The sequence below is a fragment of the Adiantum capillus-veneris genome, chromosome 22 (genome assembly GCF_014529385.1).
Source record: "Adiantum capillus-veneris isolate H3 chromosome 22, ASM1452938v2, whole genome shotgun sequence".
NCBI lineage: Eukaryota > Viridiplantae > Streptophyta > Polypodiopsida > Polypodiales > Pteridaceae > Adiantum > Adiantum capillus-veneris.
In genome coordinates, this window is record NC_140952.1 from 45,469,529 (window position 1) to 45,541,617 (window position 72,089).

At 43.8% G+C, this 72,089-nt stretch overlaps 1 protein-coding gene across 4 annotated transcripts; it reads right to left on the minus strand.

Annotated features, from left to right (window-relative positions):
* Positions 1–22,474: 22,474 nt before the first annotated feature.
* LOC147429256 (formyltetrahydrofolate deformylase 1, mitochondrial-like) lies at positions 22,475–51,166 on the minus strand. Of its 4 annotated transcripts, none has more exons than XM_086495378.1 (10): positions 51,012–51,166; positions 24,897–25,106; positions 24,640–24,820; positions 24,383–24,508; positions 24,227–24,300; positions 23,974–24,133; positions 23,327–23,425; positions 23,165–23,251; positions 22,923–23,075; positions 22,475–22,817 (listed from the first exon to the last, which is right to left on the minus strand). In XM_086495378.1, exons 1-9 carry the CDS (start codon positions 51,131–51,133, stop codon positions 22,926–22,928), a joined length of 1,209 nt encoding a protein of 402 aa, XP_086351504.1. In that variant the 5' UTR covers positions 51,134–51,166; the 3' UTR covers positions 22,475–22,817; positions 22,923–22,925. The 4 variants fall into 4 exon arrangements, with proteins under 4 accessions (XP_086351504.1, XP_086351505.1, XP_086351503.1 ...); XM_086495379.1 differs by having other exon boundaries at positions 22,987–23,075; positions 24,383–24,529; XM_086495377.1 differs by having other exon boundaries at positions 24,383–24,529.
* Positions 51,167–72,089: the final 20,923 nt, after the last annotated feature.

Genomic DNA, 72,089 nt, shown 5'->3' on the forward strand with positions numbered 1-72,089 from the left:
GAAGAGAGAGGGTTCGCATGCAGCTCGACACAGAGGGAGTGCGAGAGAGAAAGCGAGAGAAGTGGTCGGGGTTAGTGCTCGAGGCCGCTCCTGGCCGAGGGTGGCCAGTAAGGGGGTGTGTGGGTGAGAGAGAGAGAAAGAGAGGATATTAGAGAGAGAGAGAGAGAGAGAGAGAGAGAGAGAGAGAGAGAGAGAGAGAGAGAAGGTGTGGTCGGCCATTGGTAGGCTACGAGGGAGATAGAGAGAGAGGAGTTCCGGGCCAACTACGGGCTGTGATGAACAATGCGGGGCCATTGCTTAAGCCTTCCAATGGTGCCGCCATGGCTCTGGCAGAGGAAAATAAGTTTTTTTTACTTTGATTTCCGAAAATCGGCCATCATTAGCCCTCGCCTATTGGCTAGAGGCATTCATGCCTATAGCTCTGACTCTGATTCTTCTTCATCTGTTCGTAGGAGCTGATATCGAGTTGCCTTCAGAACTAGCCATTCCATTTGGCCATTGGTGTGATTTCTGGGATATTCATGAATCTGCAACAGGTCCAGGTGATAGCCTACTCCTTGGAATAGTGTCGGTTGATTAAACGGGAAGCCCATGGCTTCCAAAACTCTGTGCTATCAATCTTCCATAGTAGAGTGACAAGCTCTACTTGGTGTTTGGGAGACGTCGTCTCCGCAAACTTGATCTAAGCATGCATTCTACTTCATTTTTGTGCACAATAAAGAAAAGAGAGTCTTATAAGACAAAAACTTTGTTCATTTTTAACATTTTGTACATTTGCTTACTCTTGGGAAGCATTGTAAGCATTGACAAGGTTTAGGTTATCCTTTAATTGTATGCCTTGCATCCATCTAGCATCTTCAAAAGGATAATTCTTAAACTTAATAAGATATCGTCGGATAGTCTTACTGCCTCTTAGTACCTTGTCTTCATGTCGAAGAATGGATGCGGGCTGCAGCACCTCCTCTTGGTCCTCGATCTCCGGTGGGTCTTCAATAGTTGGTTCTTGAGGTGGCTCTCCTTTGTAAGCCTTTAATAGGCTCACATGGAAAGCATTGTGCATGAGCCAATGATTGGGCAACTTGAGTTGATAGGCCATCTCATTGATTGGCCTAAGAATTTGGAAGGGACCATAGTACCTTTTTGCTAGCTTAGCATAGTACTTTTGGTGTCCCGTAGGATTCTTGCCCGTCATGTGCCTTAATCGAGCCTTGGGAAACTTTAATAAGACCCAATCATTTTCTTTAAAGGCTTGGGCTCTTCTGTGCTTGTCAACAGCAGCCTTTTGCCTTTGCTGTGAGATAGAGATAGCATCCTTAATCTTTTGAAAAGATTCTTGTAGATCTCGGCTATACTCATCTGCAGCGAAGATCTTCCCATGTATCTTAAGTAGCAAGGGACTTTTTGATCTTCCCTCAATTACCTCGAAAGGTGCTTTTCCCGTGGAAGTATGTACAGTGTTATTGTAAGCATACTCCACTAAGGGTAAGTACTTCTCCCATTGGGATCTTTGATCTACTTCCGTTACATAGGCTTTTAGTAGATCAAGAATGGTTAGGTTAGCTATTTCACTTTGGCCATCCATTTGTGGATGATAGGCCGAAGAGAAGTTTAGCCTTGTCCCTAAATTCTCAAAGAGACCCTTCCAATAATTATTGGTCATTCTAGGATCTCTATCCGACACTATGGACATTGGCAAGCCATGGTACTTGAAAATTTGTGAAATGAAGAGGGTTGCCATTTGATGGGCTTTGATAGTCTTTTTGACATGTATAAAATGAGCTTGTTTACTAAACCTATCTATTATCGTTCATATTCCCGTATTCCCATGGATAGACTTAGGCAATCCAAAGATAAAATCCATGGATATGCTCTCCCATGGTGAATTAGGGATTGGCAAGGGTTGAAGCAATCCAAGTTGCTTCCCTCTATCAAATTTTGTCTTTTGGCATACCACACATTTAGAAACATACTCTTGTATGTTCACTTTCATGGTAGGCCAATAGAAATATGTTTCAATTCTCTTTAAGGTAGACTGAATCCCTCTATGCCCCGCATAAGGTGGAGCATGAGATTCATACATTACTTTCTCACGTAGTGAGTTAGTAACACATAGTCTATTTCCATAGAGAAGATAACCATCTTGTAAAGTAAATGGTTCTTCTTTCTTCCCTAATGCAAGGGCTGAAATCACATCTCTAAAACCGGGATCAATAGCATACTCATCTATCATTGAAGATAGATCATTGTGAGTTGCTATGGAAACCGCATTCACTCTCGGCCGTCTTGAGAGTGCATCAGCTACTTGATTATGCTTGCCAGCAATGTGAGCAATATGAAAATGAAATTGCGAAAGGAAATTTTCCCACCTCATTTGTTTGTCAGAGAGCTTGGTCTGCGTCATAAAGTACTTAAGACTTTGGTGATCCGTTCGTAGAATGAAAGGAGTCCCCAATCAATAGTGCTTCCATGAGTCTAAGGCATGTAGAACTGCAAGGAGTGCCTTTTCATATATGCCTAGAGCTTGATCAACAGGGTCGAGCCTTCGACTCTCATAGCCTATGGCGTGCCCTTCTTGAAGCAAAACAGCTCCAAGGCAATCACCACAAGCATCACATTGGACCTCAAATGGTTTTGAGAGGTCCGGTAGTGTAAGCATAGGTTGAGAGATAAGCTTTTCGAAAGCATTGTTCCCTTAGCAGACCATGTATACCTAACACTTTTCTTTGTTAGTTCATGTAATGGTCCCGCAATTTGTGAGAACTTTTCTATGAAGCGTCTATAGTATGCACACATACCTATAAAGCTTCTTAGTTCATGAAGATTCTTTGGTTTAGGCCATCCTTTTTATTACCTCTAACTTTGATGGATCCATTTGGATGCCATCTTGAGAGATAATGTGACCTAAATATTGAATCTCTTGCAAGAAAAATTCACTTTTCTTTCGATTAACATAAAGTTTATTCTCTCTTAAAACTTGAAATATTACCTGGAGGTGTTGCTTGTGTTCGTCTAGTGAATTAGAGTAGATGATAATATCATCAAAGAACACTCCAGTGGAGGTTCGATGAGGCTTGAACAACTTCTCCATCAAGCGGTTGAATGTGGTTGGTGCATTAGTCAAGCCAAAAGGCATGACAATGTATTCGTAAAGACCAAATGTGGTGCAAAATGCGGTCTTTACAATGTCTTCATCAACTATCCTTATTTGATGATAGCCACTTTTTAGGTCAATCCTACTAAAGTAGGTTGATCCTTGTAGCTTATCAAATAGGTCTTCTACCCGTGGAACGGGAAACCTTTTCTTGATAGTGATCCTATTTAGTGCTCTATAGTCGACACACATACAATATGTGCCTTCTTTCTTTTGCACTAATAGCACAAGTGAGAAAAATGGAGATGAGCTAGGCCTAACCATGCCCTTCTCAACTAACTCATGCTCTTGCCGCATAATCTCCTCTTGTCGAGCTTGAGAAACTCTATAAGGAGGTTTGCTATGCGGTGAACTTCCTGGAAGAAGTTCAATTGCATGGTCATCATTACCTCGTTTAGGAGGTAGCTCACAAGGGATGTCGTCAATAAAAACATCTTGAAACCCCTTGAGAAAATTGGATAACTCTAATTCCTTTTGGTTGCTTTTATTTTCTTTTGCTAAAGCATTAGGTTCATTTTGAGAATCTTTAACAAAAATCATGTACACGGAAATAGAGCTCTTTATTGACTTGTTGAAAGATGGTGTATGTACAATGGGGATAGTGTTACCCATTTCCTTAGCATCTATATACATGTCTGTTTCCTTGAACTTAAAGGAGATTCTCCTTTCAGGAAATTTAACATTGACAGCCCAGCGATCAAACCATGCTGCCCCTAGGATTACATCCTCATGCTTGAGAGGAGAGATAAAGAAGTCCTCTTTGTCCACATGGCCTTGGACATGAACCCTCAATTTCTCGATTAAGGGAGTGACTGAAGATTCTTGCTCCTTGAAGGCACTGTCTGCGGGTAGGACATCTCCCCTCTCGTAATCTTGTATGCCTAGCTTGGTGGCCAACTCTATAGATATAAAATTGTGAGTAGAACCAGGGTCAAAGAGAATAAAAGCATCATGTTCTCTTACCTTTCCCCAAACATGGCATAGAGGAGATCCTTTGTGGTGAGTTTGGTGAGTCTCCTCCTCTTGGATTTCAACCAAGGAAGCTCTAGGAGGATCTTGGCGGTTGTTCTTTTGGGGACAAGCGCGGTACCCATGCCCTTGTTCGTCGCACTTGAAACACCGGTTATCCTTGCGATAACGCTCAAGCTCTTCAATAGAGAGTTTGTTTTTACCTTTGTAAACTCCCTTCTCTTTAGCTTTGTTGGAGTTTCCCTTAGGAGACTTTTGGACATTGTCCTTCCCCATAGGCTCGGTGGAACCCTTGTTTTCCGTGGGCTTATTATTTCTTTTAGCCCCCGTTTGGAAATTGATTCGAGAGGCCACCATAGTATGTTGTATTACTGTCAATATGGTACGTGGCCTTTGGGAGTTGACATACTCTGCCATTTCTTCGGTTAAGCCTGCACAAAATTGTTGCTTTTGCTCTCCAAAATCCAACTTTTTGAAGACAGTGGCTTTGAGTTGTAGGTCCCAAAACTTGTCTACATATTTGTGGATGGATTCATAGGGAGAGAGCTTTAAGCTTCGCCATTCGGTGAGTACTTTGTCTTTGGCATCGGTGGCCAAAAACTGCTTCATAATGGAAGCTCTTAAAGCTTTCCATGTTCGTGGAGCTTCACCGTTGGCTCGTAGGCTAGACCACCATTGTCTGGCGGAATTTTGAAAGTGCATAGCTACATGGTGTAGCTTAGAGGACTCCGTGAAGCCCTCATCTCCAAACGCCGCATCGAACTGTTGGTTAAAGGACAAGACTTTGTCTGTAGCACCAAAGGTACCATCATAGGTAAGGAAAGAGATGCTCTTACCTCACTCTTTGAATTTCTTCAGCTTGGACGACCTCTTCCATGCGGCATAGGATTTCCTATGGCCTCTTCTTTTTGATGGTTCAAAGGTTGCACCATCACTTTCTTCAGAAGGTGAAGAATTTGAAGAAGGTGGAGAAGAGGGTGACCTCTTTCTCGCCTTTTTCTTGTCTTGATCTTCGTCTTCTTCACCATCACTTTCATAAGAGGAAGAGGATGAAGAAGATGGAGAAGAGGGTGTCCTCTTTCTCACCTTTTTCTTCTCTTGCATTTTATCATCCCTCTTTGAATTATGGTGTGGAGAAGAGTGTGATGGTCTTCTCCGCTTTGGTGGTGATGGAGAGTGTTTAGCCTGCCGTCTTCGTGGAGCCATCTCCGCCGAGGTGGCGGGAGACTCACTTCTTTCTCGTTCCTTCGGTGGAGGCTCTTGAGTTCTCCTTTGGGAAGGAGATGCATCATCAAGAAGTAAATTCTTGAGCCCTTCATATGGATTCTCTTCTTCTTCCCGAATCGGAGAGAGACCTCTTTTGGAAGTCTCACAAGGAGGCTTCCTAGGTGTTCTCTCGTCATGGTGATGAGCTTGGATAATCCCGTGAGCACGGAGCTATCGTTGCACTTCACTTTGGAGAGATGGACTGCCCATGGCTTGTTGAAGCCTAGAAACAAGATAGTTAACAAGCATCGGAGCATCATTAGTAGCTTGCTCATTAGCAAAATCAAAGTTATCAACATTAATTTCACTCTCTTTACTATTGTCAGCCATTCTAACAACTTTTAGGTGTAAACTTTTTAGGTGTACTTTGGCACTTCAAGCCTTAGTTGCTACTCCTCTTTACCTCTTTAGAAAAAGAACTCAAGCTACTGTACCCGTGGCTCGAATACCATTAATTGCAAGGAATAGAAGAGAGGGTCTTTCAACACCAAAACAACACCGGCTCCTGTCAAGCTTCTAATAGCTCAATAGTGGTTAAGCCGTAGGCAAGCCCCGTAGGACTCCACTATTAAGACCATAGCTCTCGACGGTGATGCCCCGTTAACTGCACGAAGGCAAGCGCACTGCAAGGCTGAAAAATCCCTATTCTACTTACTCACAGGTAATTAATAATACCAACCATTTATAGCTAGCTTGAGGACGTCCCTTCTTGAGCAAGAAAAGAGAAACCTTGTGCTTTGATACCCATTAGGAAAATTTTGAACTCATTTTTGGGCCTTTTAAGAGTGCCACATCATCAATGTTGTACAAAAGAAAGCAACCCGATAGACCCCTCTAAATATTGCTTAGAACCCCATGATATGACCTATCATTGGAAAGTTCTTGAAAAATGGATTCTAAAGAGCCAATGTCCGAAAATTTTGGATGACTTCTATGAAAGTTATGCTATTTTTTTTCAATCAACCAGGTTTTGTTACCGTTACGGTAATATACAATCACCGTTTTCTAGATCTACATGAAGGCAATGTCCGATACATGCATGCTATATATCAATAGATAACATTTGAAGAGTAGATTCTAAATATCCAACCTCCGACAAGTTTGGATCTTATTTGCAAAAAATTTACCGATCTCCACTTTTTCAAAGCTATGCCACATCAACAATTCTTACAAGGCCCATTTTGAGTCCAAACTTTTCCTAATGAATGTAACATTTAATGGCCTAAAAACTTGTGTGTAGCGGAAATTAGCATGAACATAGTGGGCATTTCATTAGAATAGATTCCAAATGAGAATTACAAGAGTGCTTGGGTGGAGAGAGCAACAAAAAGCATAACACCTAGTTAGATAGCATGAACAATACTTTCAAAAGAGAGAGAAATTAAGCTATTGACAATAGTTGAGGACCAGATTTGCATGGAGCCGGTCCCCCCTCCAAAAGGCTTTGTATTATGGTTTCTCCCATCAAGAGAGACATTGTACAATACAATTCTTTGTGTTCCTTCAGGACTAGCTAGTGCAATGAAGATGAAAGCTTCATGCACTAAGCAAAACACTTAGCAAACACAACATTAATTATCCCCAGTCTCAGACCCAAGACCTCACACACCTTCGAAGATGGTGAGAGCTAGCAGGGTATGAGAGTAGATTGAGAGGAAGGAGTATCTTACGAGAAAGATGTACATCTCCTCACATAATCACTCATATTAGCATAGCTTAGCTTAGTAATTAGCATGGTAGAGGAGATGAGCATGCATTGAATCTTGGCTCTTGGTTGGATTTGCATCCACATGCCAAGAGTGTGTCGATGTAGGCTTCTATCTCACAAGCTTGGAGTAGGTGATGAGCTCTCCATTAAAGCTTGGGAAGAGATAGTCTTCTTTTCTTCACACATGAGATTGTGTGATTGTGTGTGAGTGTGTGTGATAATGCCTTGCAAAAATCAGCCCCCTCTCTCTCTCTTGGGCGAGCCCTCTTGCTATTTGCTCTTGCTCTACCCTCATTGGACCTCCCCGGGTCAAGCCAATGACTATTAAGCAGCATAAGTGATAGCCTTCTGACATGTGTCCCCCTTTCCCCTTTTGTGAGAGCTTTAGGTAATTTAATAATTCAACTAAAATCTCATTGGACCCCTTTGCCTCCTGCCAATAGGAATCAGGCAAGCCATTGGGCTGTTGAATGCTCATTGGACCCCTTGGGACACTGTCCAATAGTCTTCTAGAGGACTTAATTCTCGTTGGTTATTTTATTAAGTGTTTTTAAATTAATTAAATTAGATTTACTCTAGCCTAATTCTCATTGGTTCACCTCCAAGGTTATCCATAGGAATTGGGTATGCCTTGTGGGCATCTGGGCTAGGGAGCTGACATGTGTCCCTCATTCCCTTTGTGTAAAGGAAGCTTGTGTGTGTGTGTGTGTGTGTGTGTGTGTGTGTGTGTGTGTGTGTGTGTGTGTGTGTGTGTGTGTGTGTGTGTGTGTGTGTGTGTGTGTGTGTGTGTGTGTGGCTTTCTCTCTCATACCCTACAAGAAAGGCTCGCCCACTCCTAAGTAGGGATTGCAAAAGACTTTTTTGTACACACACAAAGCATCCAATTCCCCTAGGGTTGACCTTTGGACACAACCTTTGAATTTGGGAACCTTAGCATTTTGGAAGTCTTAATGGGCTGAACCTTAGGGTCTTTTTAGCCCATTGTTGCACATGGCTCTTTTGCAGATGGCCCCCCTTTTGGATCCCTATTTTCCCTCCTTTGGATCCCTAAAGTGGCCGGTCTGCTAGCTTAACCAATATTCTAGCTTTTTCTCCCCTGGCACTTCCCCACATTAAATGATCAGTTTAATATGAGAAAATCATTTAGGAGAATTAGATATTGATTATTATGACATTACTGATGCAGATGTACATGATGTACTTGATGAGGAAAGGGCTAAAAATGAGCAGGCTAGAGGTATGCCAAAATGGTTGGTGCATACATTGGGTGATAGTAAATTGGATGCACCTTTGTCTAGTCGTACTTGTTCAGTCTCTCGCCATGCATCTTATGCATCAGATGTTTATGCTTTGGCTGTGTCTAGCTTACATGATGTTGAGGGACCTCTCTCTTTTGATAAATCATAGAATTCAAAAAATTGGATGGCTGTCATGCAATCAAAGTATGATGCACTTATAGAAAATGACGCATGGACTTTATGTGATTTGCCTCTGGGAAAAAAGGCCATTGGTACAAAGTGGGTTTGAAAGTTGAAATCAAGCTGGATGGTGAGGTTGATCGCCATAAGGCTCGACTTGTTGCAAAAGGCTGTGCGAAAAAAAGGCATAGATTATGAAGAAACTTTTACAAGATGAATAATGCTTTGATTGTCACTATACAAGACACAATTATCTCGCTTGTATCCAAGCTGCTCTAAGAATCTGTGAAGACACAGAATCCTTTGCTTGCCTCCGTCATTGATACATATTCTGCTTCTGTGGTAGAAAGTGAGACCGCTTTAGGCAGCTTTGAAGCCCAACTTACTGTTGTGCCTCCAATTGTGAGAACATAGCCAGTAATTCTCATTTGAGTGTCTTTGTCACCTGCCATCAGCATACCCTTGCAAGAAAATGTCAGTGCCTTCAAAATACAAAGCATTCGTAGTTGTTCCCTTTAGATACCTAACTATCCACTTCACAGCTTGCCAATACTCTTTACTTGGATTATCCATGAACCTACTCACAACTCCCATTGCATGTGCAATATCTAGCCTTTTCTAGACCATATCATACATTAGAGAACCTACCGCTGCAGCATATGGAACTTTAGACATATAGGCTATCTCCTCTTGTATCTTTGGACACATATCCTTGGTTAGTTTAAAGTGACTAGCCAAAGGTGTAGAAACCGATTTTGCATCTTGCATTGCAAATCTTTCTAGTAACTTGATGTAATCCTCTTGATATAGCTTTATTGTCTTCTTCGCCTTGTCCCTTGATACTTTCATACCAAATATCCTCTTTGCAGCACCTAAATCTTTCATTGAAAAAGATTAAGACAACTCCTCTTTTAGGTCTTTGATGTCCTGCATGTTAGCACTTGCAATTAGCATGTCATCAACATACAACATTAGGATAATAAACTTCGCATCTGAGTTGCATCTTTGAATCTATGATCCAACATCGATCGTGATCAAACTTTAATTACCACTGTCTTGATTCTTTCTTTAAACCATACAAGCTCTTCTTTAATCCACAAACCATTTTCTCCTTACCTTTTACTTCATATCCCTTTGGTTGAAGCATGTAAATTTCCTCCTCTAAGTCACCATGAGGAAATGCCGTATTTACATCTATTTGCTCAAGATTTAAATCATGAGCAGCCATAAAGCTTAAGACAAGCCTAATTGAGTTGATTTTTACAACAAGAAAAAATATTTCATTGAAGTCAATCCCTTTCTTTTGACAAAACCCTTTTACCACAATCCCTTTCTTTTGACAAAACCCTTTTACCACAAGCCTAGACTTGTACCTTTTCTTCCCACCTTCTTCTTCCTTCAGCTTGTACACCCGTTTGTTTTGTAGTACCCTCTTACCTTTAGTCAACTCAACTAGCTCCCATGTTTAGTTATGATGTACATAACCACTTGCATGCTCTTCATCCATTCTTCTTTGGATTCGTGTTGCATAGCTTCTTCGTATGATTCCGGCTCTCCAAAATCTGAGATCAAGAGATGGTTGAAGGAAGGAACAAACCTTTTTAGAGGTCTACTTGCTCTTGTAGATCTTTGGGACATAGGTTGAGGCTCCTCATTTGGTTGACGTTGTTGCATGTTGTCACCGCTTGCACTCCTTGAGTCTTCATTGTTTTCAAGCTCCATGTACTCATCACCTGTATCTTTTGTTTGTTTTCTTTCCAAGTAATCTTTGTACATATTTTGTTCGTTGAAAATTAATCCCTACTTCTAGACATTTTACCATCTTTAGGATTCCATAGGCGATACCCAAAGTCAGCTTCTCCATAGCCAAATTTCAGTGCTCGAAAAAAACCTAGGTTTAGTGTAATCCCACCTACATATTTTGAAATTTACCTCTAAATTTTATTTTTGAAGGTGAGAAAACGTACAAAATTTTGAAAAAAATAATGTAAATTTTGTCAATTTACCTCTGTTGTTTCACATATGTAGGTTTGCCAAGTTTTTGGAAAAAAGTTTTTTTTGAGCACTGTAGCCAATGAAGAAACACTTTTTGGACTTTGCATCTAGCTTTGACCTTAGGCTTCTATCTAAGAGCATAAAATCTTCGCACCCAAATACTTTGAGGAATGTATAATTCACCGGTTTACCTATCCATGCCTCTTCTGGAACTCCCCCATCCAATGCCGTTGAGGGTGACTGGTTGATTAAGTACACAGACGCACTTACTACTTCCACCCAAAGCTCAAGCGGTAGGCTTGCATGTAACCACATGCTTCATGCTTGCTCCATGATTGTTCCATTCATCCTTTCCAAAATGCCATTTTGTTGAGGTGTCCTTGGGATTGTCCTTTGCCTCCGAATGCCATTGCAAGCACATAAGCTTTCAAAACCTTGGCTGCAATATTCGCCTCCATTGTCGGATCTGAGGCATTTAACCTCGTTACTTGCTTCATTCTCCACAAAGGCTTTTCACTTTTGAAATATGGAAAACACATCGTATTTATTCTTCATTACATAAGCCCATGTTTTCCTAGTTACATCATCTATGAATGTTACATAGTACAATGAGCCACCAAGTGATGGTGTACTTGCAGGACCTCAAACATCAGAATGAACCAACTCAAGTTTTTTATTTTTTATTTTATTTCTGGATTTTTTAAATTTTACCCTCTTTTGTTTACGGTAAACACAATCTTCACAAAACTCTAAGTCCACTTCTTTCAAACATGGTAGAATCTTCTTTGATTGAAGGATTTGCATTCCTTTGGCACTCATATGCCCAAGCCGATAGTGCCACACCGCACTGTCTTCTATAGCTATTGCACAAGTTAAAGATTGCATGTTGACAGTACACAAGTAAAGTGTACCAACCTTTTCTCCTTTGGCAACCACCAAAGACCTCTTTGAGATCTTCCAACGTTTGTTTTCGAATGCAATGTTGTGACCTTCATCATCCAATTATCATGTAGAGATCAATTTTTTGCAAAGAGAAGAACATGCCTAACATCTTTAAGCTTCCATTCATTTCCAATGGTAGTTTTGACACAAATTGTACCTTTATCAAAAATTTCACAAGCTTCATCATCTCCCAAGTATACATATCCAAAATTACCTTTGGTATAATCTTGGAAATGCTACTTGTGCAGTGTCCCATGGAATGAGGCCTTGGAATCTACTATCCAAGAATTAGACACATTCTCTAATGAGAGAATTAGAGCGTTTTGCTTTACTTTACTTGCCACATTGGCCTCTGATGTTGGCTTCTTGTTTTGAGACTTCGACTCCTTCTTCTTCTTGGACCAGCAATCCTTCTTGACGTGGACCTTCTTACCGCAGTTCCAACATTCAAGAACTGACTTTATGCATGACTTGCTCCACCTTGAGCGATCACGACCCTTTTGGTTTTTGAACCACTCCTTAGGCCATCCTCTTGTTTCCACTGACAGTGCAGCACTTCATGATTCACCTATGCTTCTCCTTTGCATTTCCTTGCTTAAGAGAACACCCACAACATCATCAAACTTAAAATTTTTTGTGTCAAAAGACAAAGTTACTTATAGCCATGTCCTCCTATGCTGGTTTAGGTCAGCTAAAAAAACCCTAACTTCTTGAAGCGTGCAGAAGTCAATCTCGAACAAGTTGCCAGATTGGCACCAAACTTCATTAGTAGGTGCCCCTTGAGGTTATCTACAAGCCCATGTAATTGCCTCCATGGTCAAACTACCAGAAGTAGGTCAAAACATCAAGCTTGGCTTCGAACACACAAAGCGTCATTTGGCTCACATGGCCAAGCGGTGCATTCGCTTACCACCAAACTTCACGAGCATCATTGGCATACCATCGATAACCAAAACATATGGTCAAACATCAAGTAAAGTCATCACCGACCATCTCCTCACAAAAAGACACAATTTGAGTGATAAATCACCAAAAAATGATATCTGTAAGGCCAAAGGCTACACACCGAAGCCATGGAAAGGTGCCCTACTGCATCTACAAGCTTGGGTGAACAAGCTCAAGAAGAATCATTGCAAAAAGTCATCCCCAAATGCAAAAATCCATTCTAGAGCCTAAAATGCCAAAGAGGATGTTTCTATGCTAAATATTTGACTTTTTAAGTTGAAAACTAGCAATTATGTCTTAGGGCACGGGCACACATCTTCCCTATGCATGAAAACCTAAATTTTGCATTCTATACATCATACACGTATGATGTATGATGCTTGGCTGGCACTTTTATACATGCAAATGTTTTTTTTTTCACACCATCCTCTTCATCATACATCATACAGGTCACCTACCTAGTCTCATGCAATTAGATGACATCAAGCCACCATTTAGCCAAAAACCGCTAAGTTGGAGTCCTTGGGCAAATATGGACTTATACATCGAAAATGCTCCAAACTCAGAGAAACTTAACATAAAGCATGCACCTAGCATATACATCTTTTCCCCATGCTCACATGTCAATTTTACAAGAAAAGACATCATACGCTTATGATGTCTAAACCTGTCTCATGGAGAGGTTTTGTCAGCATTGTGAGTATCTAAAATTCATTATCATGTCATATATAGATGCTACACCAAATTTGGGCATGTTTGGACATGTAATGGTCATAATACACCCCATTTTTCAAATTGAAGTGTCCAAAACACCTCCTATGGCCTTGGGCATATGAACACTTGTCCAAATATATATTTGCACACATCATAGTAATGTAAGCTATACATCAACAAGTTTGAGCCAAAAAAGCCAATATAGACATCATATGCATATAATGTCTAGATCCCTTAAATTGACGTGTTGTTGCGTTTTTGACAACCCCAACACTTTTACCACATCATTATTAGCTTGCTAGCAAATTTTCATCACATTTGGATATCATTTGCTCTATATTTACCCACAAGGTGGAAATCTCGACACATAAACTCCATTCTGGCTTTGATATACATTTTCGAGCTCAATTTAAAATCTAAGGCTATGGGCACCATGCACATGCTATACACATCTTATCCTATGAGTTTCAAGCCACAAAAGAGAAGTGTTAAATTGACAACTTAAATAAGGTTTTGACCTATCCTATGCTCTTATCATGTGCTCATGAGTCCTTACAACAAGCTTCATCCCATTTGAACCTCACTTGCTCAAAACTAAGCCAGAATCCAAATTCAAGGCCTGAAAGGAGTTATAATGATTACATCTTTCCCAAATGACATCCAAATTCAAATTCAGGAATATATCCATGATGTACATGCTATGAGCTATGCACTTATAAAAAATCACTTCATTTTGAGCACTTGGACATCATACATGTATGATGTCTCACATAATAAATCTACACCCAAAATGCACTTTTGACCACATGCATAGCACCCTCAGGCCCTAATTAGCTTATGTTTCAATTTTGACGTCATCTGGATAGCTAGAAACTAAGAAAATGCTAGATTTTGTAAACAATGCTAACTTTTGGGCGAGACCTATGCTCCAACACCAAGCTTGCACAATTTCGGTCTCTTCACGAGAAGAGCTCTCCCACGAGCTTCTAAGTGAGATTTCTCTCTAACTGTATATCCGTTTTGTGTTTGCTTTATGTCATTCTTTCACGATGAGTTAAACTACACTTTAGGCCTAAGTATGTTGAGAATCGGATAATTTTTGACATGTTTTCATACGCGTTTTCTGCACCAAGTGTTTTAAACTAGTAAATTGGGTTGAAGACTTTAGGGTAGTGTCCTCTAGGTGTGTAGAGGTTAGTCCTTGAGTATCGTGACGATTTGACAATGTTAGTTCATGTTTTGGATAGCATAAATGTCATAGTTAAGGTAGCAATTGTGTATACATAGTGTGCTTTGAGATGATTTCCCATGGTAGTGATTGTCTCTAGAAGATTCAGGAGGTGATTGACACCCATCTATTTGTTTCCATGCGCCTACGGGCTAAACTCCGTCCTTGGTTGACACCTTGTTTGTTGTCCTAGTTCTCACTTTTCTAGCAACTACGAGCACTGTATCTACCCGACAACAGTATCTCTATAGCCTAGGGTACTCATGCACCCCACTCCTTTCAAAAACACCTTCAAAACAATACATTTACCAATTAAAACCACTGTTTGCACACAATCTTATGCACACACGCTCGCACAAAGAATAAATCCGCACTCAATTGCACACCATCAATACACCACACACTCACACATATCGAGATCAGTGACCCACACACATTTCATAGCTCATTTAGCCCACATTTTGCTGCTACACACAACACCTCTCTCTCACTCTCTCTCTACACACCAAAAATGGCTCGTGGACACACACGCGCTAGCACCACACAACACGAAAGCAGAAGAAGTAGAGAAGGGGGTAAGGGAAATGATGCTCAAAAAATGGCTATGGATGCTTGATCATATTCAAAAACACTTGTACAATACGCTCTCTTACAACTTTCGCGGATAACCCATGTGGTGGCCGAGAAAAAGAAAAGTCTCTCTCTCTCTCTCTCTCTCTCTCTCTCTCTCTCTCTCTCTCTCTCTCTCTCTCTCTCTCTCTCTCTCTCCTCCTTCCTTGGCCTTGCTTCATTGAGCAAAAGCGCTCAAAATGAGACATCTTAGGCTATTTATACAAAAGTTTGGTCCATTTTTAGTAAGTTAGTTAGCATCAAACACTTATCCACCTTCCCTTTGGATTTTTTGCATGGAAATTTTCCCTTTGTAGGGAGGTGTTGAATGGATGATCATTTGCTCTTGCCCCCTATCACATGAACTCTCTCCTCCCTAGCACTAGCACTAGTGCTAGTGGGGGGAGCTTTCCTCTCAATCAAAAAGGGAGGCCCTAGATCCCCCATGTGTGGACATCCCCTTGCGGAGAGGTGCCTGTCATCACACTGCCAAATTCAACAAACCATTGGTGTGCCATCGTCAAATCGCCAAAGACCACCGTGAAACCACTGTGCAGGCGCCTGCAAGGGCCACGAGTAGCACCACCGCTTAGTGCATGCGATGGGGGAAGAGGGAGCTACATAGATTCTCTCTTTCCCACTTGAGACACCAAATTCTTTGTCTCATTTCTATATATATCTCCAACCCCCACCTCTGCTTTTTGCATGTGGGCTATTGCATGCACCACGTAACGGGCTCGCATGAATTGCACCCCAAGATTTTAAAAACTCATCACAAAAACCTTTTTAAAAAATCATTTTTTCTTGCCACTTTGAATAACTCTCACTCTCTACTGAGTGCCGAATGGCTAACTTGTAAAGCCTCATCAAAAATTCATATCCCCGGCTTCAAATACCTAGGACCCCACCAATTTTTTATCCTTTCGCAACCACAAACTCTCGATCCAAAAAACAAGGAAAATCATCTAGCACCACCCGGCCTGCAAGTACTCCTAACTTTGACTAGACATATCTTTGTACCTTCAGCTTCGATCGATGCACTACCACTTCCAGTGGTATTCATATGTTGCACACTACTTCTAAAACCCTCGTAAGCTTAAGAAAAGCCTTGCTAGCAAGCTTTTCAAGGTGATCAAATTGGCACATAGCTGGCCCCTGGCAAAAATTTATATGTCCATAACTTGGATGTTTGAACTCCTATTGTAAATTCAATAAGATCAACATGCTCCATAAATCAAGCACTTCAAGACCATGCACTCACCTCCACTTTGATCATCCATCTGCCCCTATCCATCTAGGTGGGGATCTACAAAGCACTTCCACATTCAAAGTGCCATAACTTGCTCACTGTTGCTCCTTTTGAGGAACTGTCTAGACCTATTTCAAGGACCACACTCTACTACACAATTCTATCACTTGGGGAATCTTGATCTTCCAATCTATTTAGCCCAACATGGAGCCTTTGTGGCCTAAAACACCACCACAGTCATGCACTTTCTGATCCCCTTAGTAGCACTCAACCTTCATACTTGCCTCAGCACCTTGGCATACATCAGTAGGCACACGTAGCCCTTGTTTGACCTTTACATAGCACCGACAAAATTTGGTTGCACCAATGTTCAACCAAAAAACGAATTTATTCATCTAGAAACTGCAAACCTAAACAAACATTGTGAGCAAAGAAAAAACCGCTTCCATATGTACAAAGTCTTATTCATCTGTAGCTCCTCTTCAAGCAAGTTGGCCAACCCCTTGCATCACAGCATGGCTACCTCCTAGCTCAAATGGCCAACCTTTTTCTGTCCCCTGCAAACCATCACCCTCACCTCCAAGATTGAATTTAAAAGAATTGGGCCTCGCCATCCACCTACAACACCCTTTTGGAGTGCTTCATCCAACCATCAACTTGCTCTCTCTAGCTACCTTCATTTATAGCACCATCTTGCACATCAACACCTGAAGAAATTGTACCTAAGCCTCCCTTCCCAACCACAAAGTGGAGAGGCTTCCATGCACGAAACCTCTTCACACATTTTCCAATGTTGATATATGGCCCCTGCATCACCTCCACCTCAACATCCACAAGTTCTTGGATTGGCATCAGTTCCATCTTACATTTTGCATGTGTGGCAACTCCAATGGCCTCATCGGCAGCTCCAATGGCCTCATGGGCAAGACTATCCACAAAAATTGATATGCATGACACAACCATCACCTCTCCTAGTAGCAATCTTCATTTCCCTGTTCTCCAAACTCCTCATCAACCAAACACAGCAATAAATTGCACCATATCTCTTCTTCTTGCACAGCAGCATCGTCGAGCATAGTAGAGGGTTGCCCAACCCCCTTCCTCTGCACTTCACTTTGATTCACTTTCATACAAGTTGTAGCAACCTGGCCATTCATGGTGTGGCCTTATCCTCCTTGGGAAATCTTTGCAGCCATTGCACAATCATTGCATATTCCAAGAAACTTTCACAAGCATAGTCACCATCATGGTACCACATACCATCTTCACTTGCATATCCTCACTAAGAAGCTTTAAACGCTTTCCCCTGCTCTCCATTCACATTTTACCAATCATCATATCTTCAAACATACTACAAGAAAACTTTATTCTTACCAACACAGGTTCATCAGAGTCTGTCTGCTTGCCATAGGATGTGGACTCCTCCATGCTATCCTATTTACATGTCTTCCAAAATCATCATCAATATATGCCAACTCCACACCTACATCCCCTTCTTCTTGTTGCTCCATCAATGCTTGTCCACTATTGTGATTGTGTACATCCTCCTCATCTACTTCTAGGCCCTTAGCATCTGCAACCTGGCTACTCTCTACTACCTTGTCATTCATGCAGCTCAGATGAATGGAATTTTGTATCTCTTCATGCTAGCCTTGAGGCTTTGTACATGCGCTAGCTCTTCTACACATAGGTTCTCTACCACGGAACACTCATCCTCGTTGACAAGCTCATTCACCATTGGCATGGGTAAACTAAAAATAGAAAACTCCAAAGGAGCATAATTGACCATTGGCCTTACCTCAGCAGAGACTACACTTTAAACAACTTGAACCTCCTCCATTGACCCATAGGCCACACTACTGTTGCAAGAGGTGCAAAATCTGCAAGATTTAGCAAGACCAACTCCAGCCTTTGCTTTATCTTTCTACTCTTTCACCTTGGCCAAATAGACCATATCTTCATATCTATCTGCACCAAACTCCACCTTCTCTCTAGTCCTTGGATGCAGACCCCTGGGGATTCACTTATATTTATGGGGGGATATCACCTATGTGCAACCATATAAAGAAAACCCCCTACCTATGGACCATATATTTGTGGCCCATTACTCATTCTTCAAAGCAGGGTTATATCTTTACTCATGACGTGCACTCCGGATATAGAGAACGATTGGATCGTTGGTATTTTTTAGGCACTCTGCAATATGATATGTTTGCATGTGATATGAGGGTTGATTGCTCCTTTACTCTATGTGATCACTTCCCTCTTTGGCTTTTGATCCATTTTGAGTCACTGGCTATAGATTCTCCTCTTCCCCGCAAGCGGTTATTGCATACTAATAATGCATATCTTTCACACCAAGTCTTTCAAATGTTGATTAAAGCGTTGATTCCTTCACTTGTCTCTTGGATAATGTAGCTACGCTTGAGGCCAGCTTTATTGAAGCCGAACTGCACAATAGTTTGTTACATCTTGGTCATTGGAAATCACCTGGATGGGACGGCCGTACAGTTTACTTTTTCCTTTGCTTTTGGGAGTCCCTTAAGTAGCCTCTAGTTTTTATGATAAATTATGCATGGACTACACAATCTTTGCCGCCGCAATCATGGAAAGAAGGACCATGAAATTGTTGCCCAAGCAAGCACTATGTGAATCCTTCTCACATTAGCATCCTATTATGCTTATGCCAGTCGTTTACAAATTGATGTCGAAAATGATAGCTACACGCGTTAAAGATCATTTGTTCTCTGGCATGCATCCTACTCAGTATGGATTCATTCCTCATCGACAAATTATGGATAATATTACTAATGTTTGCATCGGCATTGAAAGAATACACCAGACAAGATGTGATTATCATGCAGGTTGATATAGAGAAAGAATTTGGCATTGTTTATTGGGACTTCATTGCACAAATAATGGCGGCCTTGGGCTTTGGGTCTAGAATGTGTCGTGTGGTCTCTTTTCTTTATGAGCATAGTCAATCTTCGAGAATAATTGATGATGAGCTTACTCAGATGTGGGATCTTGGTCGATTGGTCAGGCAAAGATGCCCTTTAAGTGCCATGTTGTATGCTATTGCTACACATCCTTTATTGTTGTATCTAGACTCCTCGATGGCATCTTGCCAATTACATGGACTGAAATAACCATCTTGTAATCATTATGTGGCGTAAGCGGCAGATGACTCCATGTTCTGACCTAGAAATCAATCAGAGAATGTTTGATGTATCATGGAATCTCTACATGTTCATGAATTGGCTACAAGTTTGTAGGTTAATTTTCAAAACTCTAAACTTTTATCGTTGCACCAAATGGATTGGCACTATATTATGGCCAAGTGAGATAGTGAAACCTGATCAGATTGTGAGGCATCTTGGATACACGTTGGTTTGGTCAGTGAACAATGCCAAAGTCTTGGATTGGGTTCAAAATATTCTTAGGACTAAATTACATTATTGGAAGTTGTCTACCCGGTCGTTGCATGTAAGACTCAGAATAATGCAGTCCATCTTGGTTGCATATATGCAGTTTTCCTGTCATTATTGCATTGGCCACCTCGTCGTCTTCAGGCCGTCGTGTCTTGGATTTTGGGGCCTAAGCTTGCTTGCTATGGATAAGTTATGTACTCCAAAGCACTGTGGTGGTCTGATTATTCTTCATTTGTGTTCTCATGTTATTGCAAGGAAGGCCACTTTGTTATTGGTACTGGTAGAGCAAAAACATCCCTGGACACTGATGTTTGCGCTTCTATGTTCTCATCCAATTTCTACACTGCTTTTGGGCATTGGCTCCATTCTTGTAGCTGATTGGAAAATAGTCAAAAGGACTTCTTGTGGCATGATCAAGATGACGCGAGTGGCAATTCGCTCAGAATGGGGAGTTTGCATTGGAGTCAGGTTTTTTATCAGATTCTTGTTCTACGATCTCCTAAACAAGCTTATTTTCTCTCCCAGAAAGGCATCAAAAGGATATCCGATGTGATCAACGCTGATAGACAAGTGCTCTTGTTTAGACATGATGCTCTCACTTTTGGGCTTGGAATGCATTACAAACACATGTGGAACACCATTAAGAATCTATTTGATTCCATATCTCCCATTCCGTCACTGGTTGCGGAGGATTTTGTGATTGGCATTATGTCAGTTCTTCGATCCTCTCTATATATGCAAAGAAGGTGTATTGTCATTTGCAATCATCTTCCTGGGTACAAGAACACTGCAATAAGGTATGGAATATGAATAAGGGTGCTACACGGTGGTGATGTAAAGTTATAAAAGTGTTGCATGTAAAGCTTCCTTTAAAGTAGCGATTATTATGTGGAGATGCATCATTGGGGGTTCTCCCAACTGACAAATTTATGCGCTCTAGAAGATTAGCCTCCTTGCAATGTGTTCGTTGTGGTGCGGACATTGAGAATATTCCACATTTATTATAGTCTTGTTCTCATACTAAATAGTTTGTGGATTGCATCTCTACATCTCTTCGCATGTGTTTCCCTTGGATACATTTGGGTCAATTTTTCTGGCTTTTTGGAGTGCTTCCGCCACTTCAACCGTATACATATTTTTTTGATTGGGTTAGATTCTAGGTACTATGGACAATGTGAAGAGCACGTAATTTCCTCATCTTTCAACAGATTCAAGTGGAGTATGTATCTTTCTTCAAAACCTCTCTTCGATAGTCCCTTAAATTTACCTATGACTTGGATGAGCTCCCCTCTAGCCAGCACAAGCTCTTCTTTGACTGTTTCTGATTTATTGCATGTAATATTTTCTATGGGTTTTCCTCGATTTGAGGTTTCCCATTAAAAAGTGTGTGTGTATATGTGTGTGTGAGAGAGAGAGACTTACTTCTTTAAAGCTTGTTTTAGAAATCCAAAAATCAATGAATTAGTTTTTGAAAGGAAGGAATTGGCAGGGAGGAGATTAGGAAGTGAAAGTCGTACAAGTTGAAAAAAGTAGTTGCTTGATTCAAGGGAAAATTACCAAATTATACCTATAATATGTGGAAATTCACTCGAATTCAAAAATATCCTTGTATCATTGTTTCGTTTTTAAAATTTGAGGGGTATTTTGGGAATTTCCACAAATTACAAGAATTTCCACAAATTACAGGAATTTTCCAAGTTGCAAGTGACAACAATTGAACGGCGTGGCTATGGTCAAGGTGAGGAGGGTTGCAACAACTTCTAGTCGGAAGGGGGCAAGTGAGTCAAGGATCGAGGAAGTAGATGGTGATGGGGAAGGTGACTGACGGGCGGCTAAGGGCTGCTAGCATCGAGGGCAGCGATATGCAGCCTCAAGCAAAGGCTGCTTATGGCTTTTGGATGTCCTGTCTACACAAGGTAGTAGGGAATCCGCATTACGTCTCTCTCTCTCTCTCTCTCTCTCTCTCTCTCTCTCTCTCTCTCTCTCTGGGTTGCAATGGGAAGTGATGCGTCGAAGGTTGTCGCGGGAGTGCTACTCATCAGTCAAATGCAAACATCTCTTCGTAATCAATGGACCTATGCTCTACATTGCGCCCCAAAGACTAAATCATAATGACGCTCCTGACATGGTGATTGAGCAATGCGGATGATACTCTACTGCTCCAAGGGTGGATGTGGGTGTGTATAAGACCCATGGCAGTTTCTTGGTCAAAATTCAATATGTCAACAAAAAGCAAAAAGGAATGGGGCTTGTATTGTAGTCCTCAGATCAGCGGAGCAGATACAACCGACGAGAGCAAGCCCAAAGAGATGATTACAAGAGTGAAGTCACAAAAGCCTTAATCCACTAGTCTGGGGAAGAGACTGCTCTACCCCCAACCTTGAAAAAATGCTAGTCAAGTTGAGTGAGCTATGGGGGCGGATGAACGCTGTCTTTATGTGATGGATGCTGATGTGTCAGAGACCCAACCGTTGCTGGTACAAATTACATTGAGGAAGAGTAGTGAGATGGAGAGTGCACAGCTGCAGCCCCCAGACTCCCGACCTTGAAGGGAGGGGGGAGGCCCCTTGTATGAGGCTTCTTTTGAAAATCTACAAAGATCTCCTTTGAGAAGCTATGTATACTTAGAAACGAATGCTAGCCACTCGCATGCAAGGCAATCTCTTCAAAGCTTCCAGGATATCTTTAGCATTGTGAGCTCACTTGGAAATGTTATGACGACATGAAATTTTTCTTCTCTTGGGTGTGAGAATAAGAAGAGGAAAACAGAATAATATATCTATTACCTCGTCTATCACCCAAAAAATCAATGTCTTTGAAAAGAAACAAGAGATTATCACATGGCCTACTAGTGGAAAAAGTTAAAGATATCTAAAATTGTAAAAGAAACTTTGTATTCAACATCAGTCTTCGTTGAAGTGAAAAGGTCAGAGGGAGGAAAGGATTGTACAGTCTTATCAATGACAGCTTTAAAAAAATTTGAAATGAAGTTGGTTTTAGTTAAGCAAAAAAGGCTAAGAAATAATATGGCCTTTGCCCTTGGGGCATGCCAAAAAATAAGAGGACATATTCTATATCATCCCAGCAAAGAGTTCCAGGCTCAGATAAGCGCTAGGTCAGTTCTGCCAAGCCAGCATCCTTGAGCACTGTATGTTCACACATCATTCCTTACCGCACCACGAAACCACGTGCCTGACATAAAAGCCAAGAGACAAAGCTTCCACTTGAAAAAGAAAGCAATCCATAGAACCAAATTTACACAATTACAAAATATGTGCGCCTCATGAATCAGCAAACCTGCTAGTCGAATACAATTGTTTTCTTGCCACCATACCGGATAATCCGAAGTTCACAATAATACCTTATGGCCTTTACAAGGCAAGCTTTCTCTAGATATTCAGACTTCATTGCAAAACTTTCTAGAGTGTCTCGATGGGAGACTCTTTCGACCTGCGAAACACACAACTTCAGCAATATTACTGCCACAGAGTTGCCTTAGATTGTGCATTGTCGAAAAGATCAACTTGAATGTGATTTACCATTTGCTCAATGATGGGCCCACCATCCAATTCCTCGATAACAAAATGACTTGTTGCTCCTATCAGTTTAACTCCAGCTTCATAAGCCTGTGGAGAAAGTGAATTGACAAGATAAGCCTTGATTTACTTAACACTACACAAAATGGAGCATTAAATATTTACCTGCTTGTAAGGATTTGCTCCCTTGAAAGAAGGCAAAAGACCATGATGAATGTTGATGATATCCCTTCCATAAACTTTCAAAAACTCTGGAGATAAGATCTGAATAGCCAGGAAAGCAAGCTGATTATGAAGAAGGATGGCCATTCAAAAGCGATGGAAAAACCTATATATATATTCTTCCTCTGCCCAGTCAGGTGGCCTTTTATCAGTTCTCACCATTTTTCGAGAAATGCAACGATGCAAAACCAGAACACTTTCATTCTAATACCCTGATTGCCATGCCAAGCCCACACCTCATACTCCGCAAAAGTTCAAGACATGACAGGCAGAGACACTGCCCATCCCTCTACAAAGAGTTGCAGGAAAAAACACGCTAGGCTTGGCCGACTTCTTTATACGATTTGACTAGAAGCACTCAGTAGATTCTGCGGAATTGCAATCTATCCTGAACACTAACTTTACCGTAGAGTTCCCTATCTCTTTCCTCTAGGAGTCCACTTTACAGAGAACCTACATGATTAGATAGGCAACAAGATGGTCATGTCCTTGACACTTCCAAACAAGTAACCGAAGGCATATAAAGACCTACAGGCTGAGATAATTGCCTCTCAATGAGTTAAACAGAAGAAAAATACAATGTGCGCTACCTGCATGTAATGCGCCAGCACCAAAAAATCCATCTGAGAAACCAGATTTAGTATTTCCTTTTCATGCCTGTTATGCTTGTTTGCAGGAACAAAATGGTAGGGAATTTTGTGCCTTGCCAAAAAGCGCATGACATGCGTATTTTCTTCTCTCACGTGATTACTGCCAAAACAAAAGGTAACTCACCATCTACTCCCAAAATAAAAGAATGCACCTTGAAATGTGCATAGCTCAAGGATGAAGTAAAGAGCTCACCTTACAACACACATAATATGAACTGGAACCTTCCCCTCTTGCCACAAATGTAACGAGTCCACTAAACAAGGGTCCTAACATTAACAGTTTATAAGCTATTAGTGAAATTGCTAGAGTGCTTCTGACAAGTTGAACATTTAAGCACCATTTCTTCACCTTCCGAGAAACAAGAATGGCTATCTTAAGAGGAGGCTCTGATTCCGGTACTCGAACAATTGAACGTTTTGCAGAAAAATCTTTCTTCAACTTCATGAAATCTTCATCCATTACATCTCGTGGCCACTGTGAAGGATCAAATACAAACTGACTGGTATATGGGTTAGGATCCAAGTTGGACAGTAAGTCACTTAGTAAGAAGAATTTTTAGGGAGTCAAAAGGCGGGGCGCTAAGTATATAACGCTGGTAGCTGCACCTTGTAATTGAAGAAAGGCTGAAACATGAGGTGAAAAAATGGTAGAGAGGGGCTCGTACGTTCTTGCAAAAAAGGCAGGCTCATGGACATTGTCACGATTGACATGCACATCAACATCCAATATGCTTGCACCACGTCGTGAAATACATGCTGCAATTTTAGCTGTGATGCCCACCTGATCCTGTGGCCACAATCAATGCAAGTTGATCATTGGTGCGATGCTTCTCTATTTGAGCCCAAATGATGAAAATAAGTACCGGACACTCAAATGCATGAATGCCGTGGAGCTGCCTGTGGGGGGAGATGAAAAATGGAGCAGCAGGAAAATTTGTGTGCATGCTGTTGCTTCGGTGGTGGACATGACTGAGAACATTTCTTGCAGTAAAGGAGCGCAATAGATAGGAGGCCCCGAGCTTTTGCATATCTTCCCTATTGTGGATGGCCGCGATGAGATGTCATTTTCCTGCCTATAAAGAGCAGAGAATCTCTTAAGAGTGCATAATTATTTTAAGGGTACGTAATCATTCAAAATCAAACTCTCTCCGCTTTGATGCATTTTTGTCAAACACCACAACAGTTTGTCCCCACACAAATACTCTCTCTCTCTCTCTCTCTCTCTCTCTCTCTCTCTCTCTCTCTCTCTCTCATTTCTATTACTTGAAAAATCCCCAAGAATGCCCAAATGGTGATTTTGAGGGCAAGAGCATCACTGTAAAAGCTATATACAACTTGCCACATGGGCACACTGTAAAAACCGATTGCCTCAGTAAAACATCTCTCCTAAGGAGTAAAAAGTGCCCTAGCAAGCTAACCGGAGAGAGGATGACAGCAGCCTCTGAAAGGTAGGCACTTCGACCAAAAGCAGCAATTGTAGATCAGAAACCTGAACCACCACAAGCCACCAGCCATAAAAAAGAACAATGAGCACCTGCAAGAGCTCGGCGTCAAACATATGTGTCACAAACTGCTGACATGTCAAGTCACTGAAGAACGAAGCCAACCTTCAAATCCCAGCCGAGGGGCCTAAACCCTAAGAAGAAAAGCAGCAAAAGTTCCGACCAACTTATGGGACCCCGTCGGATGGGGCCCAAGTGATTCAAAATAAAGCAGGACCACACAACTTCTTGTGTCAAAGTTGATGATGTGGCAGTTGTACGGAATTCCACAATCTGCGTTGGACTACTGACGTGGAAAACAGTACAGAATTCCGCAATTTGCGTTGGCCGTGCTGGCGTGGCAGCCTCTACGGATTTTCGTAAGCCGTGTTGGCAGCTTTTTGGGTGCAGCACTTTTGGACCAGATGCTTTTGAGTTTACTGCTTTTCATGTAACTGCTTTTGAGACCAATGGCCTTTAACCAAAGGACTCAATCTCTGGCACTCCTCCGGGTGAAGGCGCAAAGCGCGAGTACCGGCATTGCACTGAGTTCGAGTAATATAAATAAATACCGAAAGGGGCGCCAAGGTTTGGGGCCAGTACTCTCTCGGGTGGAATTCCACCACTCCGTGTCGTAGTGCTCTTTCTCTTTCAGTTCGGTTGTTGTTAAAGTGCTAAAAGTCTGTTCAGTCTGTTCTTTTCCGTTGGCACATGGTGCCCGTCTCGTGACAGTGGTATCAGAGCTTCAGGCGTGTGCTTTCGTGAAAGCATACTGGTCCCACCAAAGCGTAGACACAACAAACCGGCGCTTCCAAAGTCTACTAGAATTTTATTTGAAGTATCTTCGTGTCCCAACCCCCCGAATTTTATTTGAAGTATCTTGGTGTTCCGACCTCGGACCTATTAGCCACTCCCACCCTTACTTCATTGCTCATCGGGCGCGCTCCCGTCTGCATCGCTTTGTCTTACACGGCATAAGCCATAAAGATCACTTGCAGAGAAGAATGAATTTTTTTTTTTTAGCTGCCGTTTTTCTTAGAGGGAGTGCCATGCAATGGTGGATGTCTATAGCTACCAAGCCGCACACTCCAAGGACTTGGCAAGCTTTCTGAAAATTTTTGCCCAAAGTTTTATGGTTTCTGACATCTTTCTTCGGAGTGCAACTTCTGGCAAAGTGGGTATCCTGAAATGCTTGCCATAGAAACCCTAGCAGATTATAACTTGAAATTTCTCGACATCTCTCAGTAGGTGTCTCTTCTCGAACTGATAACCTCACAGGTCTAGTGTGATTGCTATGTCTTGGGACTACCATCACCGCCCGAGGAACACTGTATGTCCAAGAGATGATGGACCATGCTGTGGTCCGCAACGACCTTATGGAAGAAACCTAACCCTAATTTTTGGTACAAGTTTCAGGATGGAAAGTCAGTCGACTTTTCGAGCTCGACTGATGTCGAGATTGCTTTTTAAGTTTGAATCTGTTTAAGAACTTGTTTGGTGATCCTTTTTGGAATTTGTTTGAAATGGATGGTATCTGTTTTGACCCTATCTTGGTGCCGATTTGAATTGTTTAACTCTGGTTTGAATACTGGTTTCAATGCTTGGTGATTTACTACCGGGTGAAGTAGTAAGAAATGTTGTTTTGGTATTGTCTGAACCTCGAAACGACACAAACAGGATGTCTGGAAAGCGTTTCGTTGTATGCTTGAAAACCTCGGAACGACGCAAACGGGATGTCTGAGGAGCGTTTCGTTGTAGGCTAGAAAACCTTCGAACGACGCAGACGGGAGGTCGGGGAGCGTTGGTTGTGAACCTCCAAGCGACGCAAGCTGCAGTCTGGGGAGCGTTTGGTTGTACAAGTCCTCTGAACTCATGGCCCGGACCTTTTTAGGTTATTTGTGAGGGGAGTGACGAGATAGTCATTGAGTAGCTTCATACCGCAGACCGTCTATCTCGGGGGAGTGCTCAACGGCACTAATCATTGTGTCTTGTAACATGCATATGTCAACATTTGTGTTGCATTGTGATGTGCCAACCACTAAATATTCCTTATTGGATGAGATACTTTTGGGAAGTCGACGACCTAGGATATCAAGAGTTCTGATCTGGAATGAAACTCCTTATTGGATGAGATTCTTATGGGAAGCCAACGATCCAAGAAATGAAGTGCTAAAAGCCTGTTCAGTCTTTTCATTTCCGTTGGCACGTGGTGCCCTGTCACGAACTCCGTGTTGTGTGTGCTCTCTCTCTGTCAGTTCAGTTGTTATTGAAGTGCTAAAAGTCTGTTCAGTCTATTCTTTTCCGTTGGCACGTGGTGTCTGTCTCGTGACAATATGCCCGCCAACTGGTAAAATTTGAGAGCAAGAGGCCATGGATAAACAGAAGGGAATCCATGACAAAGATGAGGGGTAAGAGACAGCTGACGTCACCAAGAGAATACAGGAAGAGGCCACCACATGAGTAACAAAGCATTGCACTAGAGCTGGCAAGAAGCGGTCAGCCAATATAGACACCCCGCACGGGTCCACTTGTTGAAGGTGACTCCTGAAGACCACAATTAGGGAGCGAACTCCAAGAAGACAATGTGGCTCCTGAAGACCACATCTAGGGAGGGAACTCCAAGAAGACAATGTGGGAGGCTTTGAAGGCAGAAACCATGTGAACACTTGCTATAGAATCGTGGTAGATCGAGCAGAAAGCAAAGCAATGAGTCAACAACCCAACAAACCATGAACCAACTAACCACGACACAATCTCAACCCAAACAACAAAACCCAAAAAACCCCAACAAGAAGAAAAGAGAAACGAAACCAAACAAAAACAATACCAAAGAAACTAGAAAGCACACAAGACGTACTCTAAGGACAAATTTTACCCACACTCACGCGCCCATCCGTACACATTGTCATGAATGCGAACGCATAACAAAATCAAATCTACTCTCATAAATAGGTTTTATCACCTAATACTAAAGCCAATTGAAATAGAGAGAAAGAGAGAGGAAAGAAGATCAACACAGTACTAGGGACCAAAAGATGGGCTACTCCACCCCCGATAAAGCATCATACAAGCACTTGAACCATACGTATTACCACGTTCCTTCTAGATCTCCGACTCAACAGTACTCGAAAGCCTCAGCTTCCTAATCTCAGAGCAAAACCCTAATCCTAGCAACCTATGTTCCTTACTCAGAATCCTCGAGAACCAAGGTTCTCACCTATGGAACTCACCTTTTAATCTTAGGGCATGGCATCCCTATTACTCTTAGATGCTTTCACTGGTTCTTCCCAACCAAGTTAGCTACCCAAACATTGTTACTGCTAAAACAATCGGAACACCGACCCTATTCCAAGAGTCCTCTTCCTTAAAAATCTTAGCATCAAGCTATCTTGGAAATGAACCTAGCGACGTCTCCTGCAACTTTTATGTACGTTAAGCACAAAAGATGAATCACAATAGCAAACACTTCTAGTTGGAGAGAGAGAGAGAGAGAGAGAGAGAGAGAGAGAGACCAAACATGAGACACAGGAAGGAGGAATTCCTTCCCTAGAAGCGTTGGCCCTCAAGACAAGCGCCCCCGAAGGGTATTCCTTTTATATTACAAAACATGGCCAATACAAGTTGTTGTCACAAGTGCTCAAAGCCTTCTTGATCTTCACAAGACTCAAGCCTTTGTCGTCTTCAAGAAATGCTGAAAGAGAGAGATCGCCCAAAAACTGATGATCCTCACAAATGCCGTCAAGAGGTCTTTTAGGTAAAAGCCTACCCTTTTGGGTGCCCTTGAACCTTGGCTTTTCAATTGTCCGACCTTTGGCTTTTCATTTGTCCAATCCCTTGGCTTATAAAAAGAAGGGTACCCCACATTCTAGGGTTAATTTGTGTTATGCGCCGTGACACTTGGGGCAACCATAGGAGTAATTGGCAGCATCACTTGGCCGCTGAAATCTGCAACAGCATGGGGAAATCCTTGGCCCCTTGCTTTTCCTCCTACAAGTCCTCCAACTGATCCCAGAACTAAGGGCGCTAGCTTGCTTTCATAGGTGCATGCACCTAGCAAGAATAGAGAAAGAGTCTACTAAGAATAGGGATATAGATGAATCCAGGATAAGCCCAGATTCACCCTTAAAGGAAAGTGCAAGGTATAGACTCATGGTAGTCATCCACAAGACAATATGACCATCAACTCCATCATGCATAGTATTGACTAAATAACACGACATCACCACTAACGTCGTCAGTGCCCAATAGTGGATGTAGAACTAGGTACTAACATATGCTCCCAAACACAACACACAACACACTCACACAACATGAGCATACATCAACACAAAGTTCAACGTGCTGAGTTTCTGTCAATCCGAAGATCAAGGGCAGACTCAGCCATAATGAAGCCTAGCACTAAAAAAAGACAATAAATCGAAAAAATTAGCACAAAAATGAGGTAGTTGATAGGGCATACGCACCACAAAAAATCGAAAGAATTAGCACATTATCAACTGGTGCCTAGACAGCGACTGATACCATGTGAGAGTGCGCGTGTGTCACAATCCAATGACGTGGCATGCCCAGCAGCACCCACACCCCTTGGCAAAACACCCGGAAAACGCGCTGCAGGTGACGTAGCATTGCCGTACGGATCAACTGGTGCCTAGACAGTGACCGATACCATGTGAGTGCGTGTGTGTCACAATCCAATGACGTGGCATGCCCAGCAGCACCCACACCCCCTCACAAAACACCCGGAAAGCCCGCTGCAAGTGACGTGGCACTGCCGAACGGATCCCCCGCATTTCACGGCGCAAAATCCGGAATGCTGACGTAGCATGGGCTGGCTGTACGGCTGCTTTTTGCTACGCAATGCAAGGCTGAATTCTACGCAAATAAAGCAGCTTTTGGGGCATTATTTTTAAGTTGCTTTATTCACCAAGCAATGGCTTGAGAGATGATTGCTTTATTTGAGAAGGCTTTTTATGGGCACCTTTTGGGGCTCTGCTTTTGGCATCCCTTGTAAACCTTTATAAGTGTGGTTTGGGCTCCCACTCTGCAGAGCATCTGGATGCAGAGTCTGAGAGTGAGATGTAACAAACTGCTGACGTCTCAACCTACTGAAGAACGGAGCTACCGGTGCAGAGCATCTGGATGCAGAGTCTGAGAGTGAGATGTAACAAACTGCTGACGTCTCAACCTACTGAAGAACGGAGCTACCGGTCAAGGGCCCTAAACCCTAAGAAGAACAAGCAACAGAAGAAGTGTCACAAAGTGATGATGTGGTTGTCCGAGAGCAGAAAACCCTAACCCTAATTCCTGCCAGAAACCCTAATTGCAAAAACCCTAATTGTTGGAACCCTAATTCTGGAACCCTAATTGCTGAAACCCTAATTTTGGAAACCCCAATTGCTGAAACCCTAACCCTAAAACCTGCAAACCCTATTTCTGGAAACCCTAACCCTAAAACTACAGAAACCCTAACCCTAACCCTTAGGGCAGCAGGCTGATTTCCGAAATTTGCGTTGGCTGATGACGTGGAAAGCTGTACGGATTTCCTTGATTTACGCCGGCAGCTTTTTGGATTTGCTTTTGGACTAGAAGCTTTTGAGTTTTAAAAGCTTTTTACTGTAACTGCTTTTTAGGCCAAGGGCCTTTAAATATGAAGCTAGGGCTCATTCTTTGGCATGCTTCAGTACGAAGGTGCAGAGTCTGGAATACCGGCTTGTACTGTGTTGATGCAATATAAAGAAATACCGAAAGGCGCGCCAAGGTTTGGGGCCAATACTCTCTGGGGTGGAATTCCGCCACTCCATGTCGCGTGTCGTCTCTCTCTCCATTTCAGTTCAGTTGTTATTTGAAGTGCTTAAAGTTGTTCAGTCTGTTCTTTTCTATTGGCACATGGTGCCCGCCTTGTGACAGTGGTATCAGAGCATCATGCGTGTGCTTTTCTGAAAGCATACCGGTCCTACAAAGGAGCAGACAGAGCTATTGGATTTTTATGTGAGGTATCTTGGCCCTCCAACCAACCTGGACTTATTAGCCACTCCCACCCTTACTTCATCGCGCATCAGGCGTGCTCCCGTATTCACCGCAGTGTCTTACAGGGCATAAGCCAATTAAGATCACTTGCAAGAGAAGGATCCAGATTTGTTTCAAGTCACTGTTTTTTTTCTCAGAAGCAGTGCCATGCAGATGTTGATGTCTACAATTACCAAGCAGCATACTCCAAGTACCTGGCAAGCTGTCAAGAAAAATTTTGCCCGAAGTTATATGGTTTCTAACATCTTCCTTCGGAGTGCAACTTCTGGCAGAGTGGGGTATCCTGAAATGCTTGCCATGGAAACCCTAGCAGATTATATCTTGTCAGTAGATGTCTCTTCACGAGCAGATGACCTTGGAGGTTTAGTGCGATTGCTATCTTGGGACTACCATCGCTGCCAAAGCAACACTGTTTGTCCAAGAGCTGACTGACCATGCTGTGCTCGGCTACGACCTCATGGAAGAAACCTAACCCTAATTTTTGGTGCAGGTTTCAAGATGGAAAGTCAGTCGACTTTTCCAGCTCGACTGATGTCGAGATTGCTTTTTAAGTTTGAGTTCTGTTTGATCTTGTTTGGTGATCTTGCTTGGAGTTTATTTGAAATGGATGGTATCTGTTTTGAACCTGTTTTTGGTAACGATTTGTATTGTTTGACTCTGGTTTGATACCGGTTTCCATGATTGGTGATTTTACTCCCGGGTGGAGAAGTGAGAAACATTGTTTTGGTATTGTTTGAACCTCGGAACGACGCAGGTCGATGCCTGGGGAGCGTTCCGTTGTATGTTTGAAAACCTCGGAACGACGCAGGCCAAATTCCAATGCCTGGGGAGCGTTTCGCTGTATGCTAGAAAACCTCTAAACGACACAGGCCGATGCCTGGGGAGCGTTTGGTTGTATGCTTGTAAAATAATTGTTGTAGTGACTCCCGGCCCGGACCTGGATGGTTATGCGGGAGGAGTATTAAGAAGTCTGAGAGTGCTTACTCTCAGCACCTCCAAACGACGCACCCTACGGTCTGGGGGGCGTTTGGTTCTAAAAGGCCTCTATATCTCCCGGCCCGGACCTTTTTAGGTTATGCGGGAGGAGTGATGAGGGAGTCGTTGAATATCTCCCGGCCCGGACCTTGTTAGGTTATGCGGGAGGAGTGTTCATCGGCAGCTTTATGTTTCTATGTCTTGTAACATGCATATGTAAGCATTTGTGTTGCATTGTGATGTGCCAACCACTGAATATTCCTAATTGGATGAGATTGCCTGGGTATGTAATTTTAGTGCATCAAGACACCCGTGGAAGATCAGTACGGTCTGGGTGTGATGGCTAATTTTACTACGCCGGAATATCAAGAGTCCCGATCTGGACGAAAGGAGAACCTAACTCCTTGATCAAAACAGCCGAAAGGAGAAGCTAACTCCTTGATCAAAAGAGGAGAAAGGAGAAGCTAACTCCTTAATTAAAAGAGCAAACTGATTGTCCCTCGGAATGTCCCTCAGAAATTTTTGAACTAACTCGAGTTGTTTTGCAGATATGCTATAATCGCGGACATTTACTCTCTTTCAAGAAGGGGAGATGTAACAAACTGCCGACGTGTCAACCTACTGAAGAACGGAGCTACCGGTCGAGGGGCCTAAACCCTAAGAAGAACAAGCAACAGAAGAAGTGTCACAAAGTGATGATGTGGTTGTCCGAGAGCAGAAAACCCTAACCCTAATTTCTGCCAGAAACCCTAATTGCTGGAATCCTAATTGCTGGAACCCTAATTGCTGAAACCCTAATTTTGGAAACCCTAATTTCTGAAACCCTAACCCTAAAACCTGAAAACCCTAATTCTGGAAACCCTAACCCGAAAAATGCAGAAACCCTAACCCTAACCCTAAGGGCAGTAGGCTGATTTCCAAATTTTGGGTTGGCTGATGACGTGGCAAGCTGTACGGATTTCCGTGATTTACGCTGACAGCTTTTTGGATTTGCTTTTGGACCAGAAGCTTTTGAGTTTTAAAAGCTTTTTACTGTAACTGCTTTTTAGGCCAAGGGCCTTTAAATATGAGGCTAGGGCTCATTCTTTGGCATGCTTCAGTACGAAGGTGAAGAGTCTGGAGTACCGGCTTGTACTGTGTTGATGCAATATAAAGAAATACCGAAAGGCGCGCCAAGGTTTGGGGCCAATACTCTCTGGGGTGGAATTCCGTCACTCCGTGTCGCGTGTCGTCTCTCTCTCCATTTTAGTTCAGTTGTTATTTGAAGTGCTTAAAGTTGTTCAGTCTGTTCTTTTCTATTGGCACATGGTGCCCGCCTTGTGACAGTGGTATCAGAGCATTAGGCGTGTGCTTTTCTGAAAGCATACCGGTCCTACAAAGGAGCAGACAGAGCTATTGGATTTTTATGTGAGGTATCTTGGCCCTCCAACCAACCTGGACTTATTAGCCACTCCCACCCTTACTTCATCGCGCATCGGGCGCGCTCCCGTCTTCACCGCAGTGTCTTACAGGGCATAAGCCAATTAAGATCACTTGCAAGAGAAGGATCCAGATTTGTTTCAAGTCACTGTTTTTTTTCTCAGAAGCAGTGCCATGCAGATGTTGATGTCTACAGCTACCAAGCAACATACTCCAAGTACTTGGCAAGCTGTCAAGAAAAATTTTGCCCGAAGTTATATGGTTTCTGACATCTTCCTTCTGAGTGCAGCAGAGTGGGGTATCCTGAAATGCTTGCCATGGAAACCCTAGCAGATTATATCTTGAAATTTCTCGACATCTCTCAGTAGATGTCTCTTCACTAGCAGATGACCTTGGAGGTTTAGTGCGATTGCTATCTTGGGACTACCATCGCTGCCAAAGCCAGAGTTACCGGGGACGCCCCCTAGCCCCCGTGACGGCGTTCCGGGGCGCAGTTCCCTTCCCGAACGTTCCGAAACGTCTCGGAACGTCAGACGTTCCGTGTGGCCAGTGCAAACCGGAACGGTTGTTCCGGAACGTTCCGGAACGCCCCCGGAACGTTCCGGAATGCCCCTGGAACGGCCAACGGCTACAAACAAATTTGGCAAAAATTGAAAAAATTGAAGTAAATGTTTGGGCTTCTTTTTGAAGTGTGCAAGGCCTCAAGGACTCATAAAATGCACCCCCCTCCCCCTTTCTCTCCACAAGCTAATCCTCAAGGCTCAAGCTCTCTCCCTCTCAAGACTCACTCTCTCAAGGCTCAAGGCTTCAAGCCTTCAAGCTCTCTTCCTCTCCCTCCCACTCTCTCAAATCTCTCCCTCTCCCTCTCCCCCCCCCCTCTCTCTCTCTCTCTCTCTCTCTCTCTCTCTCTCTCTCTCTCTCTCTCTCTCTCTCACATCATCTAGTCATAGCAAGGTTGAATGGTCTTCAAAACGAGTTTTTTGTGAGTATTAGAGTCAAAGCACTCTAATACTCCTTGTATTTAAACACAAGGAGCTAAAAAATGCACTATTTGGGTGTTTTTTATACCTCCCGTTCCGCGCCGTTCCCGTTTCGGACCCCTAGCCGTTCCCCCGTTCCGCGGGGATCCCGTCGCCGTTCCCGTTCTGCGTTCCGGGTAACTATGGCCAAAGCAACACTGTTTGTCCAAGAGCTGACAGACCATGCTGTGCTCGGCTACGACCTCATGGAAGAAACCTAACCCTAATTTTTGGTGCAGGTTTCAAGATGGAAAGTCAGTCGACTTTTCCAGCTCGACTGATGTCGAGATTGATTTTTAAGTTTGAGTTCTGTTTGATCTTGTTTGGTGATCCTGTTTGGAGTTTATTTGAAATGGATGGTATCTGTTTTGAACCTGTTTTTGGTAACGATTTGTATTGTTTGACTCTGGTTTGATACTGGTTTCCATGATTGGTGATTTTACTCCCGGGTGGAGAAGTGAGAAACACTGTTTTGGTATTGTTTGAACCTCGGAACGACGAAGGCCGATGGCTTGGGAGCGTTCCGTTGTATGTTTGAAAACCCCGGAACGACGCAAGCCAATGCCTAGGGAGCGTTTCGTTGTATGCTAGAAAACCTCTAAACGACGCAGGCCGATGCCTGGGGAGCGTTTGGTTGTATGCTTGTAAAATAATTGTTGTTGTGACTCCCGGCCCGGACCTGGATGGTTATGCAGGAGGAGTATTAAGAAGTCTGAGAGTGCTTACTCTCAGCACCTCCAAACGACGCACCCTGCGGTCTGGGGGCGTTTGGTTGTCAAAGGCCTCTATATCTCCCGGCCCGGACCTTTTTAGGTTATGCGGGAGGAGTGATGAGGGAGTCATTGAATATCTCCCGGCCCGGACTTGTTAGGTTATGCGGGAGGAATGTTCATCGGCGGCTTTATGTTTCTATGTCTTGTAACATGCATATGTAAGCATTTGTGTTGCATTGTGATGTGCCGACCACTGAATATTCCTAATTGGATGAGATTGCCTGGGTATGTAATTTTAGTGCATCAAGACACCCGTGGAAGATCAGTACGGTCTGGGTGTGATGGCTAATTTTACTACTCCGGAATATCAAGAGTTCCGATCTGGACGAAAGGAGAACCTAACTCCTTGATCAAAACAGCCGAAAGGAGAAGCTAACTCCTTGATCAAAAGAGCAGAATGGAGAAGCTAACTCCTTAATAAAAAGAGCAAACTGATTGTTCTTCGGAATGTCCCTCAGAAATTTTTGAACTAACTTAAGTTGTTTTGCAGATATGCTGTAATCGCGGACGATTACTCTCTTTCAAGAAGGGGAGATGTAACAAACTGCTGACGTGTCAACCTACTGAAGAACGGAGCTACCGGTCGAGGGGCCTAAACCCTAAGAAGAACAAGCAACAGAAGAAGTGTCACAAAGTGATGATGTGGTTGTCCGAGAGCAGAAAACCCTAACCCTAATTTCTGCCAGAAACCCTAATTGCTGGAATCCTAATTCTGGAACCCTAATTGCTGAAACCCTAATTCTGGAAACCCTAATTCAGAAAACCCTAACCCTAAAACCTGCAAACCCTAATTCTGGAAACCCTAACCCTAACCCTAAGGGCAGCAGGCTGATTTCCAAAATTTGCGTTGGCTGATGACGTGGCAAGCTGTACGGATTTCCGTGATTTACGCTGGCAACTTTTTGGATTTGCTTTTGGACCAGAAGCTTTTGAGTTTTAAAAGCTTCTTACTGTAACTGCTTTTTAGGCCAAGGGCCTTTAAATATGAGGCTAGGGCTCATTCTTTGGCATGCTTCAGTACGAAGGTGCAGAGTCTGGAGTACCGGCTTGTACTGTGTTGATGCAATATAAAGAAATACCGAAAGGGGCGCCAAGGTTTGGGGCCAATACTCTCTGGGGTGGAATTCCGCCACTCCATGTCGCGTGTCGTCTCTCTCTCCATTTCAATTCAGTTGTTATTTGAAGTGCTTAAAGTTGTTCAGTCTGTTCTTTTCTATTGGCACGTGGTGCCCGCCTTGTGACATGAGACCCCTCCCACGCCCTTGTACTATGAGCACAGATTAATACAAAAAGAAATACCGAAAGGGGCGCCAGTCTTTGGGGCCAATATCTCTAGGCACGGAACTCCACCGGGCCGTGTCGAATCAATTGTGAACTGTGAACTGTTTTGAAGTGAATCTCTGCCGTGTCGCGGTAGAATCTTGACTTGGAGTGTCCAAGTTTGTTACGACGGTATCAGAGCACAGCCGATTTCTCTTCTACCGGGAAAATCCGATCCTTTTTACGCGGCACTTATGGATTCAAGCAAAGGACGGTCGACTTTCTCTGCATCCAGAGATGCGGGAAGAGATCACGAAGAAGATTCACGCAAGGAGTACGGCCCGCCTCGGCCTACTCATGTGGAGATTGAAGAGATGGAGCGGAGACGATTGGTTGACGATGCGACAAAGATGATGATCAATCTTGCGAAGGATCCGAAATTTGCCAAATTTTTGACTCAGACATCCTTCGACGAAGTGCACTCTCAATGGCAGAAGGCCACAGAACCACCCCTCAAACCGGCACTCAAGAAACCTCCTACTCCAAGGATGTTTACAGAGCAAGAATTAGAAGAGGGGTTGATACACGGATTACCCAGCTTTTTGATGCGCAGAACAAAGTCAAAAGTACGACAAAAATTAGAAGAAAGAAATTGACTTCCCGGGTTATTTGGGTCGTCAATCTACTTTTGCCTCGGCAAGAAAACACAAGAAGTGTGTGCGATATGAAGGAGTACCCAGTTCTTCTTCTTCTTCTTCCAATTCTTCTAAGGATGCACGACCCCGGCTCACTTCTCGGGAGAGAGCCAACTACATTAAAGAGGGGAAGTGTTTTGGATGCGGGGAACAAGGACACATCTCCGCGAAGTGCCCTAAAAAGGCACCGAAAGAACAGGATGAAGAAAGGCCAGAGAGTTCGAAAGCAGTTGAGGAATGTGGCAGAAAAGGCAGATGAAAGCAGAACTTGTACCACATTGCGTTGGGCCCGAATCGAATCAGATGAATGAAAGTACAAAACTTTGCCGCATTTAGGGCAAAGTGAAAGATCAAGAAGCCCTCATTTTTCTTTGATAGAGGAGCCAAGACCCACTTCTTTTCACTTGAATGGGCGGTTCGATTTGGGATTACGCCCGAGAGGCTGAGGCCAAGCAGAGGTAGTTGTAGGGGCACCCGGATGGGATGTTGCCATTACACCGATCATTGGCAAACTTCGTTTGCAATGCCAGGGGTGTTTAGGGCACGAGGACTTCTACGTAAATCCCTTGGGAGGTTGTGACGTCCTATGAGAGCCGATTGTTTTCAAGGCCGAAATTGACAGCATAGATATATGAGAAAGAGCTTTTGGCGGTTATCCATGCTCTTACTCAGTGGCGACATTACCTACTCGGAGAAGATTTTACGGTCTTCAGAGATCACCAGAGTTTACGCTACTTCTTGTCACAGAAGCAGCTATCGGAAAAGCAGATGTGGTGGGTGAACATCTTGTCACAGTTTCACTTCCAGATTGTCCATGTGCAGGGATAGAAGAACTTGGTGGCAGATGCTTTGTCCCAGAAGCCGTTGGTTCTGGCTATTTCCGCGATACACCATAGAAGCTTCGAGGATATGGTCGATCAGTATGCCACAGATACAGATTTTGCAGATATTTTCACTCGGATACGGAATGGGGAGGTAATAGCGAGATATTCCATTCGGGATGGCTACTTGATGAAGAAAACGATGTTGTGAGTTACACAACCGATGAAGGAAAAGGTTCTAACCCAATGCCACCGTCCACTTTTTACGGGTCACCGCGGCATTGTTACTACGTTGAAAGGTGTGGAGAGATACTTTTGTTTGGGCGAGACTCAAGAAGGACGTGAACGATTTTGTACGCAGTTGCTTGGTATGCCAGAAGGTCAAGTTTTGACAGGCATAAAGCACAGGGATTGTTACAGCCTTTACCCATACCCACCCGCCCTTGGAAAAGTATTGCAATGGATTTCATTTTTGATCTCCCGAAAACACAACGTGGGCACGATTGTTTATTGCCCAGATAATCAGATTACATGGCATGCCTGAGACGATTGTCTCCGACAGAGATCCCAAATTCACGAGTTTGTTTTGGAAGGCTATTTGGGAGAACATTGCCACGCGGTTGCAGTTCTCGTCATCGTTCCACCCGCAGACTGAAGGGCAATCAGAGATTGCTAATTTAGTGGTACTGGATTTGTTGAAGTCTTCTTCTTTGAATCTGAAGACTTCATGGGAAAAGAGTTTTTACCTTTGGTGGAATATGCCTGCAGAAACACAATTAACTCTTTGATGGGGAAGGTGCCATTTGAGATTATTAAATTTGCTACGAAGATTCCACACTTCCTTAGCAGAAAGAGAAGATTTTTCTTTGAAGCCGACCAACTCACGAGGGACTTGGACTTGGTCCGGAAGGCTTTGCAAAAATCTCTAAAAAAGGTAGCAAATCGACATCATCACGATTTGAAATTGAAGGAGACCAATTGGGTGCTCTTACGTTTTGAGAAGGCACGCCTGAGAAAGAAAAAGGGAAAGGAGCGGCTTTCTCGAAAGCTTAGCATGAGATACTATGGACCTTTCCAGATTTCCGAAAAGATAAATCATGTCTCCTTTAAACTGAAGCTGCCTAACACTTGGAGACTTCACAATGTTTTCATGCCAGTCTCTTGAAGCCTTTTAAAAGGCAATGTGCCCGATGATGGGGAGCCAGATGAGCAACCCGAAGTGGAGGAAAAAGAGCAAATACTCGTTCCAGAACAAATTTTGGCACATAAAGAAAGAAAGGTAAAAGGTAAAATGATAAGGCGGTTCTTGGTTAAATTCAAGAACTATCTTGCATTGGATGCGAAGTGGATGGAGAAGGAGAAACTGGCAGATACTCTTCATATTGTGAACCTTTACCTTGAAGCATTTGGTTTATAGCATAGTCCATTCCAAAATTTGAACCCCGAACTCAACTGGACGGAATTTGGTGCAGTGGGTATGCACAAGAGGAGAGTCACTCCACTCATTTGTCAACAAATTGCCCTGATTTTTGATACTAAAGTCACTCATGTCTCTTTTGAGTTTCAGGGATATTGTGAGCTGACAGTATTCTATTGTATGACTTTATGAATTGGAATTCCCGATAATATGATACTGATTTGTTCTTGACTTGTTTAAGTGCAGAAACTGATAGACGAAATGACTGCAGCATTTCGGTCCAAAAGATCTCGATAGACATGGTTGCAATAAGGATTAGTCAATGGGGCATCTATGAGGTCTCCAGTGGATCTAGATGCAATTGCTAAATACATTGCCGATTAATCATGGTCTGAGATCCGAATGAATTTTGAATGTGATTTGTCATGTGATGTCAAGTGATGTCCTGTCGATTGGTACATGTGCTAGATGTGTGTTCCTAGTGCATCCGTACAAACAATCAGTGTCTACTAAGACAATTTATGGCCTCTGTCTGTTTTGCAAGCGTAATGAAGGGCAATTACAATGCTTTCAAGAGGGGGGTATGTCACAATCCAGTGACGTGGCATGCCCACCAGTACCCACACACTCTGGCAGGACATCCCGAAAAACGCCGCTACGGGTGACGTGGCACTGCCGTACGGATCCCCTGCATTTCACGACGCAAAATCCAGAATGCTGACGTGGATTGGGCTATACGGAATTCCGCGTTTTACGGAGCTATACGGCTGCTTTTTGCTACGCAATGCAAGGCTGAATTCTACGCAAATAAAGCAGCTTTTGGGGCATTATTTTTAAGTTGCTTTATTCACCAAGCAATGGCTTGAGAGATAATTGCTTTATTTGAGAAGGCTTTTTATGGGCAGCTTTTGGGGCTCTGCTTTTGGCATCCCTTGTAAACCTTTATAAGTGTGGTTTGGGCTCCCACTCTGCAGAGCATCTGGACGCAGAGTCTGAGAGTGAGACCCCTCCCACTCCCTTGTACTTCGAGCACAGATTAAGAAATACCGAAACGGGCGCCAGTCTTTGGGGCCAATATCTCTAGGCACGGAACTCCGTAGGGCCACGTCGAATCAATTCTGAACTGTGAACTGTTTTGAAGTGAATCTCTACTGTGTCGCGGTAGAATCTTGACTTGGAGTGTCCAAGTTTGTTACAGCGTGTGCGGAAGAGAGAGAGAGAGAGACAGGAGAACACAAACGCCAGAGATGGTGAAGAGGGGGCGATCAGCCCTCCATGACTAATATGAGCAGAAGACCCGTACTGTGACAAGACGGGCACCACGTGCCAATAGAAAAGAACAGACTGAACAGACTTATAACACTTCAATAACAATTGAATTGAGAGAGAGAGAGAGAGAGAGAGAGAGAGAGAGAGAGAGAGAGACGACACGAAACACGGAGTGGCGGAATTCCACCCCAAAGAGTACTGGCCCCAAACCTTGGCGTCCCTTTCGGTATTTCTTTATATTGCATCAACACAATACAAGCCGGTACTCCAGACTCTACACCTTCGCTAGGAAGCATGCCAGAGAATGAGCCCTAACCTCATATTTAAAGGCCCTAGGCCTAAAAAGCAATTACAATGAAAAGCCTTCAAAACTCAAAAGCTTCTGGTCCAAAAAGCAATGCCAAAAGCTGCCAACGTAAATCACGGAAATCCATATAGCTTGCCACGTCATCATGCTAGTGCAATTTTTGGAAAAAACTGCCACATCATCAATTCCACGCAATTCCCTTTAGTGTGTGTGCGTGTGTGTGTGTGTGTATGGGTCCTGCTTTATTTTAATCCTTTATGTCACTTGGGGCTCCACCGGACGGGGTCCCCATAAGTTGGTAGGACTTCTTCTATTACTTGTTCTTCTTCGGGTTTAGGCCCCTCGACCGACATCTGTAAGTTGGCTCCATTCTTTAGGCTTTGACAAGGTCAGTAGTTTGTTACATCTCCCCTTCTTGAAAGAGAGTAATCGTCCGCGATTACAGCACATCTGCAAAACAACTCAAGTTAGCTCAAAAATTTCCGAGGGACATTCCGAGGGACAATCAATTTGCTCTTTTTATTAAGGAGTTAGCTTCTGTTGTGTCTTGTTGTCACGTGACACATCCAGCCCTATGTGTCCGTAGACAAGCTACAGCATGATCAGGGTTCAGTTCAGTCAAGTCAGTCTAGATTAGGAAGTGATCTGGCACTTTTGTGAGTCTATTCGCAGACCGTGCATGTCCAGACACTTAGATTAGATGCATATCCTCTGGTTGCACACAGCATGACCATCAGTAGCATTTTTACAGTGCATAGACCTATTTTCCCTATTTTTGACATTTTTCACTTATTATTCTTAAGTGACTTTTGTTGGGAACTAGGTAAGGCAATTTTGCTAAGTTTGTATAAATAAAAACCTAGCGCTAACACTTTCTGGCAGAAGAAGCAGCAGGAGCACCTTGCTCAATAGGCAACTTCTCAGCAGAACACACCCCGATTGTCTAGCGTTTTGCATCCCCAGCAACAACCTAGCGTTTTGCTTCTGCATCGGCTTGGCGACAAGACTACAGCAAGACAGTCTAGCGTTTTGCATTGCAAGGCCACCGGCAGCAGTAGAGGACCTTTTTCAGCCCTAGTGTTTTTGGTTTGCAGAACAACCCTAGCGTTTTTGCAGATCATCGCGACAAAATCAGCCATAGGACCAGCGTTTTCAGTTTTCAGCCTTTAGCACTCGCAGATCAAGTCCCGAACCTCGCAGATCTCACCTTCCCGCAGCAGTTCCTCGCCGCACGGTGGGATCCATCAAAGTTTGCAGTTTCAGCCCGAAAAGCGCAAATTTTAGCATCTGCGTTTTCAGCGCGTCGTCGTCGCATCGACATCATCACCGACATAGAGTCAGAACTCAGCAGATAAAGATTTGCAGATTTCAGCCATTAGCGTTTTCAGTTTTCAGCCCGTCTCGTCGTCGTCTACATCGTCGACAAGTCCAAGCATTGTGGAGATTTGTGCAATCATAAGTAGACCGCTCTCGCCATAGAGAGTGGGGCCTTCGGAGGAGGGTTTTGCAACGTCTCTGGTGTCGTATTCTATTCTCTATCTCTCAGTCTCATGCACTTCCATTCACTGTGTCAGTTCACTTTGTTTGTGTCCATTGCACTCTCTCACTAAAGGAACAGAAGGCTCTCCCTTCCATAAGAACAAAAGGAACCTTGAGCATAGTTCGGAGCTCTCATCTTGAGCAAAGTTCAACATTCATTCCTCTGCACCTTACATTGGTGTCAGAGCTTTGGCAGTGTTTTGTATCACTCAAGGAAAGAACCACAAGAACCACATAATTTTTTTTGCTTGTTGAGGTCGCACGAACCCAAGTTCACTTGGGCGTGTCGATTCCTAATCATGTTTTTGAAGAGTGACAAGAATCCCAAGAAAGAAGGGCTTGTCCAGCCTCCCCTTGTGTCTCTTTTCACTCATTGAGAGCGGACCGTGCACTTAGCAGCCGGCCAATCGACGTGAGGTGGGAAAAAGCAACCTTGGTGTGAGTGCAAGGCCGCCAAGGGGTGCGCTCGCGGGAAAGAGCAGAACTCGGGTGAAGAGAAGATCCTTCTCTAACACAGATTGCAAGCTAAAGAAGAACTCAAGAACCGCAAGAACCTCAAGACACTCAAGAACCTCAAGAACCCCAAGAACCAAGACCCCCAAGAACTCAAGTTCCTCGTGAACTTAAGAACCCAAGACCACAAGAACCCACGACTTCAGTGGACGGTCATCAAAGTGGAATGGATACTTCGCTTGGAGGTGATGAGCATGAGAGAGGCGAAGAAGAATTTTCCCCACCAGGAGGTTTTTCCGACCCTCCCCCTTCCCTATCTACGACAAGGATTGCCCTAACTCCTATGGAGGCTTTCGACAAGAGGATGATGGACAAGGAGTTTGCAGAAAGAATGGCAACCATAGATCGTGACTACGAAGAAAGAGTGGCAACCATAGAGCGTAAGTACGACTTGGAAGCCAAAGAAAGTCAAGCCAAATTGGATCGCGAGAACAAAGAAAGAGAAGTAGAATTTGATTGCAAGAACAAAGCAAGACAAGAACAGAGTGACTAACTTATGAAAGAGTTCTTGCACTCTTTTGTATTGTGCAGGCGTAGTTTGCACAGAATTAGGAAAAGGAGACTCTCTCCGTCTCTTCTTCTCCACAGCATGACACACGGGATTTACATGATGATAAGCATGATGATTTGAATGATAATGATGAGCATGATGATTTAGATGACAATGACAAGCATGATGATTACGATGTGATTTCTCACGAGCATGATGATTTGCATGAAGATGATGTGATTGTTCACAAGGATGATGTGTTAGTGGATACTTTCTCTAGTGAAGCTAACCTAATTGCAGATTCGATCAATCACGAATAACCAATCTTGGATCTGGAGCCTAGGTCCCAAGAACCCTTTCAAGAAGAACCGATCTTGGCTCTCGAGCCTAGGTCCAAAGAACCCTTACAGGAAGTACTATGTATTCAAATGATAAGTCAGCACGCATTGTTCGAGTGTTTCATTCGTATTTGTTTCCTGTATTTTCGTCAACGTCTTTATGTGATCCCTTTTCCTAGGCATAACATATTGTACGTTGAGCACGTTTCACTCATGAATGAGCACGAATGTATGCGGATTGTTCATGAAAAGCTGAAAAGTATGCATTCAATGAAGTCACATTCTATGTCTCTTCCTTGGCATATGCCACAGTTGTAGAGAGAACACAAGAAAGTATGAGCACCAAGCATGGGTATTTCCGTTGTGAGTTGCCACATTTGATTACTTTAGATCAGAAAGTTATGATTCGATCTCATTGTTTGCGTGTGTGAGGTGAACGGTTTGGCACTCCGTCTCTTTGTTCATCTACATTGCATGCACAGTCTTTAAGGAAGACAAGATTTTTTCCAATCACTTTACATGGAATAGGTATGTTCATGTTTTTGTGTTGGAAGTGGTTTCAGGAATTTTCAGCCATGGAGATTCTTCAAGAAGAAAGAAGCATGACTCTAGACGAAGTTGAAGCATCGAAGGAGCCACAGAAGACTTTGTGTCGCTTTCGGCGTGGCCCAAAGAAGCAAGCGTTGCAGACCTTTCTGAAGTTCAAGTACCGCACGACCCACACATCAGAGTAGAGTCCCTTCCAGTATTCCGGATGCTATTGGCGATCTCCCTCGACGCCATACAGTTCAATACCAGTACCTCACTTTGAAAAGGAGGGGATGTCACGTGACACATCCAACCCTATGTGTCCGTGAACAAGCTACAGCATGATTAGGGTTCAGTTCAGTCAAGTCAGTCTAGATTAGGAAGTGATCTGGCACTTTTGTGAGTCTGTTCGCAGACCGTGCATGTCTAGACACTTAGATTAGATGCATATCCTCTGGTTGCACACAGCATGACCATCAGATTCCAGTCAGAAACCATCAGTAGCATTTTTACAGTGCATAGACCTATTTTCCCTATTTTGACATTTTTCACTTATTATTTTGAAGTGACTTTTGTTGGGAACTATGTAGGGCAATTTTGCTAAGTTTGTATAAATAAAAACCTAGCGCTAGCACTTTCTGGCAGAAGAGGCAGCAGGAGCAGCAGGAGCACCTTGCTCAACAGGAAACTTCTCAGCAGGACACACCCAGATGGTCTAGCGTTTTGCATCCCCAGCAACAACCTAGCGTTTTGCTTCTGCATCGGCTTGGCGACAAGACTACAGCAGGACAGCCTAGCGTTTTGCATTGCAAGGCCATAGGCAGCACAGAGGACCCTAGCGTTTTTGGTTTGCAGAACAACCCTAGCGTTTTTGCACATCATCGCGATAAAATCAACCATAGTACCAGCATTTTCAGTTTTCAGCCTTTAGCACTCGCAGATCAAGTCCCGAACCTCGCAGATCTCACCTTCCCGCAGCAGTTCCTCGCCGCACGGTGGGATCCATCGAAGTTTGCAGTTTCAGCCCGAAAAACACAAATTTCCGCATCTGCGTTTTCAGCGCGTCGTCGTCACGTCGTCACCATCGACATCGTCACCGACATAGAGTCAGAATTCAGCAAATAAAGATTTGCAGATTTCAGCCATTAGAGTTTTCAGTTTTCAGCCCGTCTCGTCGTCGTCTACATCGTCGACAAGTCCAAGCATTGTAGAGATTTGTGCAATCATAAGTAGACCGCTCTCGCCATAGAGAGTGGGGCCTTCGAAGGAGGGTTTTACAACGTCTCTGGTGTCGTATTCTCTTCTCTATCTCTCAGTCTCATGCACTTCCATTCACTGTGTCCATTCACTTTGTTTGTGTCCATTGCACTCACTCACTAAAGGAACGGAAGGTTCTCCCTTCCATAAGAACAAAAGGAACCTTGAGCACAGTTCGGAGCACTCATCTTGAGCAAAGTTCAACATTCATTCCGCTGCACCTTACACTTGTGGTCGCCAGGCTCTGCCATGCAAAAACGCCAAGGCTGGTCTGTTGATGCAAAAACGCCAATGTCTCTGCTGTGTTGCAAAAACGCTAGGCCTTGCGGGGGGGGGTGTTGCTGAGAAGGTGCCTGTTGAGCAAGTGCTCCTGCTACCTCTTCTGCCACAAAGTGCTAGCGCTAGGTTTCTATATATATAAACTTAGCAAAATTGCCCTACCTAGTTCCCAACAAAAGTCACTTAAAAATAATAAGTGAAAAATGTCAAAAATAGGAAAAATAGGTTCTTTGCACTGAAAAATGCTCCTAATGGGTTCTGATGGAAATCTGATGATCATGTTGTGTGCAACCAGAGGATATGCATCTACACCAAGTGTCTGGACATGCACGGTCTGCGAACAGACTCACAAAAGTGCCAGATCACTTCCTATTCTAGACTGACTTGACTGAACTGAACCCGGGTCATGCTGTAGCTTGTCCACGAACACACAGGGTTGGATGTCACGTGACACTTGTTATCCTCAATGTGGACGATCTTATGATTACAGGTAGCCATGTTGAGCACATCCGCAGTACTATGGAGACCTTGGCTAAGGAGTTTGAGATGACAGATCTTGGCTTGCTTCACTACTTTCTTGGATTGGAGATATGGCGAGGGCATCTTTCTCTCCCAGGAGCGCTATATCCAAGAGTTGTTGGAAGCATTTGGTATGACGGATTGTAAACCTATCTCAACCCCTACGGATCCCAATCTGAAGTTGTCACAGTATGATTCCCCAAATGTAGCAGATACTACAAAGTGTCGGAAATGTAAGATGCAGGGTTCCTTTTACTTACGGAAGGGAGAGCCTTTCGTTCTTTAATGAGAGAGTGCAATGGACACAAACAAAGTGAATGGACATTGTGCGTGAAAGTGTATGAGATTGAGAGATAGAGAGAGAAGAGAATAGGACACCAGAGACGTAAACCCTCCTCCGAAGGCCCCACTCTCTAAGGCGAGAGCAATCTACTTATGATTGCACAAATCTCTACAATGCTTGGACTTGCCGATGATGAGGACGACGACGAGACGGGCTGAAATCTGAAAACGCTAAGGGCTGAAATATGCAAATCTTGTATCTGCTGAATTCTGACTCTATGTCGATGATGATGTCGATGGCGACGATGCGACGACGACGCGCTGAAAACGCAGATGCTGAAATCTGCGTTTTCCGGGCTGAAACTGTAAACTTCGATGGATCCCACCGTGCGGCGAGGAATTGCTGCAGGAAGGTGAGATCTGCGAGGTTCGGGACTTGATCTGCGAGTGCTAAAGGCTGAAAACTGAAAATGCTGGTGGTTCTTGATGTTCCGTCGCGGTGAATCTGCAAAATGCTGGGATTGATCTGCAAACCAAAAACACTAGGGCTGAAAACTGTTCTGCTGTCGCCAGATGTCTTGCAAATGCAAAACGCTAGGCTGATCTGCTGTGTCATGAGGACGCCGGACTGATGTGCTGTGCACAAATCGCCAGGGCTGGTCTTGTAGATGAAAAACGCTAGGGTTGTCCTACTGATACAGAAAACTCTAGGCCTCTTGGGTTCTGCTGAGAAGTTGCTTGTTGAGCGAGTGCTCTTGCTGCCTCTTCTACCAAAAAGTGCTAGCGCTAGGTTTGCTTATATACAAACTTAGCAAAATTGCCCTACCTACTTTCCAACAAAAGTCACATAAAAATAATAAGTGAAAAAATGTCAAAAATAGGGAAAATAGGTTTTATGCACTGGAAAATTCCCCTGAAAATTCTGATGGGAATGTTGATGATCATGCTATGTGCAACCAGAGAATATACATCTAAGTGTCTGGGCATGCATGGTCTGCGACAGACTCACAAAAGTGCCAGATCACTTCCTATTCTAGACTGACTTTTCGGAACCGAACCCTGGTCATGCTGTAGCTTGTCCATGGACACATAGGGTTGGATGTGTCATGTGACATCCCCTCCTTTTCAAAGTGAGGTACTGATACCGAACTGTATGGCGTCAAGGGAGATCGCCAACAACATCCGGAATCCTCAAAAGGACTCTTCGCCGGCCAACTCTGATGTGTGGGTCGTGTGGTACTTGAACTTCATAAAGGTCTGCAATGCTTGCTTCTTTGGGCCGCACCGAAAGCGACAAAGTCTTCTTTGGCTCCTTCAATGCTTCAACTTCGTTTATAGTTATGCGTCTATCTTCTTCAAGAATCTCCATGGCTGAAAATTCCTGAAACCATTTCCACCACAAAAACATGAACATATCCATTCCATGTAAAGTGACTGGAAAAAATCTCGGCTTCCTAAAAGACTCTGCATGCAATGTAGATGAACAAATAGACGGAGTGCCAAACCGTTCACCACACACACGCAAACAATGAGATCGAATCTTTCTCTTCTGATCTATATCAATCAACTGTGGCAAAACACAATGGAAATGCTGATGCTTGGTGCTCATACTCTCTTGATACTCTTTCTACGACTGTGTCGTGCCAAGGAAGAGACATGGAATGTGACTGCCTTGAATGCATACTTTTCATGAATAATCCGCATACATCCGTGCTCATTCAAGTGAAACATGCTCAACGTATAATATGTCATGCCTAGGAAAAGGGATGACACAAAGACGCTGACTAAAATACAGAAAACGATCACGAATGAAGCACTCGAACAATGCGTGTTGACTAATCATTCGAACACATAGTACTTCCTTAGGTGGTTCTTTGGACCTAGGCTCGAGAGCCAAGATTGGTTCTTCGTGATTGATCGAATCTACAATGAGGTTAGCTTCACTAGAGAAAGTATCAACTAAACCATCATCCTGGTGAACAATCACATCATCGTCATGCTTGTGAGAAATCACATCTTGATCATCATGCAAATCATCATGCTTGTTATTGTCATCCAAATCATCATGCTTATCATTGTCATGCAATTCTTCCTGCTTGTCATTTTCATTCAAACCATCATGCTTATCATCATGCAAATCATGTGTGTCATGCTTTGGAGAAGAAGAGACTGAGAGAGTCTCCTTTTCCCGAATCTCTTGCATCTGTGTTGCACTTGAGAAAAGAGTCGCAACATCTCTTTCATCTGTCGGTCATTCATTGCTTTTCTTGCTTTGGTCTCTCAATCAAATTCTGTTTTTCTTTCTTCGGCTTCCAAGCACGCTTGCTCGTGCTCATGCTCTATGGCTGCCATTCTTTCATTGTGTTCTGCCTTTCTGTTTCCGCAAATCGCACCGCAAAACGTGGGCGTCCATACAACTTGCCACATCAACTTCTTTTCGCACAAGTTGGTGCATGACTTTAATTTTCTGAGGGTTTAGGTCCCTCAGCCAGGTTCCATAAGTTGGGAGGGTTAGGATTTTAATTCCTAACCCCTTTGGGCCACTCTTGTGAGTTCTGTAAGTTGGTAAAACTTCTTCTGCCTCTTTCCCTAAGGTTTAGGTCCCCTTCTGTCTGGCCTCTGTCCTTTCGGCCATGCCACACCATCACTTGTGACAGTTGGTGTCAACCATAGAGAGGCAAACAACTATTTGGATCCAACCCATGCTTGAGGTGCATGTCCGTGCAACAATAAGGTCGACCACCACAGTTGAACATTCCCCACATGAAAAGAGGTTGTTTTCCTCAATTTAGAGGCTTCGGTGAAATTGCCTCCAAAGAAAGATGTATCAAATTGTTATATGAAAGCAAGTACTTTGTCTTCATCCATAGGCCCTAAAAAAGTGTCAAACTTGATATTCTCGCCTTCTTCTTTGTAATCCTTCTGACCCTCCATCCGAGTCAGGCATTCAAACAGAGGAAAGTATTACTCTCACTACAAAATGTCGAGCCAAAAGTCTATGGCATACCTCCTTCATACATACCATTAATCCCACCTTGGTCAAATCCATAAGGGTACCCCATCATGCCATGCATAGTGTCACCAAACCCTCCCATGTAACCAAGCATCCCCGCTCCAATAATGCCCAAATCCACTTGCTTCATAGGGATCACATCTCACTCCAAAACTTGATGCTTGGTTCCCAAATGGGAAAAATCTGGATTCCTTCCCAAACAGCATACATAAGGTGGCATAAATCTGTGAATATGCCACCTTCGCTTTGGCTTTAAGCTAAGGGTCGCCTTCACCTTTAATTTGTCTCAAGGTTCATGTACTCTTCTTGCCTACGTATTCTTGTTCCCTGCCAAACAAGATGAACCCTTGGAATCCTCTATGGGCTTCTACTTTACACTGGATGCGGGTCAACAGGAGTGGACCACTAAGCAAAGTCCTAGAATACCTGTGAATGCAGGCATTAGAGTTCTCCATCACTGTCGAGTGACCGTGGTGTGATAGACTTGCCGAAAGACCTTTTGGCCTCTAGCGAGGCTTTGCGTATCATCAGCAGATGGCAGTGAGCACAGGCTTGTGCCACATTGCAATATGGCTGATTGTCGACACCCGTAGTTCCCCTTGCTATATATGTGTGTTCGCAATTGTGTGCGTAAGCGTGTGCGTATCGAGTTTGATTGTGTTTCCGTGTGTGTGTGTGTGTGTGTGTGTGTGTGTGTGTGTGTGTGTGTACAAAGCTAAAGGAGGCTATTTTGCAAAAGCAGGTGAAAACAGCGCACCGGTAGAGATGAGCCGCTGGAGCACATGAGCAGCAGCCGTGGCCTGAGGTAGTTGAGGCAGACGAGACTGTTGGACTCGTAAGAACAAGTTGCTTCACCTCCAAAACGTGTGTGTGTCTCATACGCTTTTCGTTTCAACTCTTCTATCATATAGAGTGAACCATACTCTCAACGGGCCCGCCTTTGGTGGGCGTATGCAGTAAATGCACGTGTTTGGAATGGAAAGGCGAGGGCCAAGGCCCAAAAGACCTGCGTCACGGGGGGAGAGGTTTTGAGCTCAATACTTGTTCCGCAAGAGGAATTAGAGCCTCGTCCCACCTAGCTCTTCTGGGGGAGATTATTGAATTCATGAAAATTTACCTTCTTTTCCCGGTTCAAAGGGTCATCGCCTCTATTTTTTACTCCAAATCAGCGCACGTTTCTCTTTTGACCTGCAATACTCCATCGGCAATCCCATATGTAGATGATGCGTTATAAAAAATCGGTTCTGAGTTGCTTTTTCGAGCGGTTACTGCACCTTGGTCGTGACCTTGTAAGAGCTGCAAGTGCTGAGCGAGACGGCTTCTTCGAGTACTTGTAGCGCCTTGAGCCGCTGTAGAAGCCAGGTGGGACGGGGCTCTTACACTTGAGAGAAAGAGAGACAACAGAAGAGGACTTCTATTCTCGTAGGAACAATCCCAACAAACCTCAAAAGTGAGGGGAGAGAGAGAGAGAGAGAGAGAGAGTTTTTACAATAGACCGTCATTTCTATGGCTACCCATGGGTGCCTTCATTCATAAGCGAGGCTCCATAGTTTGAATCCTTGCCCACTCTTGGACATCAAGTTTTGGCAACCCAACTTTACATCCACTCCTCTTTTGTGTAGCAAGGCCTAGCATACACACGAGCTTTCGCACTTGCCAACCATGTTTGACCACATAGCGTGTAAGTAGCCTAAGATTTTTTTGGCCTGTCCCAACGGGGTGAGGCCATAGTGATGCCTCCCCGTAAAGGGAAAGTTATTTTAAAAACAAATTTTGTATTTTTCAAAATTAATTAATTTTTATTGTGCATGAAGATAGTTAGTGGTCATTTATTTCATTCTTTAGATGGGATAGGAATCTTGGGTAAAAGCAATGAAGAGATTTCTACAATGAATATCGTGAATGATATCTTGAAGGTAAACATCAACCTCCCCTTGCTTGGAATCGAGTTGGCTTGCTTAGCGATTGTCTAACCATGGCTTAGCTTACTAACCCTTCCCTACCTGCCCGTGAGGGACAGAATGTTTTCCTCTTCTTTTCCCCTGCGCCCTCCTTTTCAATCACTTGCGCCTTCTTCCTCCAACGCATGGGATGCCGCGAATGCTCTTCCCCATCGTACGTCCCTCTTGCTCCCAACGTCCCATCTGCTCATTTGGCTCTTTTCGGCCCTCCTCAAGTCTTGTCAAGTGCAGACCCTCTGATCGCAAAGTTTCTTCCTACAGAGCGTGCGAAGAAACTTGTGCACCCTCTCCGCACGCCACCAGCTCCTACAATACAAAGCCCCTTCTCCTGATGGCTTCGACCCTCCCCGCCAACCAACAGGAGGACATCAGGAAGCTGCTAGAGTACTTCAACCCCCCTGGAGTTTAAGCGTGGACCAAGCTCAGGAAATCCACAGTCTAGCGATAGTCAAGCTACAGAAGGTAAGCCTTCGATCCTTTTATCGTCCTCTCAAGTCAGAAAGGTCGAAAGGGAGTTGGAAAGTAAGGCCCTGGTAGGACTCCTGGCTGGCCCGCGCCCCCTGTTGACATCCTCAAGGCCTGGGTGAAACAACAATGGACATCCAGAGGCCTCGAAGTCGAATCCATCCAATGCCTCCCCAAAAACCACTTCCTATTCGTCTTTCGGGGGGCTGAAATGGCTTTACAAGCCTTGAGCTATGGCCACTGGGTAATACGAAACTCCCTTCTTTGTCTGTTCTGATGGAATAAAGATTTCAACCCGGAGCTCTATGCAGCCAGGAACTACCCAGTTTGGGTGGAGTTTACTAATCTCCCCCTTCATCTCTACAACCACCTAGGTTTGATTGCAGGGCAGCTTGGGAAGGTTTTGGGACGCCCAAGGCAAGACTTTTATAACCCTCTCTGGCATCCGCAGGTTCTTGTGGAGATGGACATCTCACATCCAGATGAGCTTCCTCCCTCCATTGAAATCAAGATTGACGATGGCGAGGTCAATGACCAGCCCATCGAATACAAGTATATGGCGGACACTTGCTTCTTGTGCGGCAAAAGAGGCCACTTCGTGAGAGCTTGCCTCCTCAAATCTTCGCCTGCAGTCCCCCCAGCTAGTCCCCAAGCTCGCCTGACCCACCTTCTAAAAACACCGAACGTGCTCACCCGATCAGCACTCCTAATCCGAGGAAGTCTCGTGTTAACCAGGCTTCTAATAAGCCTCACCCATCCAAGAGGCAGGACCCCAAAGGCAAGGCTCCCAACCGCTTCACCATCCTGGCTAGACTCCATGAGTTTGTAGACTCTGATTCGGAAGATTCCAGGGAGTTCATTCCCCCTACTCAAGTTCAGCAACCACCAGAAGCTACTAGGCTGGAGGAAGAAGTCAATGCTCTTGACAATCAATCCCTTCTTGATCTCAATAAGGGAATGTTCCAACTGTCAAGATGGCCCTAGTTCCTGTCTCAAGTGAGCCCACCCCCATGGAGGTTCTCAAAGACAACAAATGAAATCATGCTAGTGTGGCCCAGACTCCACCTAGGCAAGCAAGCAACAACAAAAACAAGAGAGTTACCAAATGAATGTCATGTCTTGGAATGTAAAGGGCATGTCAGACCCTAGCAAAGTGAAAAGGATTGCCTCATGGATTCGGAACAATCCTGCAGAATTCCTTATTCTTCAGGAAGTTAAGACTTATGGTCAAAATCTGACAGCTGCTTTGGATGCTATGTCAAGCAAGCATTTCTGGATTCAAGAAACACACTGTCATGGTTCTGGAGGATGTGTCATAGGTGTCCCTGAAGAGTACCGGTCCTCCAAATTTGCTCCCCTCTCAGGGCACAACTAGTGTTCTGCCTTTATCCCCTACCCAATCAATGTTAGACTAGTCGGAGTCTATGCTGGAGGTTCGATGGCTGATCGTGCTAAAATTTGGGAAGCACTTGCTACTCTTCACGAACCCCTAATCTTAATTGGGGACTTCAATATGGTGGAGTCTCTGGAGGATAGATTTCTGGCCAAAGGAATAACCGTTAGGGGGGCTGAACAAAAGGCTTGGGAGTCCCTCAAACATGATCACCACTTATGGGATGCTGGGACCATAGGCGAATTCACCTGGCAAAACTATGGTAAAGGAGACCTATCAAGGAAAGACAGAATGGACAGGTGCTACTTGGATGTCTCCATTGTCAACTCCTTCTCCAGAGTCAAAGCAAAACCTAGATACAACACCTGCATCTTGGATCACTACCCTCTTATGCTCACCATAGACGACAAAGACTCAAAGCTCAGGAACAGTTGGTTTCACACGGACCCCTCCCTCTTCAAACTTCCTGCTATTCAGGAAGCCGTCAAAAACATCTGGACCCAAGCCTTCCAAGACTACCGCTCTCCTACAAGAGCTTGGAGTAAGGTTGTTAAGGACACCCAATCTCAACTCATCCTCTTCAGAAAGGAAGTCACTTCAATCCGAAAGAAACGAAGGGATAAGATGTATGCGGTGCTTGCCATCTTGGAAGCCTCCCCCCCCTCCTCCGCTTCACAAAATCATATTTCAGCTCTCTGCAGCCAAATTAAGCATCAAGAAGAAGTCATCCACCTGCACCCTAATGTCTTCTTCAAGCAATGGTGGGCAGTCAAGGTGGACACGCCCCTAAGGAGTTGTTCAAATCTCTCTGCAAAAAGAATGCCAGAGACCGCGTTCCCCTTTTCAAAGGCCCAGTCCCTATAGAATCTCATGCCCAGAATCTAGAATATGTGCGAGGCCAATTTGCCTCACTGTTCGGTCCTCCCGAGACCCTCTCTCTGGAAGGAACGGAAGCTCGTATTGAAACCTTGGCCTGCAGGACCAAAGTCATCCCCGCTCAGGAAGCTTCTTATGCTGAAACCCCCCTTACCATTTCAAACATCCTCCAAGCCATAGAAAATCTCAAGCCCAACAAAACTCCAAGGTTGGACGGGCTTCCCTCAAAGTTTTTCCAACAGTTTAAAGATCTAATGGCATCTTTCTTACTAGTAGTATGGGAGGAATCCCTTGCTCATAAAGCTCTTCCCTGCTCCATCAACACGAGAGTGATCAAGTTGCTCCATATGAGAGGAGTCAAGGACGACCTGTCAAACTGGCGTCCACTGACAATGCAGAACACATCTTATAAGATTTTGGCCAAGGCTATAGCTAATCGGATGTGCATCTTGCTCATGAAATGGATCTCTAAGGAACAGAAAGGCTTTATAAAAGGTCGGAAACTCGTCGAGGCTGTAATTTCTTTGTGGGAAGGCTTTGAACACGCAACAGAAACTGGTCAAGAATTTGTATTTGTCAAAATCGTCTTTGACAAAGCCTATGATAGGTTGGAATGGTCTTTTATTCTGAGGTGTATGGAAGCAATGGGCTTTGGTGACCGGCTGGTCCTCTTTGTTCAAACTCTAATGGGTAATGCACGTGCAAGATTGTCTTTGAATGGCTCCATGTCTAATGTGTTTGACCTTGCCAGGTCAGTAAGACAAGGATGTCCTTTAGCTCCTCTCTTATTCGCAATAGCATCTGAGTCCCTCAACTGTCTAGTCAAAGACAAAATGGCTCATGGTCTCATTCAAGGTATCATTCTAGTCAAAGACATAATGGCTCATGGTCTCATTCAAGGTATCAACATTCCGGGCTCTGAGACCCAACAATGTCTCTCTCAATTCGCTGATGACACCAACGCATTATTGTCCAGCGAGGAATCTACACTTTTTGAGTTCTTGTCAGTTATGCACATCTTTTGCTTAGCCTCAGGTTCTCAGGTCAACCACAGTAAAACAGGGATCTTTTCTCACTCCTCCCTCCCATATTGGGTGTCTCGAGCCGGATGTAAAACTCTCAATGAAGGGGAAATCTTCAGACTGCTAGGGATTCCAATGGGATTCGGCGTTACTCTCAAAGCTAGATGGGATTGGGTGTGTGACAAATTCCAGTCTAAGCTCAACCGGTGGATAGGGCTCCAACACTCTTTGGCTAGCAGAGTGATAGTCATCAACCATTTCTTGAATGCATATGCGCTTTTGTTTTTTGGATGCTGGAGACCATCAGACTGCCATTTGATGAGGATCACAAAGATGTGTAGGAATTTTTTGTGGGCAGGAGACCCCTTTGCCAAGAAAACTTCCAAGGTTTCCTGGGACATTGCACTCTCCCTGGAGAGAAAGGTGGCTTAGGCATCCAAAACCTCAACCTTATAGCAGACAAAATGGGAGTCAAGCTTGTGATCTCTGCCCTCCTTCAGCCATATGAGGAATGGGCTAGGCTTTTGTTCAGGAAAATTGATAGGTTCCAATTCGTGGATCTTAAAGGCTAGTCCCACTTGCCAACCGCTGTTCTATTTTTCGGAAAGAAAACCCATCACCTCTGTTGGTTCAAACCTCTTAAGGTCAGTCATTCAAGCTTGGAACAGGCACATGGCTAGTATCCGACTGAACACCCTTTCAAAACACAAGTCCTCAGTCCCTCCTAACGATTCCATTTGGTGGTCGTGCCTAGATATCCCCCCTTTACCCTCTTCCTCCTTCAAGAAAGATCTGATCCTCCACAAAAAGGGCCTCAAAACCTGGTCCCATCTATGGGATCTTGGCACCCGAGATTGGATGGACGAAATCCAACTGTCTCTCCAGTTTAGAATTCAACCTTGGGATTTGCAGCTTATCAGATCCAGGACGCAGGCTTTCCCTGAAAATCTCGTATAGACTCTTCAGGATCCCGTCCCCCTTGACCTCCAAGCTTTCGTCTGGGCAGATCGATACAAGCTTCAAAACCCTGTTTGGGATCTCAACTGTGTGGCCTCAGCTATCTCGGCCACCTTAAATAAGAGGTGGAGGGTTGGTTACTCTCAAAAACAGTGGGAATTCAAGTTCAGAAATATTTGGGTCTCCTCTATAGAGCCCAAAAAGTCAGTTCTTCTTTGGTTAATCCTTCACAAAGCTCTATGGACAGGGAAGAGAGCTCTTAAAGCGAATATCAGCTCCGGGATTTGCTGCAGATGTAACAGATTTATCGAGGATATAGGTCACCTCTTTCTAGCATGTCCCAACAACAAACTGCTCCTATCTCCCCTGAACCGAACCCTTGGCTTCTCTCCCTCCTGGAAACAATTTCTATTGGGGGATTATGTAGGCGTCCTATTTGTGTTTTGGAATAAGTCAAGAGCTGAGTTCCTTTGGCTAATTTGGCGTCAGAGAAACTATAAACTGTTCGAAGTTTCTTACCAGACACCAAGTTTGAAAACACTTCTCTCTTCTCTTAATGTGCAGGATATGAAGATCACCAGTGACCAGATTATGCTCTATTGGACCAAGAAAGAGTTCCAAAAAGACTCCAAGCATTTTTATGACTGAACCCAATCTTGGGGAGTAGGTGGAAGCATCCTAGAGGGCAAGGCATTCGCTCGGGATGACTGGGAAAAAGAGCTGGACATCGATATAGCTCATCTTGAGACAAGATCAACGAAGGCCATCATTTCCTGGTTCGACTTCAGGCCGAATTTGATAGAATGTAATATGTGTAGCAAGTCCCAGATGTTGGTTGGGGTCTATGCCCTACGCAGCTTAAGTCTTTGTATATTCTTTCTTCTTTTGGTCCAGGTCGTATGCAGTCATCGCTACTGCCATTTTGTAATAACTTTGCTCTTCTAATATAATCTTCCCTGCGCTTATGGGTTATATAAAAAAAAACATGAACCCCCATGATCATCGACAGCCCCCACCTTCACGCAAGCCAGTAGGCCTTGTGCTCCCCTCACCACTCGTACGATTGTCCCCCTTGTGTTCCCTGGTGCCAGCACCACTTGCAGCTTTGGCACCATCCAAGCCGTCCAGCCTCGTATGGGTTGCTCGGTTTGCTAAGTCCGATTTAGTATGGAATTGATGAGCATGGTAGAGCTGAAATGCATGAGGAAAACCATGGAAATCAGGGGCGTGACGAGGCATGATTGGAGCCAACCCATGATGAGGGTCATTAGTTGGTGGAGGTGCCATATGACAGGGAACATAGAGGGGGGTTGTGGGTGCCCAAGTGGCGAAGCTTCATGCCTCATGCAGGTTCAATGGGTTGGGTAGGAGCACCTAAGGAGTTAGACTCATAGCCCATAATATTGTGGGGGTGTCTATGGTGTGAAGGAAGGTGTGCGTCATGGCTATGATAGAGATCGTGGTGGTCCACGGGGTGTAGGTGAGGTTGCCTTCTGCAGGTTGCAACTGATGAGGTGGAGGCAAATATTGAGGAGGTTTGCATAGTCCGTAACATGAGGGCCTTGAGGGGTTTGGTGACACGTTCCTCAAACCTGTTGCAAATTTTAAGGCCTTCCAAGTCCCGAGGTGCACAATTCACCTGCAAAGCAGTCTCTCTCTCTCTAGAATTAAGACACACACGGCCATGATGTTGTAGCAAATTTTGGCCCATATCTAAACCGGCAATGCATATGCTCTCCAAGTGTGGCAGAATGCAGAATCTTAGAAGATGCCCCAACCCCTGATACTCACACATGCATCAAGAAGCAAGGCGAAAGGCAAAGGGCAACAATGTACAACAAAGGCTCAGTGACGTGGAAACTTTAGGCGCTTGTCGAAACCTTTGAAACAGGTCATGTTGACCTTTACGGAGTGGCGATATGAAGAAGGCATTGAGTGAGGAGGTAGTGGTTGTAGAAAAATTTGGGCATTGGCAATGGGAACGCATCTGCAGAGCTCATGGCTCCTAAGCTGCAAGGCGAATGTATGGGTTGTGATAGATGGCTGGTCGATGGCGGCGGCTTGTAGCTGTACAACCAAGAGGCAGGGTAGAGGGGTCGATGGGCGGCTGAAAGGTGAGGCGACCTCTCTCTCTCTCTCTCTCTCTCTCTCTCTCTCTCTCTCTCTCTCTCTCTCTCTCTCTCTCTCTCTCTCTCTCTCTCTCTCTCTCTCTCTCTCTCTCTCTCTCTCTCTCTCTCTCTCTCTCTCTCTCTCTCTCTCTCTCTCGTCAATACTACCTATCATGTCGTCTTCTCCTCGCCCGCTCCTGGGCATCTCCACTTCTCCCGTTTTTCCTCCTCACTCTCTCATTTTTGTGTAGGAAGCTCATGCACCCACCATAGCTCGCTCCCTCTTGCACCCTAAGCCACCTACTCTTCTTCATAATCACCCATTCTTCTGCGGGTGAGTTTGCTAGGTGTCTAAGCAGGGTATAGAATGTCTATGGCCTGACTTCTGTAGATGTTGATGGGCAGGTGGAGAAGGCAAACTTGGGATACTGGAAGTGCGAGCAATTGGGGTGGATGTCAAGGCAACACTCAAAGGGTCAGGTGCCAAAGAGTCAAGGTGGGTAGCTAAACAGTGAACGGTCAAGTTGGGTGGGTGCAACTGCCCCGATTTGAAGAAGCTCACACTCATGTTGGACAAGCTCGAGTCGTTCACATGGCCCTTGCCTTGCTTCTAGCCACCCAGCAAAGGAAGCATCCACATGTCGAGCTGATGAGGGGGCAGACAACAGAAGGGCCCACAAGATTCGATGGTGGGGACAAGGGCAACAAATGTAGATCAGACAGATCATGCGGTGGTGTGGCAGGCATGGGCCTTGGTAGGCCTAGAACAGTATCCATCACTACAACATAACATCAAGATATCGACGCAGTATATATCGACGACCGTACCTTTCTACGCGGTTATCGACGTACTTTCATCCTGTCGATATATGCGTCGGAATATCCATCGATATGCTGGTGGAAATACGCGTGGCAAGGCATACTTTTCCACGCGTATATCGACGGATATTCCCACGGGTATATCGACGCACATTTCGACGCAAAAAAATTGGAGGGAAACCCGCGCGTAGGGGCCATTTTCGCCTGCGACGCGCGCGCTCATATCTTGGCCGAAACCTACTGCACAGGTATTATGAAACTCCCCCCCCCCCCCCCCCCCCCCAAACCCCTCTCTCTCTCTACATCGTGTGTGTGTGTGTAGGAAAGAGAGAGAGAGAGAGAGAGAGAGAGAGAGAGAGAGAGAGAGAGAGAGAGAGAGAAATGTGTGTGTGTGTGTGTGTAGAAAATCAAAGAGAGAAAGAGAGAGAAATGGGTGTGTGTGTGTGTGTAAATAAGAAATTAAAAAGCTAGAGAGAGAGAGAGAGAGAAATGTATGCGTAGGAAATTAAAACTAAAGAGAGAGAGAGAGAATTAATGTATGCGTAGGAAATTAAAATTAAAGAAAGAGAAATTAAATAGAGAAATGAAATGAAATGTTATATTAACGTCTTCAAAAGGCCAAAGTGACCTGTGAGACCAGAAAGTTACAATGTGGTGGATCTGATACAAAGTCAGAGTAACAAGATGACAAAATGACAAAATAAAATATTATGGAATCCTAAACTGCTGGGTGTGGACTAAGTAGCTAAAACAACTAGCTGGGATAGGTAGATCATAGGAGATCCAGCATCGGTCGTTGGCGGATCTCATCAATCTCCTCCATGGTCAGTAGTCTGACCGGGCGTTGTGCATGTCGAGCCAAAGTGACCTGGATCCTCTGATGCAGCCTCTGTCAATGTTGTGTAGTCCTCCGCAGTTGCGGGCGTCTGGATTTCCCTAGCTCAGTCGCTCATTCGATCAGTATGCCTCTATTTTCCTCTCTCTCTCTCTCTCTCTCTCTCTCTATATATATATATATATATATATATATATATATATATATATATATATATATATATATATATATATATATATATATATATATATATATATATATATATATATATATATATATATATATATATATATAGGGAAAGAGATAGGGAATAGAGAGAGAAAGAGAAAGAGAGTGATATATATTTTCCTCTATTTTCCTTTGTCTCGCTCTCCACTTCCCTCTCTCTCTCTCTATATATATATATATATATCACTCTCTTTCTCTCTCTCTCTCTCTCTCTCTCTCTCTCTCTCTCTCTCTCTCTCGCGCTCTCTACTTCCCTATCTCTCTCTCTCTCTCTATTCCCTATCTCTTTCCCTATATATATAGAGAGAGATAGGGAATAGAGCTCTCTCTCTCTCTCTCTCTCTCTCTCTCTCTCTCTCTCTCTCTCCCTATCTCTTTCCCTATATATATATATATATATAGGGAAAGAGATAGGGAGATATATATATATAGGGAAAGAGATAGGGAGAGAGAGAGAGAGAGCTCTATTCCCTCTCTCTCTCTCTCTCTCTCTCTCTCTATATATATATATATATATATATATATATATATATATATATATATATATATATATATATATATATATATATATATATATATATATATATATATATATATATATATATATATATATATAGGGAAAGAGATAGGGAATAGAGAGCTCTCTCTATATATATCACTCTCTATCTCTCAATTTCTCTCTAGGGAATAGAGAGAGAAATAGAGAGATAGAGAGTGATATATATAGAGAGAGCTCTCTATTCCCTATCTCTTTCCCTATATATATATATATATATATATATATATATATATATATATATATATATATATATATATATATATATATATATATATATATATATATATATATATATATATATATAGAGAGAGAGAGAGAGAGAGAGAGAGAGAGAGAGAGGGAAGTGGAGAGCGAGACACAGAGAGAGAGAGAGAGATAGAATTAACTAGAGATAGCTACAGAGGTAGAGAGAGAGAGATAGATAGTAGATAGAGAAAGAGAGAGAGAAAGAGTTAGGTTGGCTGACCAATTGTGTGAAAAGGACAAAAACTCTCTTTATCTCTCTCTCTCTCTCTCCCTCTAGAAGAAACTATGGAACTAAAAGAGGCGAAGGGGTTTTGCCCACTACATGCATTGCCATGTACACCTGGGAGTGCACGTATGTGTCTACCCATATAGGATTTGACCAATAAAGACGAGATTTTGACCCGGTGGTCCTGATCTCCGTACACCTCTGGACCGAGGTGTACGGAAATTGGGCAAGATTAGAGAATGCGAGGTATTTTACATTGTGAGGAGTATATATATTAAAACAACATTCATAATCATTGTAAATGGCAACGTCGTCAACTAACATGGAGGAAAAGATTGCATGCTCGTGCACGCTCTGCAAGTATCAAATCCTGCGCAAGCGTAGGATATGCAATGAGCATGTGCACAAGTACGGAGAGTTTGCTAGAGAAACCGTACAGAATCTACGATACGACTCCTACGGAATGGGCATTGATTTTCATGACATAGCACGTACATCTGAGAGAGAGAAAAAAAGGATTATGCGTGAAGGTCCGACCAATATAGAGCCAAGGATGGAAGCAGAAAAGGGCTTACAGACAGAAGACGACGGCATGGAGGAGATGCTGGATGCCTTCTTCCAGACAAGCGAGGAGAACGCTAACGAAGCAGCACTAGAAGTCGTGTGCCTATCTCCTGAAGACATGTTGAGGAAGTTGGCACGTCAACCAATCTATAAAGGCACCAAAATATTTGTGCTTCGTACTTGTCTGACGTTTTTGAATCTTCAGTCAGTGTACAGGTGGTCAGATGCAAGCGTCACTGCTTTGTTTAGGTACGTAATTTACAAAAGAGATTTTCCGATTGCAACGGTGACGTGCTTGGGGAGCTTTTTAATTTAATGTGGCTTAAACAGGTTGTTGCGGGACAACTTCTCTCGGCTGGCAATGAAATGCCCCCCTCCAGGCCAGACGCAAAGCAACTATTGACCTCAGTTGGCTTGGACTGCAACAAGATTCATGCATGTCCAAATGATTGCATTCTTTTTCGCAATGAATTCGCAGATTGTCTGTCGTGTCCTAAGTGCGGAGCAATGCGCTACAAACAAGATGCGGTTGGCGAGACAGTGCCAGCTAAAGTGTTGCGGCATTTTCCTATTATTCCTAGGATAAAAAGCATGTTTCGTTGTGGTTCCATTGCAAAGTTGATGCGGTGGCATTCTACGAATAGATCCACTGACGCAACATTTAGGGTGCCCACTGATTCAAAGGCTTGGAGGCACATTGAAGATACCTGGCCACATTTTAAGAGTGAACCACGCAATTTGTGTTTGGAAATGGCAATGGATGGAGTCAATCCATTTGGCTTGAGAAGCTCGTCATGGAGCACTTGGCCTGTGTGCCTTATCAATTACAACCTCCCGCTGTGGCTTGCCATCAAGAAGGGTCATTTGATATTAAGCTTGATTGTACCTGGTAAGTTCAAGGCAAAAAACATGGATGTTTATCTAGCTCCACTAGTTAACGAGCTCCAGGAGTTATGGCATGGGATCGACATAGCAGATGCGATTGAACCAGTTGGACAACAGCATGCAAGGATCCATGGACTTCTTATGTGGACTATGCATGATTGGCCAGGATACGGACAAGCTTCTGGTAATGGTTCTTGATTTACAAAATTCTCGCTATTCGCAAGCACTTTGCCTTCGCCTGAATCATGCTTTAATATATACAGGGCTAACAACTTCGGGATACAATGCATGTCCAATTTACGGGCCGTCTTTGGATGTGCGCTATTTCCCTCTCTTCGAAAGACAATTTATCAAGGCCACCACCGTTATCTTCCAGATGGCCATCACTTGCGCGAAGGTCAGCTTGGTCGCGTCGAATGTCGTCCTATGCATGTACAAGAGTGGCGTCGCACATGGGAGCAACATGAGGGGCAACCTGTTCCAGGAATGAAACGTTTGTCCATTCTCCATATGTTGTCGTACTGGGGTGATCTACTAATTAACCATTTGCTGGATCCAATGCATATATTCAAGAATGTGGGAGAGATCCTCTGGAAGAAAATCATGGGAATGAAAGACAATCGAGCTTCACGAGATGATTTGCAGTCAGTTGGAAAGATGCCAGAGCTGTGGCTTTTCACCAATGCAGCTGGCCAAACAAAGCTTCCAAGAGCGCCATGGGTATTGCTAAAAAGCGAAGAGCGACAAGTTAAAAGGGTGATTTCAAAGTTCAGGACGCCAACAGGATATATGTGATGTCTCAAGAGAGCATTCACCCGTGACGATCAACTGTCAGGACTGAAATCGCACGACTGGCATAAGTTCTTGCAATTCATTCTTCCAATTGCGATCAAGGGGTGTTTAACGGAGCAAGTGTAGACCTGCATATACAAGATTTCAGAGCTAGTGCGGTGGATCTCTTCCAAGGAGATACGAGAGGAATGTATTGCAGTCGCAAGGGCTAACTCCATTGAGGCAGTTTGCATGATTGAGAAGTATTTACCCACGAGCTGCCTAACTATCCAAATGCACTTGCTCGTCCATGTACTAGATGAGGGTGCAGTGCCAGGTACAGTCCACAACCGTTGGATGTTCTTTCTAGAGCAGTTCATGAAAACACTTAAGGGTTTTGTTCACCAAAGAGCGCGTCCAGAGGGGAGCATGGCAGAAGGATGGCTGGTGCAAGAGTCTCTTGTCTTGACGATCGAATTTCTATCCGTTTCTGACCCAGAAATGCCTCGACTGTGGAGCGATGAGGAGGATGCAAGACTGGTGGGAGAGGAGCCGCAAGGGCAAGGGGTGCCGAAGAAAATGAACGACACCATGCGAGAAAAGATCATGCAGTTTTGTATACTAAATTCAGATCTGATGCAAAAATGGCTTGAAAGGTACGAAGAAGAGAAAGAGAGACGCAATAGGGAGCGACACGATTTCAGGCGAAGCCGAACGACTAGAGGCTTACCCTTGCCAGACTATCTCGCTCCTCTACCTGAATTCCCTACAATGGCATGGTTGGACAAGACAGTGAGAGCAGCTCGACAGATCAAGGAAACCATATGTCTAGAAGAGGAAGAGCTGGCTATTGGATGTGACTGGAAGTATCATACATACATGGCACTGTGGTCACATGGAAATCATTTCAGAACACAACAAATTGATAGCAGAAGAAACACGTTTGACAATGGGGTAATGGTTAGTTTCATGCAAAAGAGCAGGGCCAGTGTCAGAGACACAAATGAGAGCACTAGCAACCTGGATTACTGTGGTGTGGTGTCAGATATCCTGAAAGTCAGCTTCAGGCGGTTTGAGATGTTTTTGCTGGATGTGAAGTGGTTCAAGGTGACTACTTTTGGTCGCAATGCAACGGTATGCAGAGATGGAAACAAACTTGTGCAAATAGATTCTACAAAGGTTTGGACAGATGCGAGTGACACATTTGCTCTCCCCGAACATTGCGAGCAAGTGGTCTTTGTACCGGACCCTCGAGAGCGACAATGGTGGTTTGTGGTTCAGGTTGCTCTAAGAAATAAACAAGTATTTGAAGGGCAAGATCTCCTGGAGGAAAGTCGGTCAGACGACGCAGATACTATTGTGACATTAGATGAGATGGACGAAGGTATGGCAGAGGAAGCTGACAGATATACGAGGGATGATGCAGACGAGGCAGAATTGACACTTGTAGATGAAGATGCAATGGATGAAGACAATCTGCCAGAACGAGTTGGGGTAGAGTTATGTCTGCAATTAGAGATAGACGATGATACGGTGCAAGATCTTATCAATGATGCCTCACTCGTCGAGGCCTAGGCCTGTAAGTGTTTGTGTGAAGACGTTGATTTAAAATTAAGCTTAAAGTTACAAAGGTGTTTTGACGCTTTATTTTACTTTCTTTGTGCAGGACTTTAGTATGGCAGACCAGTTTCCAAATCCCGCTTCTATGAGTGCAGATGCATTTATGGGCTTCGTCACACGGATGATGCCCAGTCAGATGGCAGAGGCATCTCAGTACTGGGTAGCCAGAGGCACGGGTACTACGTCTCCGGGCTTCACACCCGAGGGTCCGACGCCTATGGGGGGGACACCTATGGGGGAGACGCCTATGGTGGGAGGGACGCCTATGGAGGGGGGACGCCTACATGTAGACGCCTGCGAGGTCTCCCATCACGGTCGCTTCGACACCTAGGGGTGCGGCAGAGGTGGGTACGTCCTCATCTCCGCAGCACAGGCGCACTCGCCGATCTCGGCGATCGTCAGGTGGAGGTGGTGGTTGCTGTGGAGGAGGGTCCACAGATGCTTTGACCCCTCCTCGCTCATGACCCCCGTCCTGCCAAGGCACACCTCTTCACACACCTCTTGGCACACCTCCGACACCTTGGGGGGCACACGATCCTAGTGCCTCCAAGCTCTATACTTTATGGGCAGATGGTTCTGTTGACATGGATAGAGTCGGGACTGAGATGAGATAGCGGATCCGCCAGCTCACGGAGCTGCAGTTTTTGACCAGCATTCTGACGCCTTGGCCTGACCAGGATCGCGACAAAATCAGTTATATAGTGGAGACCATCATGAGAGAGTACCAGCCTGCTCCGGGTTCAAAGGATGTTCCGAGGAGGTGGATCAAGGGTGTTGCACGGGACACCGTGAAACATCGACGAGATGCAGCTCGGCAGGCTTTCAGGACCGGCTCGTCGAAGCCTTCGGGCATCCCACACGAGATGTGGCAACAGATCAGGGAGGATGAGCGGACAGCGGGACACGCGGTTCAGACAACAGCGTTAGGCTGCGCAGACACGACAGATGACTAGGGGGACATCTCATCTTGGCTACGGAAGCTTCGACACCTTTCACTATGAGTTTGTGAGTTTCCAATCCAATCCTAGCTATGGCGTTTTTTTTTAACGTGATGAATCATGTATTCTTATTACTTTGATTTTTGTATAAACGCAGAATCTTGCGATACATCGAGCCCCGACACGCCAGGAGGAGACAGATGGATATCGCAGAGGTATCTATGAAGTATTGAATGATCTTGATGCTTCAAGAGAGCCTGTAGGCTGGGAGGCCATAGAGTCTCGCTGATCGATTGAGGTGAGACGTTAATATGTGTGAGTTGATTTAATTAAATAAGTATATGTGAAGTAATATCAATACTAATTTTGTGACTTGTCCTATGTGCAGGTTGTGACGCCTAGTCATCAGTGGATTTCATATATATGCTTTGTGAGACACAGACACGCTTCTGTGTCTCTTTTTTGTATAGACATATATGGTTATGGTTATTGTTCAGACATGGTTACAGTTATTGTTTTCCTTATGGTTATGATTATTGTCATTGTATAGATATGGTTATTTCTCCTATTCTTGTATAGACATGGTTATGTTTAACTTCTGGTTATGCTTATGGTTATGCTTTCGCAACACAGGCGCACTTCTGGTTATGTTTAACTTCTGGTTATGCTGATGGTTATTGTTTTGTTTATGGTTATGGTTTCTGCATTATGGTTTTGATCAATATGGTTATGGCCGGTTATGGTTTTAATTTGGTTATGGTTTTGCACAAATTTCGTTATGGTTATGGTTTTAAGTTGGTTATGGTTTTGCACAAAGTTCATTTCATTTCTTTCATTGGCCTTAAATCTCATGTGAGATCCTACATGGATAGCATGTAGGAGGCGTACACATATGGTTTTTTTTTAAAAGTTTATGTTCAAACGAAGGGAACTCTGCAGAAATTTCTGCGGGAGCACGGTTGATTTTGGTGCTGCACGCTTCCTTGGGTAGAGGACAGGCAGTCTAGTTGTGGCTGTGTCCATCTTTTCATTGGGCACAGGCGAGGCTGCCTGTCCTCTGCCCAAGATTTTTTTTTTTTTGTTATGATCGTCGTAATCTACGTCGCTAAGCCCGTCGAAATATGCGTTGATAACTATACCTTTCGACGCGTATATTGATGCATATAGCGACGTTTTTGTAGGGACGCGTATTTCGACGATTTTTTCGACGGAATGCGTCGAAGCCTGCGTCGAAGGCCCCCTTTTTTTTTGTAGTGCATGGTTGGTGGTAGAGGAGGGTTGTGAGTGTGTAGGATATTCTTAAGCTGTGGTAGGCCTAGAAAAGTATCCATGGTTGGTGGTAGAGGAGTGTTGTGGCATTAGGGCTATGAGTGTATAGCGCAGAGCAAGAGCTATGGATGTGTGATACAAGAAGGTGGGCAACATTGGTGATATTGATGGGTTCTCTAGTGGGAGACATGGATTCATAGGGATGTATGGAACAATACTCCTTGCTAGAGTATCACTTCCAATCTGGCATGCTTTGATTTACATGGTTGCATTGTTCCATAGAGACCCTTACAAAAGTCTCTTTAAAGTTGTCACATGCAAGGAGGAGGGAATCTGGAGGCCATGACCAAGCTCTCTAAGGAGCTCTCTCTCTCTCTCTCTCTCTCTCTCTCTCTCTCTCTCTCTCGATCATGAGTGTGTGTGTGTGTGTGTGTGTGCGTGTGAGAGAGAGAGAGAGAGAGAGAGAGAGAGAGAGAGAGAGAGAGAGAGAGAGAGAGAGAGACCTCTTTCTCTCTATCTTTGATGTAGGCATGTGCACGTCTCAGTGCCTATGAATGTAGCGTGGGATACTTGCTACATGGTAGACTCTCATTTGCATAATACTAAACAATATACCTATGTGAACAAAGGAAGGTGCTTGTATCTAACATACAACATTAGAATATCAAATCACAAACTCTTCTCGCTTGCAAGCAATCTACTCACCATTGGCTTTTGATAAAAAAATTAGTTATGCAGGTGTTTGTGTGTGTGGTTGTGTACTCCCACTTTAAGAGGAAAACTCCAGAATCGCCAATATTGCCACGGTTTAACAAAGAAAAATGGAGAGAGAATTTTTGTGTGTGTGCAGTAATAGAAGTGATAACAGGCACGATAATGGATATTCAGTAATAAGCATGGTAATATCTATGCTAATATATCCGCGACTATTACCACATATATTACCACGGCCATTACCGCGTTTATTACGGTCATATGGCTTTTCAAGAATAAAAAAGCTCATTTTGGGTGGCCCAAATGAGCATCTTTATTCTTGACCTACGTAAAACATATAAAATATCAATTGTTTTTGGAAAATTATTTTAGAAAAATTCAAATTACAACTCATACTTTACCTTTATAAATTGAGGTGGAACAGGCCAATACTTCGGAAAAATTACAAATAAAGCCAAATCGACAAACGAGTTCTATATACAAAATATCAAGGGGGGTTTTGTGCCACATCTGCACTTGTAAAAGAGGATTGCATAGCAAATTTGTATCTACCATAATCCTCCTCCTCCTCCTTGTCTTGAGCTACATACGTTGGATCACCTTGGCTCTACACCAACCAAAGAAAATTTAGATAAATCAATAACCCAAATTAACTTTCAATATGATATTCATTGTCTTATACACTTAACGGTTGTAGTGTTCCGATTTTGCTGAGTCAAATTGCTCGCGAGAGATATGATGGTTTTCCAACAATCATTGCCTATGTGTCTCTCTCGATACTGGACCATGTCTCTGGTAGGACAGGTCAAAGTGATATTTTCCCAAACGCCAACCAAAAACGTTTAGCAAGCTAAAACACTTTGTTATCCAAACTTGCATAATTAAAAATAACTTACATATTTATCTTTCCAAGCACAAAGATGTTCAAAAGTCCTCGATAAAGCTTGATACAGCTATGGACAAAGAAAACTATCAAAGTCATTTGCATACTGTCATAATAACGAATATCTAATTCTCCTAAATGATTTTCTCATGTTAAACTGATCATTTAATATGGGAAAGTACCAGGGGAGAAAAAGCTAGATTGTTGGTAAGGCTAGCTGACCGGCCACAGTAGGGATCCAAAGGAGGGAAAATAGGGATCCAAAGGGGGGGCCATCTGCAAAAGAGCAATGTGCAACAATGGGCTTCAAAGACCTTAAGGTTCAGCCCATTAAGACCTCCAAACTGCTAAGGTTCCAAAATTCAATGTAAAGTCCAATGGTCAAACCTTAGGGATATTGGATGATGTGTAAGTGTACAAAAAGTCTTCCTAGATCCCTACATAGGAGGGGGCGAGCCCTTTTAGTAGGGGATGAGAGAGAAACACACACACACTCTCAGGCTCCCATTACACAAGGAAATAGGGGACACATGTCCCTAGCCCAGTTGCCCCCAAGGTGAATTCAAATCCTATTGGATGGCCATAGAGGTGGACCAATGAGAATTAGGTTAGAGTACATTTAGTTTAATTCATTTTAAAACACTTGATAAAAGAACCAATAAGATCTCTAGAAGACTATTGGACAGTCTCCCAAGGGGTCCAATGAGCATTCCAGAGCCCAATGGCTTGCCTGATTCCTATTGTCCAGAAGACAAAGGGGTCCAATGAGAGTTTAGTTGCATTAATTAAATACCTAAAGCTCTCACAAAAGGGGAAAGAGGGGACACATGTCAAAAGTCTATCACTTATGCTTCTCAATTATGATTGGCTAAGATTTGCAGGGTCCAATGGGATGCCCGCATGAATAAATTGCAAGAGGAGTCAACCAAGAGAGAAAGGGGGCTGATTTTGGCAAGGCATTATCACACACACACTCACACAATCTCATGTGTGAAGCAAGAAAACTCTCTCCTTTTCAAGCTTAATGGAAAGCTCATCTCCTCTACCATGCTAATTACAAAGCTATGCTAAGCTATTATGAGTGATTAGGTGAGGAATCATACTTCTTTCTCGTAATACTACTCCTTCTTCCTCTCAATCTACTCTCATACCCTGCTTGCTCTCACCATCTTGAAGGTGTGTGAGGTTTGGGTCTGAGACCGTGAGGGAATTGATGTTGTGTTTTATAAGTGTGTGTATGGTGCTTGAAGCTTCCATCTTCATTGCACCATCAAGATATTGAAGGAGCATAAAGTATTGTATTATAAAATGTCTCCCTTGATGGGGGAAACCTATAATACAAAGCCGTTTGGAGAGGGGACCGGCTCCATGTAAATCCGGTCCTCAATTGTTGTCAATAGCTTAATCTCTCTCTCTTTTGAAGTATTGTTCATGCCTATCTAACTAGGTGTTATGCTTTTTGTTGCTCTCTCCATCCAAGCACTCTTGCTATGCTCATTAGGAATCTATTCTAATGAAATTCTCATTATGTCTATGCTATTTTCCGCTACACACAAGTTACTAGGCCATTAAATGTTACATTGGTATTAGAGCACAAGGTTTCTCTTTTCTTGCTCAAGAAGGGAGGTCCTCAAGGAAGCTATAAATGGTTGGTATTATTAATTGCAATTGAATAAGTAGAATAGGGATTTTTCAGCTTTGTAGTGCATCTGCCTTTGTGCAGATAACGGGGCATCACCGTCAAGAGCTATGGTCTTAATAGTGGAGGCCTACGGGGCTTGCCTACGGCTTAACCACTATTGAGCTATTAGAATCTTGACAAGAGCCGGTACTCTTTTGATGTTGAAAGACCCTCTCTTCTATTCTTTGCAATTAATGATATTCGAGCCACGGGTACAGTAGCTTGAGTGCTTTGCTAAAGGGGTAAAGAGGAGCAGAAACTAGGGCTTGAAGTGCCAAAGTACACCCAAAAATATTACACCTAAAAATTTATTAGAATGGATGACAATAGTAAAGAGAGTGAAATTAATGTTGATAGCTTTGATCCATCCCTCCAAAGTGAAGTGCAACGGCAGCTACGTGCTCATGGGATTCTCCAAACTCCCCACCATGACGAGAGAGTACCTAGGAAGCCTCCTTGTGAGACTTCCAAAAGAGACCTCTCTCCGATTCGGGAAGAAGAAGAGGATCCGTACGAAGTGCTCAAAAATTTACTACTTGACGACGCATCTCCTTCCCAAAGGAGAACTCAAGAGCCACCACCAAAAGAACGAGAAAGAAGTGAGTCTCGTGCCACCTCGACAGAGATGGCTCCACGAAGACAGCGGGCAAAACACTCTCCATCACCCCCTAATGGAGAAGACCATCGCACACTTCTATTCACCATAATTCAAAGAGGGATGACAAAAAACAAGAGAAGAAAAAGGCGAGAAATAGGTCACCCTCTTCTCCATCTTTTCATCCTCTTCCTCTTATGAAGAAACTGATGGTGCAGAC

Excerpts from the sequence above, each read along its gene's own strand:
- LOC147429256 (XM_086495377.1), bottom strand. The coding sequence starts at position 51,133 with ATGAGACACACACACGTTTTGGAGGTGAAGCAACTTGTTCTTACGAGT. Across the intron at positions 23,426-23,973 it reads TGCTGGCGCATTACATGCAG|ATCTTATCTCCAGAGTTTTT; the intron begins GTAGCGCACATT and ends CTGGCTATTCAG. Across the intron at positions 23,252-23,326 it reads GAGCAAATCCTTACAAGCAG|GCTTATGAAGCTGGAGTTAA; the intron begins GTAAATATTTAA and ends CTTTCTCCACAG.